This window comes from Rhinolophus sinicus, linkage group LG05 (assembly GCF_036562045.2).
Source record: "Rhinolophus sinicus isolate RSC01 linkage group LG05, ASM3656204v1, whole genome shotgun sequence".
Lineage (NCBI taxonomy): Eukaryota > Metazoa > Chordata > Mammalia > Chiroptera > Rhinolophidae > Rhinolophus > Rhinolophus sinicus.
Genome location: NC_133755.1, coordinates 54,209,132 through 54,281,220, shown reverse-complemented (window position 1 = coordinate 54,281,220; position 72,089 = coordinate 54,209,132). Strand labels below are relative to the sequence as shown.

General features: G+C 41.7%; 1 long non-coding RNA gene and 2 pseudogenes across 1 annotated transcript; 1 reads left to right on the top strand and 2 right to left on the bottom strand.

Annotated features, from left to right (window-relative positions):
- Nucleotides 1–18,901: 18,901 nt before the first annotated feature.
- LOC141571838 (uncharacterized) lies at nt 18,902–31,833 on the bottom strand. Its single transcript, XR_012496895.1, has 6 exons — nt 31,701–31,833; nt 29,516–29,614; nt 27,518–27,635; nt 27,053–27,155; nt 22,933–23,016; nt 18,902–20,110 (listed from the first exon to the last, which is right to left on the bottom strand). It is a non-coding gene; the product is annotated as an uncharacterized LOC141571838 (long non-coding RNA).
- Nucleotides 21,104–21,292, bottom strand: LOC141572015 (small nucleolar RNA U3; annotated as a pseudogene).
- A 17,048-nt stretch (nt 31,834–48,881) lies between the features above and the next one.
- Nucleotides 48,882–49,553, top strand: LOC109457429 (large ribosomal subunit protein uL16; annotated as a pseudogene).
- Nucleotides 49,554–72,089: the final 22,536 nt, after the last annotated feature.

The window sequence follows — 72,089 nt, the reverse complement described above, 5'->3', positions numbered from 1 at the left end:
TTTATAGTAGTTTTCTCAATGAGAGTTTGTGGGTGGTAAATTCCCAGGGTCTTTGTTTATAAAAAAAAAAGTCTTTATTTCCCTCCATTTGGAATTATAATATAAGTACATTTTTCTTCCTTCCTTCCTTTCCCCACCCCCTGTTATTTAAATAAATAGAACAGTGGCATGTTGGAGTCCACTTGTACTGACACATGAGAACCAATTGTCTTTATTGCTTCCCAAATCCATCTTCAGTGACAGTTTGAAACTGGATGATGGAAATACATACATCATGGACATTTTCAAATGCTACAAATCAAAGTTTTGTTTTGGTTTTGGTTTTGAGATCTGGTCATTAAATGTTTGCCAGCACATCACTGTATATTGAGCACCTAAAATATGCCAGACTGTTTCAGTTGTGTGCTCCGTCAGGAAGCAAAACAGATAAAAATCCTTGTTTTTATAAACTTACAGTCTAGTGGACAGAGATAGCAGTAATTAATTATTAAATAGTTAAATAATTAATAGTATTTTTAATGATCACAATGCCTGTGGTGAATATATAAAGTAGAGAAGGGGATGAGGAATGTTGGGCGTGGGCAGATTTGCAAGGGAAGTCTTAACAGGAAGATGATATCTGAGCAAAGTTCTGAGATTGAGAGGGAAAAAGGTCTGCACATATCTGGTGAAAGAGTGGACTAAGTAGAGGAAATAAGAGCAAAACCCTGAGGTGGGAGGGTATCCAATATCTGATGTGTTCAAGGAACATCAAAGAGTCTACTGCGCCTGAGCAAGATGAAGGTTGAGGATGGGGTGGGGAAGAATACTTTGAGACAAATTCAAAGGAGAACAAAAATCAGCGTGCATAAGGTAATGTCATTCAAGGTAAAGACTTAGCTTTTTTTTCTGAATGATATAGGAAGACAGTGGGGGTTTTGGTACAGCAGTAACATGATCTGTCATAGATTTAAGGTAACCACTCTAGCAGCTCTGTTGAAAATAGACGCTAAGCCTTAGTGAAATGATTAACCAACAGAACATGGCATAAGTGATGTCCTAGGAATTTCAAGGATGAGTGATAAGAACCCTTGCAGCTTCTGCCTGTGTCTCTTGAATATTTACTTTGGGCATTAGCTACCATGTAAGTAGATCTAGGACTCTGAGACTACCATGCTGTAAGGAATTTAGAACCCTTCATGGAAATTGAAATGCAGAACTGACTCTTAACTGTAGAGCCACCCTAGCCTAAGTACCAAACCTGTAAATGAATAAGCCTTCTATGCCTCCTGCCTCAGACTGCCCAGCTGAGCATGTCACCCCCAGAACAGTGATAGCTGATAATAAACTGTTACTTTAAGCCATTAAGTTTTAGGGGAGTTTATTATGCAACAATGGGTATATTAAAGCAATGAGACTATATGAGCTCATGAGAGAGTGAGAGGAGATAAAGGAAGAGATCCAACATTGAACCCTGATATGTTCCACCATTTAGATGTTGGAGAGATCATGATGAACAAACCGCAAAAAATATTAAGGGCAAAACTGACAGTTATTATCCCTCCATGCTTTAAAGATTTTACTCTATTATCTTCTGAAATCTTTTTCTGGCAAAGATAAATCTCCTGTCAATCTTGGTATTTCTTTTAAATGACATATCTTTTCTCCCAGCTTGTAAGATTTTTTATTTTTTTGATGTTTTACAATTCCAGTCTGTAGTTAAGTGTGAATTTATTTTTAATTTATCATAGAAGTTGGAGTCCATGTTTTATTTGAGGACATATGTTTTAAATTCTGGAGAAATTCCAGTCATTAATTTCGCAAAAATTGCTCTTCTATGTTGTAGTCTGTGAGAGTCCTGTTACAAATATGTTGACATCTCTCAATATTTTTCTCCACGTCTCTTACTACTCTAGACGTATGTAGGCATGTGTGTTATGTATGTATGTACATGCACATATGTGAGTGTGTGTATGTATTATTTTTTTCTGTCTTCATTGTTTTGCTTTGGATGAATCCTCAGACTATTATCTGATTAGATAATTCTCTCTTCAACCGTACTCTTTCTCAAATTCATCTTATTCATTGATTTTAAAAGTTTCAATGTTCATGTTTTTATATTTAAAATTTCTAATTATCTCTTTTCTATGTCCACCTGTCCTTTGAAAAATTTCTGCTTCCTTTTATTTGATAATTTTCTTTTTTATGGCTTAATTTCCTTCATTTATGTCATTGAAGGACCTAAGATGTTTATTTAAAAGTCATTCAGACTGTTGTATCAAATTAATGTCACTTAGAATAAATTCAAACTTGTATTAAGTTTAATAAATGTCTTTCTTAGCATTAGATATCATCATTTTCTTTGGAATTTTGTTTCATCTATTAAATAAATTGGCTTCCCATGGGTCTTATAATCTGCTTGCCTACCTGTGTGCAGAGCTGGTAGTAGTTTTCTTCAGTCTGCTTTCATGAATAGCAGATCCTTCACCTAACCCTGTCTTCAGCAGTGGATCAAGCTTGGATTCCCTGCCCGGCTTAGTGGATCACTTTTATTCTGCATTAGTTCATAGGAGCTGAACTTCTAATTGCTCCTATTTACTTCTTGATCCAGACAGAGTCCAGGTGCCATTTTGCATTTCTTTTCCATGTTTGTTCCATTTGCCTCCTGTTTTTGAACCAGTACATATTTATGTATATATTTGCATATGTATATCTGTATATGTTTATCACTGCTATGTATTTGGAGCAGAAGGAATATTTCTAAGTATGAATTTGCTGGTCTATCTTCCCTGAGTTTTTGCTTTATATCCTTTTGTTGGAGGTTAAGTGAAGAGTTGTTACCTGAATTCTGCTTATTGACTCTTTTCCCCTCTTGGATTTTTGTAAATAAATTAGAGTCCAAATCTGAATCAAGGAGTACAAAGTGTTCTAAAGTACAGGCCTATCGAGTAAAATGAATTGGAGAACTTACTGGGGCCTCTTCTCTTTTAACTAATCCTAGACCTTGGGATCTACTAACTCTGACTTCCTCTCCCACCCCATCCCACTTACAGGTCCTGAGGCTTAAAATGGTAGTCACTCTTTGCTGGAGTGGTGGTGGTGGGGGTCCCTACCTTGATGATCTTACCTGAAGAGCTAAGTGAACCAAGATGTCAGGGGATGGGATGTGTTTCACAGAAACTATACCTATACAAGAAGGTATCCTCTCTCTCCAATTTTCCAATTATATTTGTCACTCTTCCTTCCTATAGAAAGATCAGTTCAGATTCTACACAGGGCCTGGAAGTGTTTGTAGCTGGCGTGTCCATGCCCTGGAAAAGACATAAGGAGCTGAGAATACAGTATTCCTTTGGTACTTCTGATCCAATAATTCCATTTCTGGAAATCAATTTTAAGGAAATAATCAGAGATGTGGTCAAGATTTATGAATAAATATATTTGCCTTACTTTTAATTATAATAGTGAACAACTGATGGAAAACCCTAGTGTCAAAAAATTATAGTTGATCTGTATCATGGAACATTATGTAGCTTCTATTTTTAAGGTAGTTAGTGACATGTACATGGTCACAATATAATATTAAATGGAAGAAAGCAGAATCAAATATATAATATATGCTATAATTTTAAATTTTAAAACAGAATAAGAAACAGAAAAAGTTTACAGAAAAAAAGAATTGGAAGAAAATATGCCCATGTATCAACAGGTTTCCCTTTCTTATTTTCAAAAATTTCTTAGGTAAGTATAAAATACTGTTACAATCAGAAAAAAATACATTGTTAAATTAAGAGACATCTGTTCCATAATAGATAATAAATTTTGATATATAAAGTGACACAGTAAATAATCGGGGATTAAGCTGATATGCAAACACTTACTATTATGAAGAAGTTTTATTGTGTGTATATATATATAACTTTCTGTTCTAGATAGTTAATGTAGCAATAGGAAATGAATATTAATTGTTGCCTATAATATTTAAATTTTGCCTACGGGCACTTAAAATATCTCTAGAGGAAATAAGATCACATACAATCTTTGGTTTTTCTATAAAGAGATTGTTTTTATTATGTGTAAATACACACAATTATTTAAAGTTAATAAATTTTTTATTTAGGAATTAACCATGTTGTAATTCTTTCTACTGCCTTGGTTCCTGAGTTTGAGTCTTAATGTCTTTTAAATATAGATTTTGTTCACTCCACAATTGTCCTGTCAGTCAGTCAATCCTATATAACAGGAATAGAGATGATCATGTGATCATATCAAACTATCTGGTCACTAGCACCTGAAAGGATTAGAGAGACAAAGCACATCTGCATGACTTCAGAGATCTAGGCGCTCACTATTCAGTATAATAGCCACTAGCCATGGCTATTGTAAAATCTTGCTGATTACCGATGGCTATTACAAAATCACATGCAGCTTATGTTACTTATACTGGACAGTCAGCTCTAGGCAATGTAAATAAAGCAAGGGTTAATAAAATGTTCCCAATAGGCTGGATGCTAGCAAGTTAGCAGAAAGAAAACCTAGTGGGAAACAACAATAATTTTATAACAAGACGACAAATGTCTCATTAGGTGAAGTGCATGTTGGCATAAAAATGGATGTAATTTATTTTTGAATTTTTTGGCTAATCAAATGACATATGTTTTACTGTCTTGCAGTTATAATGAGCAATACTTAATTGAAAGCTAATTGAATAGTCTAGGCAGCAATTATCTTGCAATAGAGATGCCAAATTTGACATGAGGAGGCAGGTGAGCAGAAAGCAGAACTTATGCAGTTACTCCTCTGGGAGATGGAAAAGAAGGGACCACACCAAGAGTACTACAATGAAAGACTGTGAAGATCTTTCCTAAACTGCACTGTTTCTTTGTTGAACTTTGCTTACATTTTCTTTATCAGATGAAGCATGGTCAAACTAAAGCTGATATACCCAAGCCAGGGAGATGCGAACGAGCCTCACTCACGTTCATTCATTCAGACACAGGTTATATGTAATATAACCTGGGTAAGTGTCCTTTAGCACATGAGGTGGAATACAAAAAAAGAAAAGAAAATTCTCTTAGAATCAGAGGAAAATTGAGCAGAATTCATCAGTTGAATTTAAATGGAATCTTTTTGTTTTTGGAGACATTTCAAAATTTTATATATTTATGATTTTATATGTATTATATGTATTTATGTATGTATGTGTGTTTGTATGCAGAAATGTATATATGTTTCCTCTGATTTACTGAGACATAGTTTGCGTGTGATAAATTCCCTCATTTAAATTGTCCGATTTAATGAATTCTGGTAGTCGTGTGCATCTGTGAAACCACCAGCATAATCAAAATTTAGAACATATTCATCATTCCTGAAAGTTCCCTTATGCCCCTTTGTAGTCAATCCCCTCCAAGGCCCCCAGCCTGAGGCGACCATTAATGTTTTCTGTCACCATACTTTTGTTATTTCTAGGATTTCACATAAATGAAATTATACAGCACTGATCTTTTGTGTTTGACTTTTTTTCTTAGCATAATGTTTTGAGATTCATCTATGGTGTTCCATATTTTATAGAAGTTATAGTGCAATTGTTATTAGTGAGACTGCAGTCATGAGATGTGTAATGATATTTTTTTCAGTCAACAATGGACTGCATATGAGTATATGACAGTATCCCCACAGGATTATAAAATGGAGCTGAAAAAGTCCTATTGCCTAGTGATTCATAATTGTCAACATTTGTGGTGATGCTGGTGTAAACCAACCTACCCCACTGGTGGTGCCATAAAAGTATAGCACATATAATTATGAACAGTACAGAATACTTGATTTTGATGCACATAAACGTGTTATATAATTAAATACTGAGACAGGAAAAGAGGAAGAAGATAGTTAAATCAAGTGGGTTGGAGTTTGAGAGAGAGGCCAGAAGCACCTATTACATATAAAGGGAGTAAAGATTTAATTTAGCATATCTGTGGATTAGGTACTAAGATCTTCTGTTTTTCAAGACACAAAAGTAAAGGTTTTGCTTCATTTGACGTCATCATTATTGTTGTTGATGGTGGTGGTGGTGGTGGTGGTGTGTGTGTGTGTGTGTGTGTGTTTGGGTGTGTGTGTGTGTGTTTAAGATAAGAGCACTTTTCTGAGCTTGAGTACATGTGACTGAACTTATGAGGTCTATTCATGTATACCTTTTCACTCTCCACTCCACAACAACAGGGAAATGGTGGCATTCACTAAAGTATGTATGTAGCAATTAGAATTTAGGCTGGGACTTGTGGTTTAAACTTTGATCCAGCAGTTTTTCACCATATTTATGCAACTTTTCTAGTCTCAGGAGACATTGTGAGGAAGAGAGGAAAAACTTTGCAAGGCTCTGACTTTAATGATAAGGACAATGACATTTTTAAAGGAGTGTCTTGAGCATGTTGCATGTTTGTGTTTGACTTTTTTTCTTAGCATAAAGTTTTGAGATTCATCTATGGTTTTGTGACATTGGGTAGAGATGCTCTGTGGAGAGACATAGAATAAAGGGCAAGCAAGAGACATTGTGTGAACATTCAGTTGTTTACTAAGACAGTAGCAGGCATGTTTAGTAGGTGGGAGGACAGTTTGCACACCGGCAAGAGGATGTTGTATTGCTTTTAGTTTAATCTCCTATTGAAAAAAAGCAACATTGTATGAGTATGATCTTGGCACCCTTGTCAAAGATCAGTTGAGTGTATATGTGAAAATTTATTTCAAGATTGCCTGGAATGGTAATGGGAGAAAGGATAGAATCTTCAACAAACAATGCTGGGAAAACTGAGTATTTACATGGAAAAGAATAAAATTGAATCTTTCCCCATACACCAAAATCAACTGAAAATATATTAAACACTTAAACATAAGACCCCAATCTGTAAATTTCCTGGAAGAAAACAAAGGCTAAATTCATGATATTGGTTTTAGCAATGGTTTCATAGATATGATACCAAAGGCACAAGCAACAAAAGCAAAAATAGACAAGTGGAACTGCATCAAACTAAAACCTTCTGCACAGCAATGGAAACAAGAGTGAAAAGGCAACATATGGAATGGAAGAATATATTTGTAAGCTATACGTCTGATAAGGAGTTAATATCCAAAATATTAAGGAACTTATGCAACTCAATAGCAAAAAGAAAAAAAAAAAGAAACCAAAATAAAAGCAAACAAAGAAACCCCAACAAGCAATACCCCCCTAATAACCTAATTAATAAGTGGGCAAAGGGTTTAAATAGAAATTTCTCTGAAGAACACATAAATAAATGGTCACCTGTACATGAAAAGAAGCTCAACATCATTAATCATCAGGGGAATGCAAATCAAAACCACAATGAGCTATCATCTCACACCTGTCGGAGTGGCTATTATCAAAAAAGAAAAGAAGACAAAAGGCAAAAAGTGTTGGCCAGGATGTGGAGAAACTGGAACCCTTGCACACTATTGATGGCAATGTATAATGGTGCAGCCCTTATGGAAACCAGTATGTAGGTTTCTCAAAAAATTGAAAATAGAACTATCATATGATCCGGTGATTCCACTTCTGGATATTTATCCAAAAGAATGAAAACAAGGGTCTCGCAGAGATAAATGCACGCCTCTGTTCACTGCAGCACTATCCCAATAGCCAAGATGTGGAAACGACCTAAATGCCCACCAGCCAATGAATGGATAAAGACAATGTGGTAGATACACACAGTGAATGTGATTCAGACTGAAAGAAAAGAGGAAATCCTGCCACTGTATGTGACAACATGGATGAACCTTGAGGACATTATGCTGAGTGGAGTAGGCCAGTCACAGAAGGACGAATACTGTATGATGGCACTTACATGAGATACCTAAAACTGTCAAACTTAAAGAAACAGAGAGTAGAGTAGTGATTGCCAGGGGCTAAGGACAGGGGAAATGGGAAGTTGTTGATCATCAGACATAGTTTCAGTTTTGCAAGATGCCCCCTCCCCCCCCACCTCAGCTAGGCTCTTTCTCTTCCCTGAGAACATATCACTAATACCAGGGGCCTAGGCTTCTCTCTCTCTCTCTCTCTCCCCCCCCCCCGCCCTCCCGCCCCCCTTGGCTAGGCCTGTTCTCTTCCCTGAGAACGTATCACTAATAAACCCTGCTTGCATATTAATCAGCTTGCTGACCTTTGATTCTTCACTGTGTCGGCAAGAAGAACCAAGACTCTGTAACATTTTGGTGATGTGACTCGGATTGCACCCTTTGTCTCCAGCCATTTGGAACTCAATGGTAACTGAGGACTGAAGCTGCCTCCTCCAATCAGTCCCATCTCAAGAAGTCACCATTACTGGACGGGAGCCTTGGGTATGCATGAATGTGGCAAAACAGAGGTTATAAAGCTACAAATGGTCATCATGAACAACTATTGACCCCTGGGACCCCAAGCTCCAGACACCTATGGGGTGATGGATGGACACTTCCTCTGCCTCCTGCGATCAATAGTTAGCGAGCAGGGGGAACCCAAAAAAGTTACAGCAGGAAGCAGCCAGACTGACCGTCGCCCCAAAGTCCCCAAAGATTTGGGTTCCTAATGGTTGAGGGGGGGAAATGTTAGGTAGAAGTTAGAAAATGTAGGAGGAGGAGCGGTGGGAGGGAGTCCATAGTGCTTACGGAAAAAGCTAATAACTAGTTTTGATTAACTACCTCCAGTCATGCATCTGTTTTTACAACAACAGATGACAAGAGGTGGTCTGGAGCAAGATAAGGATCTGAGTTAACAGACCTCCACCCGTCTCAGGATGTCAAGCCCTCCTGTGCATGCACCACTTTCCCTGCCAAATCAATATGTAACTCCCTCCCTCCTCCCACCCAGCAAACTTCAAGTCCGAGGGATAAGGGCTCTCTCTCTCTCTCCCCCCCTCCCTCCCTCTCTCTACCCCCTCCCTCCCTCTCCCCCTCCCTCCCTCTCTCTCTCCCTCTTTCTTCCTCTCTCCCTCTCTATCTCTCTCTCCTTCTTCCACTTCTCCAACCTTGGCTAGACCCAATCTTATCCCTGTGAGTGTATTGTAATACCAGAGGCCTAGGCTTCTCTCTCTCTCCCCCTCTACCCAACTTGACATCGACAATTCTCTTCCCAGAGAAAGAAACCTTGCTTGCATATAAAAAAACAAAAAAACAAAAAAACCCAAAACATTTGCAGAAGGGTTTTTATCAGTCTAGGATTGCAATTAGGTTTAGAGCTTGAGTGATTTAGGAACAGACTTTGATGATTCTGGATTAGGTGAAGCAGGCAGGTTGCAGTGGCTTAATTGTTACAGGGTCACAGAATGGTTTTCAAGTAATTTGTTTATGAAAACTTTTAGGGATTTAGCTTTTTCCTCCCAGAGCAGTTTGAGGCAACAAGGGTAAATTTACAGTTTTAGTTTTTTAAATTCAGTTCTCATTTTTGATTTTGTTTTTAGAAATGCAGGGGGGCAGAGTCAGCTGGAAATACTGCAAACTACTGTAACTCATTTCTGTATTTCTCATAAGAAACCATAACAACAGACTATTGTAAACTTTTGTGTCTTAAAGAGCACATTTGCACATTACCCATAGAATGGTCAGTATATGTTAAATCTGTTTTGTACTGTGCTTTGCCAACTTTTAATCTGAGATTATTTCCCTTCATTCACCTCCATTGGATACAAATGTTACTGAATTCTAGAATTTCTCCAACAACTCCTGGGCCACCTTATTCATTGGGTTTCTGATTTTAGAGGTTTGAATCATATTACCTTGTTTACCATTGCATTTTTTAACAAGAACAAGATTTTTAATATATACATGTATTAGCATACAAACAGAAAGTGGAAAAGATAAGGGTCTATGGAGGCAAACGGGTAGGAAAAAAAGGAAGCACCTAGAAACAGCAGTGGCCTCCTGACAGTTTAGCGACTAGAGAAAACTTGTCCAGAGCTTGGTCAGGGGATGAGACCAAGGATAGCAGTTGATATACAGCTCTCTCTGCTCTCTGCAGTAGAATGATTCAAGTCCAGTGTAGTTCTGAACTTGGTTCAGATGCCTCTTAAACACACACACACAAACGCATACACGCAATACACATACAACACCACACACACACTCCCAAGGAGGCGTGGTCCTCTCGTTTGCTGTAGGCAGAGAACAGGTAAAATGTCACTTATGGGGCTAAGCCCCTTTCCAGTGGACAAAGGCCATTCATGGTTGGAAACTTGGGTCTCTTTGCTGACTCATTTGTGGGTGGAGACATCAGGAGATGGAAGATTGATAGTAGGTGGTGTGTTTTCAAAACCAGGGAGTGGTATGTAAAATAAGAAGTGGTTCTTCCAGGAGACCGGTGGAGACGCAAAAACGACAGCCCAGGGAGGAGGCGTGATGTCTATAGGTTCGGATCGTCGACAGGGTTTGCAAAGGTGCTGTTTACTGGAGCATGGGTGACTGCAGAATTCACCAGGGGTTGGTGCTCACAGCAGCACAGGAGAGAGAGGTTTTTGTTTTCTGAGCACCACAGCGCCCTCATGTGGGCTGAGGGGTGGTTTGGGGGCCACCTGCATAATTGGGAACAAGCCTGAGGTACTTTGATGCAGATGGGCCGGTGGAGGAGACTACTAACTTTGGAGGGTTTTCCACACGGCAATAGACTTGGGGTTTGCGAGATCTCCTTCTGGGGCATGGGGCAGCTGTGAATACGAACACCTCAAAAGGGGGAGGAGGAGTCGTGTCCATGTCAGTGACATCAGAATCTGAAGGAGACTGGCCCGTGAGAGTTGGAGATGCATTGGCTGAGGTGGAAGGGACGGCCACAGAGTTGGTGGGCAGGGCAATGAAATGAGGGAGATTGGCAGAAGGGACTGGAAGAGGGGTGGGTAAGGATAAAGCAGGGGGAGGAGAATCTACACACATAGGGCTCAGGGATTCATTGTTGCAGAAGGGCAGCTGGAAGGAGGTCATAGCAGGTGTGGAGAGGTCAGAAATAGGAGATGTTGTAGTTCTGACTGAATGTAAACGGCCTCCATTCTTATTAGGTGGAATTCCCAAAATGTGATTAGAACTAAGAGGTGGAAGAGATTGGGAATGAACAGGAAGAGGAAAGTGATCAGTATTTTGTGTCAGGGGTGTAGGAACACACAAGGTCGGGAGCCTGGCAGACAGGTCAGCCGCGTTGGCACTAGTGGCGGGGACCTGCCCATTGTGAGTAGCCACAGGCAGGGTGTCTGCAACCACCCCCGGTGGGGTAAAAGGGGCAGACTGAGTGGCACTGAAGTCCGCCATGGCCTTCGTTTTATCTTCCACGATCTTACTGCATTGGCAGCTAGGGATCTTCAAGGTGTCCGGGTTTGTGTCAAAAGTTAAGCAAGGAAGCTTGCATGGGACGGGCAGCTCCCCTCGATCCCACAGCAGGGGTGGCAGGGGTAGCGACAGTGGCATGGGCTTTTTGCGTTTGTGGAGCCTACTGCTGGCAGATACCAGTGAAGAGGAGCTCCTGGATGGCATGTCTGATGGTTTGGGGCTTTGCCTCTCCTTACCCGACGTGAGTGAGTCCGGACTGCCGTGCAGATGGTCTTCACCCAGCGCTTCTTTTGTGGGTCTCTCTGGCAGCGGGAAGCAGCTTGCGGTTGGGGCCGACAGCGCTGCTGCTTCGGGATCAGGCTTTGGAGGCGGCTCCTGGGCGTTCTCGCTCCAGCTGGATTGTGGGTGCTGGGGACCGCCGCCCAGAGGCCCAGGACCGCGCTCCACGGAACTGACGGCTCCGTGGGTCTTCGGGGGCCTCGTTGTTAAAGGCAGATCCCCACTGCTCTGGTGGCTGTTCTCATGGTTCTGTCCGTTGGCACCCACGTGATCCTCTTCGTTTTCTGCTCTCGCTTTTTGGGGCTCTTCTTGGATCTTCACCTCCATCTCCTTTGAGCAAGGAAGTGGGATGGGACGGCACTGGATGGTACTGGCATCGTAGACTTGACTATCTGCTGTAGGTGGTGAACGCGGGAGAGTAAATTTTCGCATTGGAGGAGGGATAAATATGGTTCTCGGGGGACCAAACATCCTGGAATCAGAGGTACACAGTCGAGGCTTCTTTGGAGGGTCCTTCCAGGTTACCAAGGGGAGGCTCCCCAGAAAGGAATAGAAGGCCTGCGGTATACATGCCCTCCTCGTCCACTGGGTGTGAAAGGCGGCTGGTATCCTCACACGCTCCGGGTGGCGGGGACCAGGGCGCAGGGCTTGCGCTGGAGCGGCAGGGTGGTTCCGGCCGGGGGGGCCACCACCACGGCCGACCGAAAACCACCGGGCGACGGCCACCGGGCAGTCGGCCACCAGGAAAGGTACGGTGGCGGAATAGAAGTAGAAACTTACAAAACAAATTGCCCATATAGAGGCAGTTGTGCTCCCAACAAACCCGAGAATAGAGTACGAAACTCGGAGAGCTTCTCCTCAGCTTCTATCTGTTCTCTAGTTACAGCACGCACTGAACTAACTGTCCAGCCAGGCGCTTGTGACGTCTCCCTGGAACACGTCGCAGAGAAAGCTGCACTCAGAAGTCCAGCACGTGAAGAGATGACGTAAAAGGTCAAAGGGCAAGGCCTCAATGGACAGCTAACCCCTTCTGGACCTCCCAGAGCCTGGGACTTCCTGCAGAGGGTTATAGGTGTTTGGCACCAGATGGTCACCATTTGGGGACCATTCAGAGGTCCCATCCACCACGGAGGCCCCATCTTCCAGAGCTCACCCCGCCTGGGCAATGTCTCAGCAGGCCTTCCCCAGGTCCGGGAGGCCGCAGCCTAATCAAAGCCAAGGGCTAGAGCGACCCAGATCCAGCCCGAATGTGGCCCACCTTCTCCAGGGATCTCCCCAGTTTCTACGTGAGGCCTGGCGCCAAGTGCACTTTCTCCATGGCCGCCCTGTCTGCCAGCGTCACTAGCCAGGTTCAAAGGTTTCTGAAGCGTGGACAGGAAGCCCTGACCTGACTGGGTGCTGCACCTCGCAACATCCCTGCATGGCAGGCAGGTTCTTTCTTCACTTCTTTTTAGAAACTTGATAAAACAACATTTGAACAGAGCATTCTTCAAGTCGTGCGGTTAGTTGGTATCAGCTTATTCAGGATTCAAACCTGTGTGATTGAAAGCTTTTGTTATCAGTGTTTCCTTATCGCATATTCATCATGTGCTCTCTCGCTCTCTCTCTCTCTCTCTCTTTTCCTCTCTCCCTTTCTCCCTCTCCTTCCTTTCTATCCCCTCATCTGGCTTTGATATCATAGGGAACATGCATATTTCTCTAGTTTCGAATTCCCCATAATGTGCCAAGTTATACCCCTACACACGGATGCTGTCACAGCCTAGAAAGCTTTACTCTCTTTGAATCAATTTGATCTTCACTTTCTCAGGCAATCCTTCACTATGTCAAAACCCTATATGGGCTCTCATCCTTACTAGGTACCTTCTGTTGGCAGCCCTGATACCATGTGCAATGATCAGATGCCTTATTACCAGACAAAATTAACCTGCAAGAAAAATAATTGTTTGATCTTTGAATTCTTGGGAGGGAACTACTATATTTATATGCCTTGATATTATTAGCAAAGATGCACTTGTGACTTTAAGAATGTAACAGAAAATGAATTAAATAGAAACTATACAAGAAAACAGCAACAAATCTCTTGAGGATCTTCTAAAAAGGAAGAAAATGTCCAGCTTGAATAATTAAATAAATAAACTAAGACGGGATTTGAGAAGATCATGACTTAGGCTGTGTTCTCTCCCTCTCACTTTGCTAAGGAAAAAGAGAGCCACCACTCAGGTGATGACACAGGCCAGGCCAGCCTTGTGCTCTCAGCATTACAACTCCCTATCTTGGTACCTGGTGAGCTGCAGGTCCAGAAATATCTCTTCACTAACACACACTAGAAATCCCCCCTCATATGATACTCATAGCTCTTTTCCCCACCTGTGCAATACACTCTCCCGGCAAACACTTTAAAACAAGTTGTGTTTTGGTTTTTGTCCTTTTAATTTTTTATTTCAAGAAAAAGCTTTCTGGACTCTGTTGATCAGGATTTTTAAAAGGATTTTAGTCTGCTAGTTCCAAATTAACAAGACACTTTGTGGGGACAGGTGCATTTTCCAGGCTCTCAGTCTCACATGGAAAGGTGCTGACTCGGTTATTAGATGGCCATCCGCTGTATCTGGGTGGCCATCAGCTGTTACCGGTTAGCCATTAGCCACTAATGTAACTGGCATGGCTAAGCTAGCAAGCATGAATTGTGGCTAGCAAGTGGGGTTGGGTTGGTTGGTTGGCAGAGAAGCGGACGGCGGATTGCGGATTGTCTGGCTCCTGCTTCCTGTATCTCCAACCCAGCCGCCAGTGAGAATATAGTGGTATGATTCCCCTATCTATGGCTCTGTGGGTGTTCTTTTTTGGCCTCACCATGTCCTGCATTCTGATGCGTGGAGTGGGACCAGAGACTCCACATGACACACCTCTTACTAGCCAACTACAAGCCAGGTTTCAACCTATAGCCCTAATATTCCTTAGACCAGTTTATCAAAAAAGATGTGAAGGGCTGGTGATTGTAGGGACAGAATTCAGTAGTGAATAAGTCTTTAAAGTGACAGAAATCTAACTCAACAGTAATTAATTAAACCCATTCCCTGCCCATTCCTCCTATGGGCCTCAGCACCAGCCACCAACGGAGTGCCTTCAGGTCAAGACCACGCTCACAAAAACGCTGTGTGTTAGGTGTTATTGCTCCCGGTTGGTGGAAAGAACACTGAGTTTAATAACCTTCAAAGTCAATTTCACTTAGCTAAATGAGTGTCTGATTCAAAACAGGTATAACAAATCCCCAAATCTGTGCTTTTCAGGGCAGGGAAGAGAAAGTTTGCTAAAGGCGGAGTCAGTGGTGAAACACCAATCCTTCCCCCTTCCCACCTCCCCCAGAGTAGCTCTGTTCTGCTCTATTGCACGTCTTGAGCATCTGGCTAGATTATATTCAAAGAAATGCATTTGCTATTTAGAAAGAAAAAACAACCCCTTGCAGTGCGCTATTCAGATATTTTGAGGCTAAGTTAAATAACACCTGATGTTTATTTATTATCAAAATTCTCAGTGGTTCTCAAATCTTGTGTATTTAAGAATCAACTTGGATGTTTGTTTAACCTGGAGATTTCTAAGCCTCACCCTCAGAGGTCTGAGGCTGAATGGTCTGGGGTGAAGCACAAGAATTTGCAGTTTTAACAGGTTCCCCAGGAGAATTTGATGCAGGTGGGGCGAGAGCTGCATTTTTGAAAAACTGAGCAAAGATATTTTGAAATAAATGTAGCCTTTGAGTGCCAGAAGTGGTCTAATCTTACCCCTTCAGCATAAGTGCCATCCCTTTGAAAAGCCCTCTTTGAACGGTTCAGCAAAGATATGTCTTAAATCCAGAATCTCCACCGTGACTTGAAGTTGAGGACAGAATAGTTACTGCAGTGGGAAAGAGAAGATGAGTCGTAGGACTCAATATAAACTCCTTCACTTAAGGTGGGAGGCTAATGTTTGAACGAGGGACATATACAGGGGAAAGCTAGAGTGTTCCAAAGCCAGCAGAAAGGAAACCCTCAATTAGAAGAACAAATGAGCAGCAATGAAAGAAATGAACAAAGAGATTATCCTCTTGAATAATATTGAGTAGTATTTCCTAGGAACTCAGAGATAGGCACATTTCTAATCTGCAAATCATAGCCTGACAGCTGGCTTCTGGCCAGTCCCTTTCAGCTGAGAGGATGTTCTGAGAATCCTTCCTCCTTGGACTCAGCATTGCTGACACTTCCCTGAAAGGATGAAGGACAAGAATGTGAGGTCCACAAAGTAACAATGATGGGATTAGTGGAAGCTCCAGGTTTTTGTTTCAGGAGGAGTTAGATGTAGTAATCTGTAATGGGAGCTTGAAGCTGTGTGTTTGTTAAGGACTTTATATGACATTGACAAGAATTATAATCTACATCAAATTTATCTTCGAGTTGAAGTGAGAGGGGTTTGTGGCTTAAATGCCTCCCCCAGGCACCCGTGCACATGGGATAGAACATAATTGTTATTTCGTTTTACTATCTTCCCTCCCCTTGCTTGTTTCTTCCAGAAGAGACAGAAGCTATGAAAGTTCCAGTGTTGTTGAATTTACACTAGCCAAGCCAAGTTCATGTCACAGCAGGAAGGCCTGCTGTGTCTGATGCAGCCAGGAGTCTGGGAGCACTCACACTGAGAATCAGGGTCAGCCCCAGACTAGCTGTGTCATGGATCCTCAAAACCATAGGCAGGCTTCACTGTGGACGCATGGCTGGCCTAGGACGATGACAAGTGGTCTGTGTGTGTTGCTGGGATGTTTCCCACGGATGCTAGTTATCCATGTGGACATGTAGGCGATGAGTGGTTCCCAAACCTGGCTGTTCCCCTCAGTCTGTTGTATGGGATTTTTCTCTATACCTGTTTCTTACATGTCCAGAGCCTCTTGACTTGCAGAGCACCCACACACAATCTCCTATAGGGACCTCAAACTCACCATGTGTCAAGTTGAATTAATCATTCCCTACCTACCCAGATCTGCTCCTGTATTTCTATCTTGACAGATGAAATCCTCATCCACCTACCTGCCCAAACTACAATCTTGGGGATCTTCATTTACTCCTCCCTCTTAGTGAGGATCATCCAGTCACAACCATTCCTGTTGATTTTACTTCATAAATACTCCTTATTCCCACCCCCTCTTCTGGATTCTTTGTCGCTGCTCTGGCTCAGGTCTTCGTAATTTCTTCTGTAGATTTGCAATAGCTTCCTTACCCATTGTTCTTCTGGGGTTTCTCAAAGAAGATGCTATTGGCACTTTGGGAAAGTAAGATGTGTATTTGTGCAAAATGGTTCCAGCATCCTAGGATTTTTAGCACCCAGAGCATACATGCACATGGGACGTGTCAGTAGTGCCCCCTAGTTGTAGGAACCAAACTCTCCTCCCACAAGTGGTGCTAGTAAGGACTTAATGCTTATCAGAGACCCAGGGATTTCAAGAGGCAAAGCAGAGCCTCAGGAACCATCAGGGGTGATTTGAGTCTAATCTGGCAGCAGGATCCTGTGCTCTTGATGGGGTTCCTATACACTCCTGAGATAGGAATGTGACTCTTCCAAGGAGCTCAGATGCAATAGACATTGCATCTCTGCCTCATGCTCTGTTCTCCTTCAATTTTATCTTCAGTCTCCTTTATTTTCCTTTTTACTCTTCACATTATCCTCCGGAGATCGATTTCACTTGCAAACTCCAAATGCCATGAAAATGCCAATTTCTCCCAAGCTTGCATCTCTAGCCAGAATCTCTCTACTGACCTTGAAACCCTTGTATACATTGATATTTACTAGATGAAAAAGGTGGCTATTCAAATCAGTTTAGAAAGGTGAACTATTTAACAAGTTGTGTCCGTACATATGGAAAAAGGTTGAGCTAGATCCTTAACCAATTATAGAAGTATGTTTCTGATCGTTAAAGAAATTAATATAAAAATTATAAAGTCATAAAAAAAATAAAAGGTATGTACCTTTTGATGGGTCTGGTTCAAGATGACAACTGAACTCACTCACCTCCTCCTACCGACACAAAGTCCACAGCTACATTTAGAACAATTTCCTTTGAAAAAAAACAAGGCTGGCTGAGCAATGACTACACATTGGCAAATGAGAAGAGCACACTTACACAGGTAGGAAAGGCTGGGACACAACCTTGCTATAAACCCCACCCCCCAGTGTGGGGATCCACAATCCTGAGAGAACTCAAAACCCAGATTTTCTTCCTGAGGAGTGAAGGGTTTGTGCCCCACATGAGGATCCCAACTTTTAAGACCTACACCAGAGATGAGCCTTCAAAACATCAAGTTTTGAAAACCAACAGGGCTCCGGTCCACCAGATCCACAAGACTGTAGCAATCTGAGAATTGGCTCTTAAAGTGCTCATGTGCTCAGACTCACCCACCCCAGGGCGCAGGGCAGAAGAAGCCAATAGAGGCTTTAAGTGAAAGAGGCTCATTTGCTTATATTAAAGTGTCAGCCTGAGGGGCAGGCATCTAATTTAACACACATCTAAGAGCCTGCTGGAACAAGCTGCAGGTCAGAGATTGGTGGGTACCATCTTTGCACTCTAGCAGGGCAGGAGGTGGGGGGATGGGGGTGCTGAGTTTAAAAGGTACAAACTTCCATATGTAAAATAAATTTTAAAAAGTATGTAAAATCCTCTCAAAACAAAAAGGAAAAACTACGAAAGAGATCAACAAACCTGATTATATCAGTATTGGTAACTTCTGAATAATATAAGACACCATAAACAAAATTAAAAACTGAGAAGTACAACCAAGGACTAAAGAACTCCTACATATGAAATATACAAAGAACTCTTACATATGAAAAAGAAAAACACATACAATTCAACATTCAACTGTATAAAACATATTTACAGGCATTCACAAAAGAAAATAACATGAACGGCCATTAAATATGAAAACAGCTCCCATGTATTACACTTAGTAATCAGGGGGATTAAAATTTGAGCAATGATAAGATTATTTCCCCTCTCTAGACTGAAAGAGAGAGAGAATATAGAGATAAGATATTAACTCCACACACTGTTGACACAGTATAAACTTTGAGTGAACTGAAAGGAAATTACTGTATTGCCCCGAAAATAAGACTGGGTCTTACATTACTTTTTTCTCCAAAAGACGCATTAGGGCTTATTTTCAGGGGATGTCTTATTTTTTTCATGTACAACAATCTACATTTATTCATGTACAACAATCTACATTTATTCATTTGTTCATGTATAAAAATCTACATTTATTCAAATACAGGCATGTCATCTTCTGAAACATTGTCATAACTCTCCAAACCCCGAATTCCAGCTTGAATTTCTTGCGACTCCATTTCCTGTAGAACCATTGGCCCCTATCTCTCATGTCCAGCAATAGAGCTCTCCTTAAACGAGCACTTCTTGTCCATTTAGCCTACTCGTAGTGCATTGGCAACACAGCTATTAGTGATTTTATCCCATGAATTCTTCACCCAAGTCACACCTAGCTCTTGCAGACTAGGCCTCACAATGTTTCCACGCTGATTTCTTTCCATTCTATTTTCAATATAGTCATTGATTTCCATGCACAAATCGTCCTTGAATGGCTTATTTATTGCAATATTAAGAGTCTGGAGATAGGCAGTCATTCCTGCAGGAATCATTATTTGATCTATTCTCTCTGCAAGGAACTTCTTCATGTGTTTAGCGCTGTGAGTGCTGGCTGAGTCCCAGACTAGCAGACCTCTTTGGCCACCTCGCAAAACAAGTGGTAGCATTAAATCGACCCATTTCTTTATAACTGCTTGTGTGCAACAGGCTTTTTCGGTTTCAAGAACATAAATGCCTGAAACACGGTCAACCTTATCTTTCTTGCCCTTAGTGATGATTAGAGGTGGAGCTTTCTTTCCATCCAGATGAATTGCCAAAATACATGTAACATGTGCATTTTTGTAACCAGTGGAGGGACTGTAGATTGACGAGGCACCCGTCTGATCAATTGTCGTTTGAGATCCTTGGCCCATAAACACTGCAGTTCCATCCATAGCAATCATGTTGGCGAGGTGGTATTTAGAAAAGTCGATGCCATCAACAAAGGACTTGAATGCAAGTGCATGTTAAATAACTTCAGTATCTGCCAGCATGAACAGTGTTGTCGATCTTAGAGACAGTTCATATCGCTGAAGCAAGCCATCCAGCCAGTGTTGTGATGCTTTGAATTCTTCTGGGGATATTTCTAACTGTGGTGCCATTGCAAGGGCAAATGCTTGACTGTCAGCCCTGTGCAAAACCAAAGCCTTTGCTCTCCTGTCAGCAATCCATTCACAGATGATGTCTTCCAGCTCAGGAAATAATGGTTGCCGACCTGATCCACACTTGTGCTTCTTAGCATTTCCCTCGTCCACCTGTTGACTGAGGTTACCATACTCTGCTTGCCATTTTCGGACCATTTGGAGATCCAACTTCTTTTCTTTGCAGAAAGCCATAAGATTCTTGCCCTGGGAGTCCTCCACGATTCCTTTCTTGTACTCGACGGAATAGCTTTCTTTTTGCACTCGTCTGGGGGTCAAAATATTATTCACTTTAAACCTAGCATTATTAAATCGTGTTAATTGAAGACTTATGAGACAGGAGTGGCAACAAAAATAATGACAGTTAAGAATGGTGGTCCACACAAAAGCGACGAAAAATTGCAGGCACCAAAATTCAGAAAATGTTTCTTTATTTCACATGAGTGCATTAAGTATGTCCATTGCAACACATGACATATTGAATTATGAAGAGTCATATTAGACACAACCACGACCGTTATCCAGTGCGCACATTACTCATGAGTTGTGTCTGTACTCCGATTTTTCATTCGGCAATAAGTCTTGAGTTCATCTGTTTGCATAGGCGTTTACCTCTCATCCAAAGTTCCCTGCTTGGGTATTTACAAACACTTGATTATAATTTATATTATTATTTATTTTAAGTATTAATGTCAATAATATTATTTGTTTATATTTAATCATATATTAATATTATTATTTTATAATTCAACATGTCCATCGTGTGTTGCAATGGACGTCCGAAATGCATCCTTCTGGCTGACGATCTTAACTGTGGCTTATTTTGGGAGCGGGGCTTATAGTACAAGCATCCTGAAAAATCATGCTAGGGCTTCTTTTCTGATTAGGTCTTTTTTTTCAGGGAAATATGGTAGAACTTAAACATACTCTTTGACTCAGTAATTCCACATCTTATCTACTCCCAAGGAAAACTCACACATATGCACAAGACACACAAGAGTGTTCATTGCAGCACTGCTTGTTACAGCAAAGAATTGAAAGAAACCTGCTGGCTAAATATAGTATGGCGCATCAATGGCTAAATATACTGTGGTTTGTTCTATCTTAAGATACTATATAACAGATTTTAAAAATACACCCTTAATATTGCCATAAAAATTGAAATAAAAGAATATAAATAGATGTTACCACTTCCCTTGACTGGAAAGGGAAAAAACCACAAGAATGGAGAACAAAATGCAAGCGATTACATTAGAAAAGAGCCTCTCAGCTTCTGTTCCCTCCCTCTTAAGGAAGAAAGCAGTAAGCCCACCAGGTGGCACTACTGGCCAACTGCACACTCAGAAGAGAGTACTACACTGATCATCATCAGGGTTTCTGAAGCTTTACTTTATTGAGAAACACTTCTCTGGTAACATGCGTTAGAAATGGTTCCTGAAAGGGTAGTTTTAAGAATCTGCCATTTGCCTCTGTTGGTTCTGGGAAGTCTATTTCTATTCTGTTAATGGAGAGATTTCTCCCATTTCCCACCCCTTCTGCCCTTAGAAAAATACATTTATCATAATTATATTCCACAAATTTAACAAAGCACTTTGGACTCTATTAAGTATTATTTCTTAAAGAAAGTTGGCGTCACAAAATTCCTAATTAGCATAGTACCACCCACCTACCAATCAGAAGCCATTATCATTCAACTGACAACAGGACCCTAACCCTCATGCTCCTCTCTGTGATGAGGAGATATTGGAAAATTGATGCTCCCTCCACTATAGTAAACCAGGTGTGGCTTAAATGTAGATTTGAGGTTATTTCTAATCCCCCTTTGTGTCAGGGATTCAATGTCAATGGAAATTTGTAATGCTCAGAACAGGAAAAATTATGTTGTCTCATTCTGTTTCTTAGATACCCATGTGGGGGTAGTGAGTGGGTAGTTGATGGGAGTCTCAGGTACAATGAAATGATCAGAGCTAGATATAGGGCCTACTTCTGAGGAAATACAAATAAACACAAGTACTAGAGTGATACTTGGAGATATTAATTAATGTGTTTCTCCTCTTGAGTATTTCTTTTTATTTATTTATTTTTTTTCTGAACTGTCTCTCTAACCACCTCCATCCAAGAAGTTGGGCCAGTTTAAGTTAATTGCCTCAGGGAAAGAGAGGACAGTAGAAAACAGCTGGCTAGTTTCTGGCTACAAAGCCCAAACTTGCTCAGAAGATTAAGTGAGATGCCTCTGAGGGTAAACATAACAATGGAGGGAGTACTTTTGAGTCAAAAATCATAATTAAGAGTTTACTGGGTGAGGTGGGGCTGGGAGGAAGTCTGGTGTTAAAGTCTAAAGAATTAGGAAATTTCCTGAAAGGAATGGCCACAGCCTCCCAGCAGTTCCCAAGTCCCAAAGGCCCAGAGCATTGAGTGGGTCCTGAAGAACGGGCCCACGCATGATACTGTCTGGGTAGAGTTCTTGGGGACAGCAAAGGTTGATAGAACTTCAGAGAGAGCTTTGGGGACCTGAGGCCAGTGAGCAAACAGTAATATCTCTGTGAGTAATTGATGGTTAATTCTCAACAATGGCACAGAGGAGGCAAAGAGCTGTGAGGTGGGGCGGAGATGAACCATAATATGATGGGATTAAATTTCCACTCTTCCTAAAGAGCAGCAGCAATGCTGATGGTGGTGGGGCTACAAATAGAAACTGAGTTAAATGTAGATGAATCTACATTTTTAGATAAATCTAAAATTTTTTACATGAATCTGAAGATTGAGATTCCTCCCTGAAACACAGACAGGTCTTGTTTTCTTATCAATGCTATATAGTAACGCTAATTAATGGGGAGACTCCGGACATCTATGCTTATTCTATCGTGAGATGGCCACATGGCTCCCTTGTTTCCTGAAAAAAATCACAAATGGGGAAGGAAACAACATATTTGTTTAGAACTATCAGCAACAGGAAGCACTGGGCACTGGAAGTTGACTGCAAGTAAAGAATGAACATAGATAAAGGATCACACATCTGAGCACCTCTTTGCTGATGTCTTTCTGGATCTACTTCTTCCCAGACACCTCAACCGAACTTCAGATACTTACTGGTACCTGCAACTGCCTACCCGTCTCTTCCCAGGATTTGTCCTATGAGAATGTCCGAACGATCACTCATCTGTGTCATTCATTCTGTCAAAAAATAAAGTAGAAACCACAAGAACATTTAAAAATACAACATTTATGAAATTTCCAGGCAAGGAGGACACCCCAGTGAAAAAATTCACTGAGAAGTTTGCAGATGGGGAACAGGAATGCTTATGCTAATTAAGGATGAAAAGAGTCCACGTGTCTGTTCCATTGTTCACTGGTCAGGAAATGTCTTCCAATAGGTCTGTTAGGGTCTGTCTTCCCAGGGTCACTCAAGTTCATGTCCTTTATCAATCAGTTGGGATGAAATATGATAGTCAGTGTGGTCATCTTATGGGCAAGTATAAGGGAAAATTTTTCCTTTGACAATTTTCCCTTTTTTTGCCACTAAAATCAATGGTGAGTTTGAATCTAAATACCGCCTGCTTTTTATCTGTAGGATAGATCCATAAAATGAGATTTCTAGGCCAATAGGTATGTGGATTTGTGATATCACTGGAAATTATCAGACTTTTTCAAACAATGCCTAAGCATTCCTGTTTCCTTCTTCTTTGCTAGTTCTGCTTGTTAAGTCCTTTAAATATTTTTAAGTAAAAAAATTTCCAATCTCAGGTGTGAAAATTATATTTTATTTTATATTAGTTTACATTATCCTATTAGTGAGATTGAGTTTCTTTTTATAGAATTTTTGGGTATTTGCATTTCTTTCTGTATCAATTACATGATCACATCCTAGGCCCACTTTTTCATTAGTCTGTTTTTAAATAAGTTTGTTGGCTCTCTTTGTATAAACAAAATCTATCTACCATATGTGTTAAATGTATTTTGTCTACTCTATTGTTTTGGTTTAATTTCCTTTATGATAATTTTTTTCATATATGTTTAAAAAATAGTTTAATACAGCAAGTTCTTGAATAACATCATTTTGTTCAATGTTGTTTCATTATAATGTTGATGAGATGCTGTAGGAATTTAGCTCTTGTTCATATCAATGAGCCTGTGGTAAAATTGGTTTTGTTATACATCAGTGTGCTTAAAGTCACAGAACCTGTTAAAGATGTGAAGCCAGGACTTACTGTATAGTAATCTTTTCCTTCATAGTTTCTGGATTTTGTGCTTTCTTAAAAAGGATTCCTCCTCTCCAAAGTTTTCAAGTAGTTTCCTAATATCTACATAAAATACCGTCATCCTATGTGATTTTCATCTTTTCTTGTGATGTTATTCTTCTCTCCTTTGGGTGGGTGCCCAGAGTGATGGGGTATTTCCCTCCTACAGCCCATAGCCCTTCCAATTCTTGGGGACCCTGCAGTTGACTGGAGTCCTTTTCTTTACTGGAGCAGTGCATTTAGTGACATCATGTGCCAAACAGGAGCCAATGCTACGATGCCCAGACTCTGGTGAACAGGAATATGGATGGAGAGGGAGGAGAGGGGGCAGAGAGGCATGGCTGAGGCCAGCTACTGCATAGAGTTTAACATTCTAGAGTAGAATTGGAGTGGAAATAGAGTGGGTGCTGAGGGCCCACTTCTGGGAAGACCTCAGATGCCACTTCATGTTGGGTCAGATTGTCCATTGTCTCTGTCCCTCCGAATGATAAACCTCATGGAGGATAAGGAAGGATTAGAGAGTTCCACCTCCAGAGCTGGAAGGCAATGAACTTTTCCTTGTTAGTGCCACAGTGTGGGTGTTCAGCCTTTTTCTACACTTATAAGTGCATGTGATACAAGAGGCTGCACTTCTCCTGTTTCTGTCTCTCCTAGGTACCAGCAACACCGGTTACTTTCGCAGGTGTAGGGGCTGGGCCCTGGACTCTGCCCCTAGCCACAGTGCTGGAGATGCTCTTTAGACACTCACGTCTGGATAAAGACCTTGATAGCCACTGCACTGGGCCATTAGCAAGGCTGTGGATGAAACCATGGTTGAGCAGGCCAAACTTTCCACCTGCCCCTAACTGGCCATGTGTGAGATTGAGCACCACTGATGAGGAGCTCTTGTTTGGGGAATGTACGGGGTACCCATGCCAAGATAAGTACAAGAGAGGAACACACAGGTTGCTTTGTGTGGCTGGTCACCTCCTCCTGGCGCTTCCCCTTGATCCTTTGCTTTTACAACCTGGAAACCTACCACCACCTTTATCTAAAAGATTCAAACCTTCTGCTGTGCTATGGAGTAATATAATTCTGTCATAAAGTATTTGGCACTTTTTGTCTCATTCCTAAAATCCGACATAAGAATCTTGTGTGGGAAGTATCTACAACAGACCTCAGAAAGCCAGCTTCATTCACATCACAAATGTCCAGCTTTGCCCTCCCCTCATTCTTTGTCTTTCTTGCTCACCTCATTTAGGACACACTTCTCTTCCTGGGCCTTGGAAACCCCTCTGGAACATGATGCTTTTCTGTTTTTCCTCCAACAACATTTGCATGGCAAAGCTTGGGCAAGAGTTGCTCATGTAACTAGCTTCTTGGAATAAACTAAGCATGCCTGCTTCCTGCCTAGTTCACTGAAGGGGAGGGACAATTTTGGAGGAAGACAAAGGAAGTATAAGTGAGGCAATGGAGAAAAACCAGGAGAGCGTGGTTGTGCAGAAGTCAAGGGAAGAAAGAACAGTAAGAAGGAGGACATCTCTTATGCTTGGAAAAAGAAACTCTCTGGCAGAGATGATGCAAAAGATGGACATTTCAAGGTGCTTGCCTGTTCTGGGTTCCTAAATGGAGCAGTGCCTACCAATGTAGCGGGGGGTGGGGGGTGGGGTGGGGGCGGGCAAGGGTAACAGTGGAGCAGGCCCAGGAGGGAGGAATATTTTATTACTGACATCATTTAGAATTGCTGTTGCATGGTGATAATAGAAAGCAGACCTATTTTTAGTTGGTTTTATTATTATGTTTTTAAATTCTTTACCAAAAAGGCGCTTCCTTATTGCTTGTACCCACTCCCACCCTCTATCACTCCCGTAGCACATGACTAAAATGGAGGAAACTATTATGAATATTTCATTTGTCCAATTTGGATGAGATGGGCAGAGAGAGGCCCAGGACTGAAAGGGAGGGCAACTCTAAAATTATCTGCATAATAAAACAAATTGTTGATTCATAGGCATGCCTGAAGGGAGAGTCATACCTGACCTAAAAAACTGAAAATTAGGTAATATTTAGGAGGAAATGACCCTGATAGAAGTGAAAAGTGGTAAGAAAGGGGAATGGCGGGGAGACATAAAAACTCAAATTTACATAATTTAGAGATAGATAGGGTTGGGCCTGGGGTAATTACTATGTGAGCCCATAACAGACACCTACTGGTGCCAAACATGCCAGGAACTGGAAATAAACAATCGAGTAAGATTAGTCCTCAGCCTTGTGGAGGTTCTGTTATAGAGTATGTCTTTCTGACATGGAGTGAATCCTGCCTTTCTTTGGCTTCTCTCCCAAGGAGTCCCTGACCATCCTTCAAGACTCAATTTAAATCTTACTTTCTCTATGAAACTCTATCCAACAACTTCATTAAAAAAAATTAGCTCTTTTTCTTTTAGAGCATTCTTTTATATTTATATTATGTCATTTGTGCTTTATTGTTATTATCCGTTTCTATATTTGTCTTCCTCAGTACACTGCGCAGAGGAGAAACATTTTGCGTTGTTTGGATTTGAGTCTATTGGATTCATGATGTTTATTAAAATGTGCACATTGACTCACAAGTGGGTGTTGTAAACAGTAGATTATAAGCAGTATATTTTAAAAATAGAGAAGAGAACAGAAACTATCAAAGTGATCCACACATTATAAGGATGAATAATGTTTCATAAAATTTGTTTCTGTTATCTGTGTGGGTGTTCTGAGTCACACTATAAAATGTTCTTATTGAGGATCATTTAAAAAAAAATCAGACACTGGCGACAGTTAAGGAGTAGACCCTAGGAAGAAAGCTATAACCAGAGATTCTGAAGCTTTCAGACTAGAAGCAGATCTATACCACACATAAAGAGCAATGGGTGGATTTATACATTTATAGCTTAAATAATCAAATAAAATAAGCACCATGTTCTATAGATTATAGCAGAGATCACAAACCACAGACGTACCTCAGAGGTATTACGGGTTCAATTCCAGACCACTGTGATAAAGCAAGTAGCTCAATAAAGCGAATCATAATTTTTTTGCTGGGTGGAGAGTCTTGTCTTCAACCTATAAAAAACACAACATTTGTGAAGTGCAATAAAGTGAAATGCAATAAAACAAGATATGCCTGTACATCTGTGAAGCTATTAAATATTTTAGGTTTTGTGGGACATAAGGTTTCTGTCACAACTACTCAACTCTGCTATGGTAGGACAAAAGCAGCCACAGACAATATGTGAAGCAATGAGTATGGCTGGGTTCCAATACAATTTGAATTTTATATAATTTTCATGTGTCCTGAAATATTATTTTTCTTTTGATTTTTTCAACCATATTTTAAAATATACTGTATTAATAGAAAATTTGAGGTCTTGTAAGGCCTGTACATCAGGGGATGATTACCATTGAAAAGATAGTTTGTTACTTACAATTCCCAAGAGAATAGGGCCCACCACGCCATGGGGGGGCCACTCCAGGAAGTGCCAGGATCAGTCAGGAGGCAGAGGAGTGAGGGGAAATCATAGGCAAGAGCCTTTACTGTGGTTTCTGCAGGAAGAAATGGGAAAGGCAGGCTTAGGGTTGGCAGGTTTGAATAATTTTAGTGGGCTCTGGGGCATAGGATCTGTCCCTGGTTGTCAGGTACCCAGCCCTTTGTGATTAAGGCAGGTGGCCAGTGGCCTGGAGTGTGAGAGCCAAATAAAGGAGGGGTTGGGGGTTGTGGGCTCTTGACTGGTTGGTTTGTATGTACTTGAAAAGCATGTTGATTTGTTAACCATCTCTAGGAATTGGCTACCCCTAGGAGGGGCAGTTCCTTCAGGATTGTCAAAGCCCCAGATATCAAAGCATCAAAATATAGAAAAATAAAAGGCATGGTTGCTATACATGGCCATACAAAAGCAGGGGCAGGCCAGATTTGCCCCATAGGCTATGAAAATTGTGGACCCTGAGAAAGATACCCACTAAGAAGGACTCCTAGGGGCTAACTGGGATCAAATGTAAAAACCAGAGCCTAGCAGCCCTTTGCACACAGAGTCCTCTCACGCAAACCACACTTCAGGGAGAAGACTGCCCTAAGCTGCCTGCCTCCTGCAATGAACTGCCTTCCTGCACTGTGTTTTTGCCACCTGAGTCAGCCCTTTTAAAGGAGATCCTGGAATCCTATTTCAACCAGCTGAACAGAGACTTTCCTTATCCAATTGGAGCTGTGCAGCTATACCCCTATTAGCATCTTCACCAACCAATCAGAGCAGCTCCATTCTGACCAATAAGGACAGTGCCTTTTGGACCATTCCAAGAGGACTCCAAGATGTGGAGGTCTCATTTGCATGAGGACAGACCAATCAGGGACCAGGGGTGAGGACTTCTGTTTACATAAGTCATCTCCCCTCTGGTTCAGAGAGCACACTTTCCCTTTCCACTGAAGACTGAAGACGGTTTTCCCAGCTAGAGCTGAAACACCAAGGACGTCTCACTGGAGCGGACTGGACCAAAGCAAGTGTAGCAGACCAGAGCAGAGCAGAGCTGCTGGCTGGAGAGAGGCCTCGCCCCAGGGCTGCCTCAGATTCACCCTGTTTCACAGCCATACTGCTTCATAATTGAGCTGTAACACTACAGAGTTGTTCCACAGCCATGCTATATCACAATTGAGCTGTTTGCACTGAATAAAATTTCTTTCTTCACCACACCCCAAATTGGGGGTTTCCTGTTGGTGTTGAATTGGCACCAATGACCGACCATTGGTTGACCAAACAAAGATAATCTTGAAATAGGTGTGGCACATTGTGAGGTGACAAAAGCTGGGGAATCTAAGTCCTCTTAACCTTGTAATATGTATGTAAGTGTCACCCATGATTAACTATAATACTATATATATTTAATCTTTTTGCTTTGATCAAGTTTAAATGTTTAAAATTATTACTTTTTCACAAACAATTTGAGTTTCATTATTACAATTTTTGAAAATTACAGAAATAAGAAAAATAACAAATATTTTGGTTTTCATATTTCAGATCTTTTTTCTGTATAAAGAACCATGTATGTATTAACCTAACAAGGTATCAGGAACATTCTCCTGTGTCAATAAACATGGACCTTCGACATCACTTTTAATGTTTGCAGAGTGTTAAATCCTGTGGTTGCACCACAATTCATTTGGCTGATACCCTGCTGGTAGACAGTAGGGGCATATATTGAACAACTGAAACTATTTCAAGCTGAGCTGGAGAATGTGGCTGAGACAGGCAGCTGGGGACAAATCAGGTAATGATTATTCAGTGACCCACCCTTGCCTTTCTTGTAAGTTATTTGGCTTAGATTTAGCTGCAATTTTGAAAGCTAATCTGGGTGTTTTGCAAGAAAAGCAAATAAGCAGAAGTACCCTCTGGAGCCTTAGAAGCAGAAGTGGGTTGTGCGCAGTGAAATCTCACCCTTGCTGGGGGCAGGTGGACAGAGGACAACAACACCAGACTCATCATCTTCCTGAGGATGACTTCATTAAGGGGGTAGATTCTGAAATGCAGTACAACCTTGAAAAAAACAAACAAAACCCATAGAACGTTTCCACTCTATCAAAGCTTGCTTTGAAAATGAAATATCCGCAAAAGTGTGGTTAAGAAATTCTCTAAGTTTCAACACAGACATGAGTACTTTAAAGTGTATCAACGGTGTGACCTTGAAATCAATGTACCATAGCTGCTTCTTCCCTTCCTCCCTCTCCTAGTTTTTGGAGTGCCAACTTTGTGCCAGGCGCTTTGCAGGCACTAAGGATACATAACGGACACACGCAGATCTTACTCACGAGGACCTTATTCACAGTTCTTGGAGGCAGTGTGCTATACGAACAAATCCACCAGTGCACGTGTAAGGTCCGAGGGGAGCACAGCTTTGTCTCGGGAGTCAGAGAAGATCACATAGCAGCTGATTTTTGAGCTGAATCTTGCTAGGAAACAAGGGGGAAAGGCTTGTGCAAAGGCATTGAGGGGGAACTCACAAGCCTGATATGCGCAGAGAAAAGGGCAAGGCACCTGGAATATGGGGGCACGTACTTGAGGTGGGGCCAAGGCTAGAGAGTGAGCAGAACTTTGTACCATGTGGAGAGGGAACCAGCAAAGGATTCTTGATGGAGAAATTATGATTGGTCATGATCCTTTTTGGTTCCTTGCCTTCAAGCATACTCTACCCTGAAATGGCTTTCCCAGTCCCACCTTCCTTTTCATCTGATTAAATCGAATTCATCCTTCAAGTTTCAACTCACATGTCACCTCTTCCAAGAGCCTTTACTTAATCTGCCCCCGCCACCCCAAGCAGACTGATTTGGATGTCCTTCCCAGCACTCTGCTAGATGGCATATCTCCTTGATCACCTACCACACTGCACTATAACTATTTATATAGCTGTGGATGCCTTCTGGCTGTGATTGTCTGATTTGGTTTTTATGCCCCCAGTGCCTAGCACAGAGCCTGTGCAGAAAACATGCATGTTTGCTTTCAGATCCTTGCAGCTCCTTGCTGGGCACCACAGCCACCAACGCTTGCAAAGGACTAATCCCAGGATCACTTGTCAATTGGCTTCCTGCTAGGTTTGGCCAGTGGGAGGCACTGGTGGGAGAAAGGGAAGGCCAGAGTGTTTCTCCACCTCTCTCTCTGCCTGGAGCAGTACTACTGGCAATGGCTCCCTCCAGCCTCCAGCTCCTGCAGGACAACCTCTCTCTCCACAGTTCAAGTTTCTGCCAAGTGCTCCCTTCTTCCGTCCAGGCTCTGATAACACACATCCTCCATTAGTCTCTCCAACTTTAGGGACCCCATGCTGCGGTTGCTAATTCCGAGTTGCTTCCTTGTTCTCTGCTTGCCTTTTCAGCTCATCCTATAGCACGGTCACTGGTCCTCTGTATTCAGTTCCCTCTGTTGAATTCCCTGGCATGGACCGTGCATTTCGACTAGATGATGATGCACATAGTGCCCAACTGGGGTGATCGATCTACATGAATTGGACAGTGCTCAGGAAAGACACGCTGTGGTGAGTGGGAGCCAAGCTGGTGGGATGGGACTTGATGCACCAAGGTCATTTGGACACAAATGTGGCTGTCCCAGAGGAGAAGTCTGAGCTGAAGCAGATGCAGCAGAAATGAAGAGAATCCTGAGACACTGATGAGGGAGAATGGATTCTCCTTCATTCTCTAGGAATGACATGGAGGGTAAAGGAGACGGAAGCAGCAGCTACAAGGACTCCCAAGTTTCTCACTGGGGCCCCGGACGTAGTAGTTGGGGCCAGTCACTCTGACGTGGAACAGAGGATCAGAACTTCTGTGGGTCTGGGAGACTTGAGAAAGGCCCTTCATTCTCTCTCCTTCTCTGTGGCCTCATCTCTAAAATAGGGGTAATGCAGCACACTGCAGGGCCTCCTCCCACTGTGCTAAGAACCTTCGAGTGCTATGGGCTGAGCTGCTAACTGAGGAATGCTAACAGTTGAGAAGTACAACAGTTGATGGAGAGAGTTAGGCCCGGAGGAGACTTAAAGAATGGAATGTTCTCCATCTCTCTAAGTGGATAGATCAGAGCCGAGATATCCCTTCTAGTTCTGACACTGCTACCCAGTATCCATGTCATGGCTCACCTTGATCAGGCCTCTGTCATCTGTCAAATGATGATCATAGGCAGGGGCAGGACATGAGGAAGAAGAGGAGGAGGACTTCAGTCAGTGGTTACTGCTCATTGACCTGTCCCTGAACGTGTGGCAGCAGCAAGGAGGATGACTATGGAGCCAGATCAGGGTCCCGAAAGGACTGGATGCTGGGCAGGAGGACAGAATTGGGGCAGAATTGGGACTTGTGGGCAGAACTGGGACGTGAGCCATGGGGGAGGAGTTTGCACCGGGCTGGGGGATGGTGGTGGAGTAGGGAGAGTGGAGAATAGCTTTACCCCAGGAGAATCAGGGCAGTTCAGGCTGGGACTGCCTCTTCAGCCCTCTCCCTAGGGCCTGGAGAATGTTAACAGGTTTGGGGCAGCCCTGGGATGGCAGTGTCCTCCGTGAACTGGGCAGGTCCTCGCCACAGAGTCCTCAGTGAAGAAAGGAAGGAGAAAGAGAGAGCCTGAAGTCAAAGGCACCTAGTCTGCAGTGACCCTGTTTCAACTAAGTGTCCCAGTGGAGGCATGAGACCTTTCTCCAATATGCCTGGAAGGCCCTTGAGGGTAGGGGCTCCAGGCTTGAGGGAAGATGACCACCCCTCCACACTTCTCAGATGGCGGTAAGGACTTGGCAGCAAATGCCCTTCCAAGAAATCTTTTCACCATGTCTCCCTCTTCTCGCCTCTTCAGGTATTTTATAGAGCCGTCTACATTCTCAAGGGTTATAGAACCAGTTTAGGATATTACTTCTCTGAATTCTGCACGTGGTGAGATGACTCTCACCAGCCAAGCCTGGCAACAGGTGAGCCTGGGCAGGAAAAGTCCCATCTGGCAGACCTGTTACAGGGTGGGTGGAAACTTTAGTGGGCTGGGATCAACTCACAGATTCTCAATTCACTCAATCGCTGGCTCCGTCGTCCATCACTCCCACAGAGCCTGTTCTTTGTCAGGAGCCTGGAAACACCTGAGAGACTGGACAGCTCTAATGTTTAAGCAGTCCTTATTCCATTCAATTTGGATTGTCTTTAAGTTATCAATTTTTAGGCAATGCTTCTGGCTGGGACCCAAATCAGCAAAGAGTATGCAAGTGGTCAATATTGTTCCATTAACTTGAGTTGCAAATGTGGGCAGATCTCTCTCTCGTTTCACCTTCATGGCCAGTAACCTCCATCTAATTAACAGAAAGTCAGCTTCTTGAGGCCGCCTCTCTCACCCATCCTAGAAAAGGTCCGTTGTGTGAGGGAGAGAGCACTGGATCGCTGTGTCCGCCGCTGCCACACGGTGGCGCCGTTGAACGGTTCCTCGGCCTTCCACAAAGCAGCTTTTGTCCGTGTCCCCACGCAGCCGCTCAGGTTCTGAGGGAGGATGACCCCATTCCCTCGGCGGTAACCTCAGCCAGGGTGACCCCCACTTGCGCTCACGAGGTTGCTGCTCAGCTGAGCTCTGCCGCCAGTTTTCTTTCACAGCCGCCGTCCAGGTGCCAACTGGTCCCAGGAGCCCCAGGGCAGCATAGGCTCCCAGAAGCCCAGAGAACCTTTGTTTTCAACTAAAAACACCAAGTGTCCTGTTATCACCTCCCCTTCTTGAACAGTGGGGCTACCTGCCATCCATCTAGACTTCTGAGAAAAGTACCCTCAGTGACTCCCTAGGGGATTCCAGGTGCCCTGCGTCTTCCCTTCCCTACCCTCTTCCCTACACTTCAGGTTAACAGCCCAGGAAAGCCAAATTGGTTTTCTGAGTCTACAGGCTAAGAAGAAGTTGGCACTTTTCTTATTTTAAAAAAGGGACTGTAAATGTAATCTTTTAATCTTTCACAGGCACTTTCTTGTAAGTCACTCTGTCTCAAAGTAAAAGTATGTCTAACAGTCTTTAAGATCTAGAACAATCTGTGGCCCTGACCTTCATCGCAGACCTCTGGGAGCGTATTTAAAAACAGCACTGCAATCTGACCCCTCTGACTTAAGGAAGTTAATTTAGATTCCAACGGCTTGTTCATGCATGGCAATTAGTTTTTAAAGCTTCCAAGAGCAAAAGGTAGACTCCATGGAGATGTAGAGTGTGAACCTAGGGTTTTTGTTGCAGGGAAGGAAGTCAGGGAGTGATAGATGCCATGCCAGTGACTAACAAATGTCTCACCTTTACTGAGTAAGAGCCAGGCGCTGAGAGGAGCAGAGGGCTCCCAGGGTGAGACAATAGATCCCACAATCAGGTATCTTTGAGCTGCCATTTTTGAACATGGGCTGCCATCAAAGATAGCATCTGCCATCTTTAAATATGAGCTATATGCAAAGCATGGGGGGGAGACACTTTGCATATGTTATTTCTAATCCTCACAACCACACTATTTGGCAGTATTTATTATCCCCATTTTACAGATGAGGAACAAGTGGCTCAGAGAAGTTAAATAACCAGTCCACTGTCACACAGCTACTAGCTATTAGTGGAGATGGGATTCAAACCCAGATCTTAGGACTCTGCAACTCATTCACTTCCCTTAATCCTATGTTACTTTTTGAGAATGGTATCCACCTTGGTAAAGGATGGCAGGGAGAAAGTAGTTGGGAATAGATTTGGCTGTATTGCAGGGTTCCTTGTGAGATTTCAATTTTAGACAAATGATACCTTTGCCTATGTGTCAACCATGAAAACTGTTCTGACCTATAGTCTCCAGTGGAAAGAGAAACAGTGGGTGTGAGCAAAGGGCACAGAATGACCTTAACCACTTCTTCTCCTTGGTAGTCAGTGGGCTTCCTGTTAATCTGGCATCTTCTTTTGTGTCTCTGTGCCTTTGTCCTGCTGTTCCCTTGCCTGGAGTTACCATCATCCTCGACTTGGCTCCACTTGGAGAAAGTCTGACTGTCACCTCTATAGATCTTCAAAGAAAGCCTCTGCAGGCTTTCTTTCTCTGAGGGCTCTCCCAACACACAGGTGGAGTTAGGCATTCTCTCATCTAGTTCCCATTGTTCTTGCCCAGGCACCAGTGCTGTTATTCAAGACACAGTCATTGTTTGTTTAGGCCCCAGGCTTCTTGGGTGGGAGGGGAATTCTCTTTTAACCAAGACAAAAGCAGATGCCAGGAATGATGAGTGCCCCAAACTGTCAAGAACAAGGATATCCAAAGGGAGTCTGCAGAACCCCCAAACCAAAGGGGGCTGTGGTTAGGGGATAAAGCTGGGTCCTGGAGCCAGGAACTTGGAGACGCTGATGGGAGCAAGCACTGCAGCATCTGGCACGGCAGCATCTGGCACGGCTGAACATAGATGGAGGGTTTTTAGGAAGTGGGTGATGAATGAGGGAGGAATGGATGAAATATGATGGAGCAGCCTTTATTAAGCCAAACCTGAGGCTGTACATATTTGTCACAGGCAGTCACTGGAGGCTGGGTTGAAGTCATAATTCTCCCAAGAACTTGTCATGCTTCTGGAACGTCCTCCTGTGCTTCCCAACTGACTACCCCACCAGTTTGACTGAAGACCTGGACCACTTGAATTGATAACCACACCAACCATCCTGGCCAGCCGCTCTCTGAGCAGTGCTTCCCTCTCCAGGTATGCACAGCTAGAAAGAGTGGAGCCCTACGTGGTGTTACAGGATGACTGAACCCCTTCATTTTGGGGCCGGCTCCTACTCCAGGCCATGAATCTAATTGTGCCCAACACCCCCTTGTTTTTCTAACTTTGAGTGTTGGGAATTTCCTTGGTTAGGCCTCCAGGTCTTCCCTCCTTCCGGATTTAATGAGCTCATTTATTTTTGTTTTCCACTTAACAGGTTTTAGGGCTGGTTAATGAGTGGTGGGTTCTCTTTAAGAGCCAAGTTGGGCCAAGCACAGGGTACTTTCCTTGCCATTTCTCAAGTCCCCAGTGTCTCTCGCAGGCTCTCCCCAATTTTGGCAGCCTCCCGATCCCCAGTGCAGTTCCCACCTGTGGAAGTTTCCGGAATATAGCGACAGAAGCCTTAGGGTTTTGTTTTGCCCCCCCCCTTGTCCCCCCCCCCTGTATCTTTCCTGGGACAGTTGTTTCAAGATGAACGTGTTCTTTCTAGAGAGAAGAAGCTGTTGAAGGTCAGGAAAGAGATCCATTTTAACATACAGCGTTTCCTCTCTGAGTTTTGCCTGAAGCTTTTGGTAGATTTGGAGGTGGGGGGGTGCTGGTTGTGAATTCCAGAGAGACTTGCCAGAGGCTGTTTAAACCTCCTTTATGTGAAGCTGTTGTAAAGAGCTGCCAGGAGGGAACATAATGGAAGGGAATTTGGAAGCCTTGCTGTGGTGGTTGGTGTTTGGGAAACTTTCAGCCCAGAGAGAGTGGGAAAGAATTTAGGGTCCACATGGCGAGAACAAGAATCTACAGAGACTCAGGGACTGACTCACTTCCTAGAAGCTCCTTGAGGTAATGATTTCACAGTTTTTTTATTGACTCATGTACGACAGAAAGTTTAGCCCAGTCTCCTTGTACATTTGTCCATCAGTCCATCCATCCATCCATCCATCCATCCATCCATCCATCCATCCATCCAATAAACAAAGACTGAGCACTTGCTGTGAGGCAGGCATTGGGGCTGCAGGAGGTATGATTGGATACAGCCCTAATGAATGCCCACAGATCGTCTCCGCACATTTCAGAGTGAGGATTCTTGTGCAGTGGAGGCCCCAACAGATAGTGGGGATAAGTCACAGGAACCTTAGGATAAGTCACAGAATCCTTAGCATGCCATGTTTGGGTAGTTTGCAGAGCAGTTGTTAATTCCTTGTTTCCTGCTGAACCCCTGAATCTTGGACACAACGCTCCCCTTCCTGACTCCCCGCTGTGAAGTCACAGCCATCAGCCTGCTTCTGCCTGGGGTCCAGGCTGTGGGTGGCCATGGGGAGCCTGAGGTGCTTCCATTTCAGGTTGTGGTCTGACTCCTTACCCAACCAGTAAAGGTCAGAGAAAGGGGCTCAAGTGGGGAGGTAGCCTTCCTTCAGCTGTGTTGGGTTGCCGTGGGTATTAGTCTGCTTGGGCTGCTGTAACAAAGTACCACAGACTGGGAGGTTTAAACAACGGAAATTTATTGTCTCCCTTTTCTGGAACCTAGAAATCCAAGATTGAGGTGTCAGTAGAGTTGGTTCCTTCTGAGGACCAGGAGGGTAAATCTGTTCCAGGCCTTTCTCCTAGCTTCTGGTGGTTTTCTGGCAATTATTGGCCTTCCTTGGCTTTTAGAAGCACCGCCCCATTCTCTGCCTTCATCTTCACATGGCATTCTCCCTGTGTGTGTCCCTGTGTCTAAACATTCCATCACTCTAGTGAGTTAACTAATTACATCTGCAACAACTGTATTTCCAAATAAAGTCACACTCTGAGGTACTGGGGGTTAGACTTCCATGTGTAAATTTTAGGAGGACACAGTTCAACCCATAACACCATGTTTCTGACTTTATTCCCCTCCTGCTGCCATCAGCAGAGGAGATCAGAGAGATTCTCCATCAGGGAGGGTCAGGAGTGGTGCCCCAGGGTGAAATCCAGGGGAAGAAGCATCTGCTGGGAGGGGAGTTTGTGCTGGAGAGCAGCAGCCTGTGGAGGTCCCATGGACTGCTGCAAAAAGGGGGAGTCGCAGTTGGCAGGCACAGGGATTTGGTCCTCTGTGCCTTTGTGTTCAGAGCTGGAAGGAGCCTGAGACTAGGAAAGCCCCACGCGGGAGTCCTTTAGCCTAGGACAGAGTTACCTGAGGAAAGCAGGGGGCAGGCTGCCCCCTGGATCGGGGTGAGGTGACCCCTGGTGATTTCGGTGACATTGGATCTACCGGCAGTTTCTGAGTGTAGGCCAGGATCCTGTCTCATGAGAGTGAAGAATGGAAATACGGACCCAGGAGAGGCAAAGAGTTTTAAAAAGAGGATAGTTTATTGAAAGCAAAGAGTCAAAGCTCCCAAGCGGGAGGGGGTCCTGAATGGGGGTGCCTTGTGACTGAGGCAAAAGCTCCTACTTTTATACCTTCTCTTGCCTGCTTGGGGAAGGGGAGCTGTTTGAAGAAGGGAACTTGTTTGAAGAAAGGAACTGGCGCCTTCTAATGAAATTCGTCTACCGGGTTTGTTCTGCTTGCCCATCCTAAAGGAATTAACAAAATAACCTACTCTTATCTATCAGATCTGCTCCTTTTGTCAGGCCAAAAGGAATTTTATGATTAATCTCAGGGCCTTGTTACATTATGTCCTGCAGGGAAGGAGTGATTTCAAAACCTAAAGTTTTAGGATATGGTTGTGTTTTGTTTATTCCACCAGGGACCTCCCTGTCTACCTAGGGACATGCTAGCTAACCTGTCTCACTGGGACGTGAGGGAAAAGGGAGAACAGTGATCAGGGTCCAGAGTTCTGGGGGACGTTCGGGTAGCCTGGTGGGCAGGAAACCAGAGTATGAGGCTCTGTGTGTCTGGGGTCCGGGGCGGGGGGTGGAGCCTGGGGTGACTTGGCTTTTATTCCTGCAGCCATTCAGGATTCACTGAGCCCCTCTTAACCACATTCTCTTTGAAACACAGATGAATTTAATTAGAAAACATAATTATAGTGGGGCATTTTAGCAGAGCGCTTGTAGACTTTTGTCAGATAATTTTGCAAAAGAAAATAGGGGACCTTTTCTTTACCAAATATTAAAATTTAAAACACAGTGATTGGCATCAAGAGAATATGTTTTGGCACATGAGTAAATTAGCTCAATGGAATAGGTCAGATTCTAGGAATGGACACAATATGTTTACATACTTAAAATTTGATAAAAGTGACATTTCAATTAAGTGGAAAAATTATGATTGAGTCAAGAAATGGTATTGACCTAATTGGCTCTCCATCTGGGGAAAAAAAGGGGCATCGACACTAGCTCGTACCATACTCAACATTAAATCCCAGATATGGGTTTGGGTTAAAGATCTAACTAACTGTAAGTAAACAAATAAATACATACATAAAATATTTGAAAAAAATTTAACAGAAAATTCATTTTCAAATTTCAAAATTTGTATAACTTTAGAGTAGAAGGGATATTTTTAATAATGGTGGAAATCCCAGAAACTATGAAAGGAAAAAGAATAAAAGATGTTCCTGCATATATTTTATTTCAATTGAAAAAAAAAAATACCACAAGGAAAGTTAAAGGACAAACTATACACTCAGATAAACACTTGTAGCACCTATGAAAGATATTATCCTTGATTTGCCCAAAGCTCATATAAATTGGTAATAAAATCAAAAAAGGCAATGGGAATATAGGAAAAAATATGAACAGGCAATTCACAGAAGAGGAAATGAAGATTTAATGAAATCCAAGAAGAATTAGAAAAAGTCAAATTTAATTACTTATTCATTAGATTGGCAAAAATTTGAAAAGACCAGAAACATTCTGTGCTCGAGAAAATGCAGGGGAACTTGCTGGTGGGAGTGTGAACTGCTGAAACCTCTAGGGAAAAATACTCTGGCACTGTTTATTAAAGTTCAAGATGTGAGCCATTGCCTCAGCAACCCCATTTGGCTCGTCACTCCACCAGTGCCTAAGAATATATGGACGAAGGTGTTTATAGAAGCACTGTTTGCTGTGCAGAATATTGGGCAATGCATGTATGTCTGTCAATAATAAAATGGCTAAATAAACATGACGCCTCCATGCTGTGGGGTGTCTCATAGCTGTCACAAAGAAGAATGAATGGGTTAGATCCATCAACATATTCACACGGAGAAATGCTAATATATTAAGTGCAAAGGCAAGTTGCGGAAAAATGTGCCTACTGTGATCCCATTTTTGTAAAACAATCAAAAAAGCAAATAAAACCCAATACACATGCCTGTTCTGTGTTTGCATGTATTTATACAGCTTGCAGAAGTGTGGCTTAACAGCACAAATTACCTCAGGGCATAGGAATGAGAGGGAACGATTTTTAATTTCTTGTTCCTATATCTTTGGTCTTTTTTGCTTACTACAAGAATCATGTTTTTGCTTCTTTTGATTAAAAGTCATTGGTTAAAGGCTATTTTAAAGGGAGAAAAATGACAAAGTGCCTAAAACACTTTTATGATTCATTAGGCCCTCAGGATAAAGTCCACTCTCTTTAAGGAACTTACAAAGCCCTAGGACCTGGGGTCCGCATGTACCACCAGACTCTTCCCTATGTTCTGCCCTTTTCCCTTTGTTCCCCAGCTGTGCAGGACCAGCAGTATTCTTGACAGCTCTCTGCCCTCCCCACACACCTGGACCTCCCTTCCCTTGGGAATCCCTGAGACTGGGAACAGTACCTGCTCATCTATTCCTGTATCATCTTATGCCTATGCCCCTGGTGGCATTGCTGGCCTCCTCTGTAATTGCCCATTTACCTAGTTTAATCCCCCACTGGACAGTAAATCCCAAGAGGACAGGACTAGCATTCCTCATAGTGTCCCCAGGGCACTAGCTCATTGTAGATGCGAAATACAATAAATGTTTGTTGAATGAATAAAGGAAAGAAGAATGAAACGGATGAATGCCAAGCATTAGAGACACAAAGAAGAAAACAGTCTGTGCCCTCACAATTGTGTGGTGGACAGACAGGTATGTAAACAGGCCAGTCATAATACAACATGAACACTTATCCTTACAGGACAGAGGGAACATTAGCTACCCAAAACTGCCTGGGGAAATTCTAGAAGGTTTCACAAGTGAGAAAACATTTAATCAGAGATTTGAAGGTTGAATAGTCATTTACAGGAAAATAAGAGGATGGAGTGATGTCTCTGGCACAAGGACCAGCCCCTGCAAGGGCACAGAAAGAGCATGAAAGAGCATGACATATTCTGAAAAACCTCAAGAGATTTAGAACTGCTTGAGTATAAAGTTCAAGGCTGGGGAAAGGAATATATGAAAGATGATAAATGGAGGTAGTTATACTAGAACGAAATCATTCGTGAAGGTCCCTGCAGGCCATGCCCTTGAGTTTCGAGTTTATAGGGCAGAACTACTAAGGAAGGTTTTAAGCAGGGGTGTGACATGAAGGGTTTTAGATCAGAGTGGCAGAATGGGTTAGGCTGGGGGCAGGAGATGATGTCAGATGAAGGGAGACTAGCCAAGTGTACAAAATGGAAAGGAAGTTACTACAGTCTTCTGCTGGAGAAGTTACCAGGGCTGACCCAGGGCACAGACTAGGCTCAAAGGAGGAAAGATCGGTGAAGTATGAAGGAGGTCAAGTTGACATGACTCGATGCTTGAAGGGCTGGTGTGGGGATGGGGAGGGAGTCAAAGTGGCCTCTCAAATTTCTGATTTGGCAACTTGTTTCATTGATTACAATAAGATATACCGGAAGAGAAGCAAGTCTGAGAAAGGTAGAAAATGACAAACTCGATCTGGGCTATGTTGAGTGTACTTATTTCCTAGGGTGGCTAAATTTCACAAACTGAAGGGCTTATAACAACAGAAATCTATTCTCTCACAGTTCTAGAGGCTGGAAGTCCAAAACTTAAGGTGTGAGCAGGGCCATGCTTCCTCTGAAACCTGGAGGGGAAAATCCTTCCTTTCTTGCCTTTTTCTAGTTTCACTGATGGCCATCAATCCTTGGCCTTCCTCGGCTTGCTGCTGTATCACTCCAATCTTAGCCTCTGTTGTCACATGACCTTCTACCTGTGTGTCTCCGCCTTCATATGACATTTTCCTCGTTTTGTAAAAACACAAGTCATGTTGGATTAGGGCCCACCCCAATGACCTCATCTTAACTGATGGCATCAGCAAATTTCCAAATAAGGTCACAGTCACAGGTGTTGAGGGTTAAGACTTAAACACATCTTTTTTTTGGGGGGGACACAATTCAACCCATAACACTGAGTTTAAAGAGCCATGGGACCTTGGTGGAGATGTCCAGGATGTCTGTGGATAGATATGAGTGAGGGCTCAGGGGAGAGGCTTGAATTGCATATCTTTATCTAGACTCTGCCAGCAAAGAGACAACAGCACTGAGTGATCACAGCAAGTCGGTAAGCAGCCTGAGAAGAGAAACCTTGGGGAAGTTCATGGTTAAGGAGCTGCAAGGGGCAGAGGATCCCATGTAGGAGGTGGCTGAGAAGGAAGGGGCGGAGGGTATGTGTCTGTGAGGGACTCTGATGGAACTGGCCTGTGTTCATCCTTTGCTGAGAGCTGACTATCGCCCATTGAAGTGCCAGGATGCGTTTCCTGCTGCCTGGTTTTTTCACGTCTGAATCTCTCTCCCATGCTCAACATGGTTTTTCTTCCCTATTCAGGAAGTGTTAGAACCCCACAGCCATCTCCTGAAGCAGTCAGTAGGGACATCATAAGATGTTGTTGGGGCAGCCACCTCTGTAAACTCAGCACTACAGTACAGCATTGATAAAGCAAACAAGGCTGGCTTGTTTGTGTTTTGCGTTTCTTCAGAAACGAGCTGGCAGTTTTGTAATAACACTGAGGAATTGCATTTTACTGCTTCATCCAAATATTCTCATATGGTCATAAAAGTCTTATCCAGAATGTATGTAGTGTTTCCCCACCAATCGCACACCCCCACCCCTAAGACAGGCTGCAAAACCAGCTTTCAGGTATCAGAGAAAGTTGCTGATTCTAGAATGTGAGACTGAAGGTCAGGGAAGTCCAGAATACCTCAGCCAAGGGATTGTGAAAGGAGTGCATTTCAAATATGCTCTCCTTGAGGGCAGGGGCCTTGGCTGCTTTGTTCACTGCTGCAGCCCCGGCATCTGGTAGGCTCGTGGTAGACACTCAACAAAGGCTCTGGGTAGCCTAGGAGGTGAGACCTTTGTCCACACTGAGAGCAGTAAATTACTGACCAGTCATGCTCAGCTAATGCGGGTCTCCCACTCTGAGATGCTCAAGCAGTCATCTTTTCTTTCCCCCATGGGAAGGCCAGTGGTCAGTGGCCAGGCCTGTAGTGTGGCAGTCCTACGCCTCACACGGCTTACTCCAGCAAGATCTATCTTCACTGGTTCTGGTAAATAAACAACAAACACTGACCAGATTGACTATTGCATTATAACTTAATAAAAACAATGGCTAAGATTTATCAAGTGCCTGCTGTGGATCAAGTTCTGTGCTAAGTGCTTTATATGCATTATCGCAAATAACCCTTGCAACAACTCTGTGAGGTAGGTGCTATCTGTATCATCATTTTAAAACAGAAAGATGAAATTTAAAATGATGAAGTCATTTTACCCAAAGACTCACAACTAGAATGCGGTGCTGAGGGTGTTTGAACTCAGGCTGTCTGGAACTAGAGCTCATTCCTTGAAGCCCTTCATTGTACTCCTGAGCTTTGCCTACCTTGTATTGAAATTTCTTGTTCACTCAATGCATGGTTAGCTTATGAATGATCGTCCATGAGATGGGGTAAGAATGATGTGGATGGTTAGGAAACCTCAGGGCAGCTGCTGTCAGGTTCTGGAAATTAAAATCTGACTTTGGTTTTGGAGAGAAAAACAGTGAGTTTAGTGGGAAATGAAGAGGAAGTTGGGTGATTAGGGCCATCACTGTCCCATGAGCTATGCATGTCTGTCAGGCTGAGTTCACCTGTCACCACGTGCAGGCCTACAAAGAGCATGGACTCACAGACTGGGCTTCTTTGTAAATCAGCAAATCATGCAACACAACATGTAACTCATAGACTTTGGGGGGGTGTCAGGACCCTCAAAGATAATCCAACTTCACTCTGATTTCACAGGTGAGAAGCCTGAGGCCCAAAGGGCAGAGCAAGGACTATGGCAGATTCAAGATGGCTGCACATTCTTTGATATGTCTCCTGTTGAGAGTGAGACCTATACCTTCCCCTTGAGTTTTGGCAGGCTCCATGGCTACTTAGCTAATAGAGAGCTATCTAAGTGACTCTGTGCCAGTTTCTGGGCTCAGGTTTCAAGAGACTGGCGGCTTCTACCTCCTGTTCTGTGAACATGGACTCTTGGAACCCCAATGCCATGCTGTGAGGATGCCCAAGTAGCCCCATAAGGATACACACGGAGAGGAATTGGGGTCCCTGGTCAACAGCCCCTGCTGACAGTCAGCATTCTGTGGCCAACTTGGAAGTGGATCCTCCAGCCTCCAGTTAAGTGTCCCCTGATGGAAAGATGGGACAGAAACAGCCATCTCTGCAGAACCCTGCCCAAAATGCAGATTCATGAGCAAATGAACTGCTTGTTGTTGTTTTAAGCCACTAACTTTTGGGATGGCTTACTATGTAGCAATAGATACTCAGAACAAGTACCAAGCAGCATGTGTTATGGCCCTCAGCCAGTGTTTCTTTCACTCTAGTGCGTTGCTGCTTAGTGGCTCTCTTTGGGTTACCGAGGTCGTTCACCAGTCTCCGTGGTCTGTATAGTTGGAGAGGCTGGTGCATTATCTTTCACAAAGACTGCTGGACTGAGTATCTTCTGCAAAAGACACCAAACCTAATGATCACAAGAATCTCTGGGGCCTGAGGGTTAATTATATAGATTCTTGAAGCCCATTCCATCTGTATATTGAATTAAAATCATTAGGAGTGAGACCCAGACGTTTCTAGCTTTTAAAGCTTCTCAGGTGATTCTGGTGATCCGTCAGCCAGCTTTGGAAACTATTGGTCATAATTTGTGAGTGAGAAATATCCCAGGATTACCTACATGCACAGATTATCTTAAACTGGACATTACTGGAATTTTTCTATTTCTGTTAAGATTCCTGAGCAGGATGAATTATTTCTACTCCCCGGTTAAGCCAACCTGAGCCTCCAAGTTCTTAACGTACTTGCCCTTCATTTAACTTGGTGCTGGCCTCGGATCCTCCATGTAGATGTCTCTGATGCCCCTGCACCAGGCTAATGTGACAGTCATTAGGTTTGTTTGCTAAATATACACAGCTCTTTCCTCTTCTTGGTACATAATAGGATTCTATTTCCTGGCCCCTGTGATTGAGTGGGACCATATAAATAACTCTGTCAATGAGCAGAAGTGATGTGTATCACTTCTGGGCCAGGGCATTTTATTATAAATGCAAGACCCTCCAGAATCCTCTGTCTTTCCTTCTGCATTGTGAGTGGCAGTATTCTGGATGGTGGTTGTTCTATCAGCATGGGCTCCTGAGTGACAATGATATACAGGGCCTCCCTGCTGACCTACAACAGACACATGATATTAGCAAGAAAGGAATTTTTATTGCTTGAAGACACTGAAATTTGGAGGATGTTTGTTATTGTAGCATAATCTACCCTCGCCTGACTGATATAGCCAGAAATGGTAGGCTTATCACTCTGAAGTCTCCTCTCTCTTCTGTGTCTACTGGGAAGGAGCATGCCCCATAGCCAATTTAAATTTTTATGTTTTTCCACTTCAAAGACTTATGAATCACAAAGTTCTATCCCCATTCTTGCATGAAAGAACACTTCCCCCCATTAAACAGGTTAGGGACCCATCAGAATTCTCAGAATAGCCACTAAGTATTGAGAACATGATGTTATCAGTTGAAAGGCAATGGCTTGTATTTGCCTTTCACATGGGACTCTGATAATTATAAATAGTGGGGCATAAACTAAGTTAAAAAAAATTCTACTTAAATGTATAAAATACTTTGTGGAATATTATCTTTCTAAAAGGCTGTCTTACAAGGCATGTTTCTAATTTTTCTGAAAATCCAGTGGTGAGAGATAATCTATTAGTAAAATGGGTATGGGTTTCATACACTCAGCAAAGGTGAGCTCTGTATCAAGACTTTATTTTCAGAGATCATTTCTCTCTCTTTCTGTAGTAGACAAGTTGAGAGCCCTGGTATTCAAAGAGAGGAAATGCTGTGTTGTCTCCTAAGCCAGTATGTGGTGCTGTATCTATGCAGCTACAACTTGTCATTGATTTATTTTTCTTTGTCTTAGGAGATCATAAAATGAGTGGCTGCTTTCTTTTATCTTGTTTGCAAAAGCAGTCACCAGTGCTTTTTGGTATCCTGGGTGGTGGGTTTTCTTTATTATCTAACAAGTAATTATCTCCCTCCTTGATCTATATTTAAATTTTTTTTCTGAATTTAGAAGCTTTAACCTTTTATTCAAGTAATATGTGTATATATTCTTAATGAATAACTCAAATATTGCAAATAATGCTGAAATCTCTTCTTGCCATCTCCCATTTCCCATTCTCCTCCTCAAGGTGGATTGTTGTTATCAATTATATGTTTACCCCTTCAAATTTCTATACAGATATCTACATGCATATATGTGCTGCTAAAATTATATGGTTTTTTTGTGTTTTAAGTTTTTTACATACATGGAGTTTTTTATATGTACTGTCCACAAATTGCTTTCTTCACTTAATAACATATCTTAGAGAGTTGTTCGTATCTGTGTAGAGAAATCTTATTGTTTTGTTTGTTTTCTATAATATGGATGTGTCATGGTATATTTAATAATTTCCCTATATGAAGACATTAAGGTTATTTCCAAGATTTTGCATTACAAACATTGTGGGCACAAATATCTTTATATATGTGACTTAGTGTGACTTAGTGAACATATATCAATGTTTCTCTAGAGCTCATACAGAAAAATGGAATGGCTTTGTCAAAGAATCTGGAACTTTCATTTCAATAGATACTCCTCAATCTCTCTCCAAGTGGCTGGATTATTACATAAAAGCAGCCATTTCCCCTTATTTTTGCCATCATTTTACATTAAGAAAATTTTATCTCAAAGGTGAAAGCAATATTTCATTTAGTTTGCATTTCTCCAATTAACAGTGAAATTAAACTGTTTTTATATTTTTATTTCTATAAATTACTTCTTTAGAATCTTTTCTCATTTCCCAGTGGATTGTTAATCTTTTTCTTATTGATATATTGGTGTTCTTTATACATCCTACATACTCTTCCTTTATCTGTAGTATTCATGGCAACTGTTTTCTGAGTATGTCTATTTTAACTTAGTTTTGGGGTTTTATTTTTCTTGTGACCTCATTACCTCTGTTTTCCATCTTTTCAAAGGTGTTAGCTTTAGTCAAATGTTTAATGATTTGTGACTGTGAGTGATTCTTTGTTTTTTTCCTGTTAACTGTTATGTGTGCATTACCTGCTTGCAAGCCTGCATAGAGAGGGTGAGAGGTAGGAGAGAGGCATTGCATGCTACTGCACTTGTATGCCAGTGTGCAAAGTGAGCCTAAGGAGGAGCAAATTGCTGCTGGGAGTGTTACTTTGATAATTAGGCTTGTAGGCAGGAGCGCTCCTCATACTTGCAGCGGGTGTGAGTTGCCCAAGTCAAGAGTTTGCTTCTCACTTGAGCAAGCACAAATGCTCATTGCTCATCTCTAAGAACAGACAGTTCTGTTGTTTGCTTCCAGATCCAAGTGGGTCAATCCACGTAGGAGGAATGAGTGGGGAGATGGGGAGGTTGAAGGTGAGGAAGGAGTCCATACACCTTGTGCCTCAGGGCCCCTCTTTCTCTACTCTGCTGGTAGGCTCTGCCCTGTCTTTGCTTCATCTTTTGTAGCTGCCTTCTCCTGTGTGCATTTTAGTTGTTTTTTACCTTCAATCCAATCTTACCTGTATGTCATGTTTTAGTGATTTTTTTTTTCTGATTTCAGGTCCCCCAAGGGTTCATGTTCTTGTTTTTCAGAGTGGATTATCGTTTCTAAGAATTTAGAGTGAAGGGAGAGGTTGCCACGCAAAATCTGTCAGCCATCTCGAATCAGAAGATGAGAAATCATCCTACCTGGTTTACATTACACTCTTCAGTCTGATAGTTCTGAAATATTAAAGATTCTCTTGATCAAGAAAGAATAGAGGAAGATTAGAAGGTTTTCCTCATTTATGTAAATATTCTCATCTAGCCATAGTTGTACCAGACTATATAAGCTAAAGAGGGTATATAAAAGGAAGGAACCCAGACAGCATAAAAAAAAAAAAAAAAAAGTCTATCTTCAAATTTATCTCTGACAGTACGAGTATAGTATTGCCTACTGGAATTTTCCCAAAGGCCCTATCCTGACTTATGAGCTCATGTTTCAATTGTGTTTGAATATAATTTACATATTCATATCCTAGTCAGTTTTCAAGTTGCAACACGTCTATAGCCCTTACTAACTAATAAGTCCTTTGGGAACAAAACTGTCCTCTAACAAACCGGCTGAATGAAGTGAAAACAAATAGGCCATAAATGCCCCAGAAAAGCCTTGGCTTATGACTTGTGGCTTATGGCTCAGGAGCAATATTTTTGTAAGCTGCTCATGCACGTGACAAATATGTGCCCTTGTAACTTCTCCTTGTGCAGGCCTTGCTGCAGGTGGACAGGAAAAATCCTGCTCATGAACAGGGGGCCTTAGCAAGCAGCCTTAATTTCTCCTTTCTCTCTTCCTCACTTTCAGGGACTCAGGCTCCCTATTACTTCCTCCCACCTATGAGAATGGGAAAGGAACAAAAAGATCAACTCTGTATCTCAGTGAGTTTCAGTGGATGTGTTATTTGATCCTGGGGTGACCCCTCACTATTAATATAGTTCACATGTCACAGATGGGCCACTGTAATTAAAAGTAGAACTGGTATCTACATTTATGTTAACAGAGAAGGTGGGTGACCCTAGCTTCCATTAATCTTCTATCAAGAAATTTTCTTTATGAATGTTTGTATTAACTTTCTTACATGATGAGAAAAAGAGTGAACAAGGCTGAATTTTCTTCATGACTATACCTTGAGAGATACTCAAATAAGTTGAAGCAGAGAATTAAAGTCTATTTCATTTAATGTCATCGAAAGAAGTTCACTGAACTTAATTCTCAGGTCAAGAATTTTAGGAAATGAATATGCACCGGGAGATCCCATTTATCAGGCTCTTGATGGCTCAGAGAATTTTACATCTTTGGTGAAAGGACATGACATTTGAACACATTAACCTTAAAACTGCAGGGGAAAAAAGTCAAGAGTACCTCAATTTACTGAACGATGTGAACGTATTCAGATTCAAACGACATACTTTCCTTTATCAAACTACCCCAAGTTCGGAAGGAATACAAATTGTAGATATTTCATGGAAATTAACTCAAACTATTAAAAGAAAGTCCCAGATTTTTTAGTGCATATGATTCATTCCTTAGGTTTCTGTCGCTGCTCTTGGATTGGAAATTTCAGGATATACAGAATATCACCATAAACAGTGGGATTGTTGGGGTTAAAAGTATATTGTATCATCTTTCCCTTTGGTTGGGCCACTGAAGTTCCTGGTGTCACCATGGGCCGTCGCCCCGCCCAATGTGACCGTTATTGTAAGAACAAGCTGTACCCAAACAGTGCTTGCTTCTGTCAAGGTGTCCCTGATGTCAAGATCCGCATCTTTGACCTGGGGCGGAAGAAGGCAAAAGTGGATGAGTTCCCATTCTGTGGCCACACAACATCAGATGACTATGAGCAGCTCTCTTCCAAAGCTCTGGAGGCTGCCTGTAATTGTGCCAACAAGTACATGGTGAAAAGCTGTGGCAAAGATGGTTTTCAAATCCGAGTGCAGCTCCACCCTTTCCATGTCATCTGCATCAACAAGATGTAGTCCTGTGCTGGGGCTGACAGACTCCAAACAGGTATGCGGGGTGCCTTTGGAAAGCCCCAGGGCACAGTGGCCAGGGTCCACAGTGGCCAAGTCATCATGTCCTTCTGCACCAGCTGCAGAACAAGGAGCATGTGATTGAGGCTCTACACAGGGCCAAGTTCAAGTGTCCTGGTCACCAGAAGATCCGCATGTCCAAGGAGTGGGGCTTTACTACGTTTAACGTGGGTGAGTTTGAAGCCATGGTGGCTAAAAAGTGGTTCATCCCGGATGGCTATGGGTTAAAATATATCCCTAATTGTGGCCCTTGGACAAATGGCTGGTTCTATACTCATGAGTCTTGGCACTAGCCCCTCTTTATACCCACCAGTAAACTATACTTCCTGTCTAAATAAAATAAAATAAAATAAAATAAAAGTATATTGTATCTACTGGTAAGATGTCATAATTCTGAAGTTTTGGAGACAGAGATATGCAGAGTAGACTAAACTATGAATATATTCTATAGGTTTGATAAAAACTTGGCCTGTTGATATCAGTTCTATAATTAATACGTTTATCAAATGTTTCCTAGAAGCAACGTTTATTAAAATGTGTCTTGATTTTCTTTGGCATTAAAGCTAAAAAGCCCCTACTTCTGGCTTGCAAACAGACTGTCAGTAAAATTTGTATACAGTCTACATACATATGTGGTTCATCACTGGAAAAATGAAATGTGCAGCTTGGATGTGGTGCCTTTGAAGGGTTACTGATTCATGGCTGGTCTCTGCAACAGTTTCAATGTTCCTAAATACCTGAGGATGGTTGTGCAAGATGGGTGCAGGTGCTGGTATCATTTGTCCATATCCATGAGATGATGCTCTCTTTCATCTTTGTGCATGAGATTCTGTTTTCAGCAGCGTTGTGTAAGGAACCCTCATGGGGAGGAAATGACTGGCTCTCATGAGGAAGGCTCTCTAGGATACAATGCAATCCCTGTATACTTGGTGTTTGGTATTTTGCCTGTGGCATTTCAGCTCCCTGACTTGGATTTTCTCTGCTCTGTATTTGACGGTTACATGAAGCATTTTTGATAATGAGACTTAAATCTTTGTTTTGGATAAATGCCATCCTTAAGTATATGTTTTTCAGCTTGGATTATTGCCACTCTTATTTTATGAACATTTGTTTGCACTAAAATGTAATTTTGGTTTTTTGTCCAAGGCCTGTGACATATTCTATCCCTCCCCCTCTGGCTTTGTTTTCCCCGCCATATACAGGACACTCTTCGGCAGTTGAAATATCTTTGGCACACTCTTCAATCTTGATGGCTTTCTTGCCTCTAAGCCATTTGTGACTGCTTGGAAGCACGTAGACAGTTTTTTTTTTTTTTTCCAGCTCTAATGTGATTAAGCCATAGTTCATGTTCTTAAAAAAAATCCTTATGAGTTTGGTATTTTATGCTGCACAATCTTCAGACTTTTATTCTCAGTCCTTGAACATTTTATAGTCAGGCAAAGCCTGGGGGAGAGAGGAGAGATGTTGACCTCTAAACTGTTTACATAATAAAACTAGCTCAAATCTTTTTACGGATTTTTAAATTATGAAAGTAATATATACATACCTACTACAAGAAGCAAGAAAATAGAGAAAAAGATAAAAAAGCTAATAACCAGAGAAAATGTGTATTAGTTTTGTGTGTCTTTTTTTCCCTAATCTTTTCTATTTGGTTAAATTGTATAATCACTTAATAGCAGTTAGGGTTACAACTCAGATTTATATCCAGCTTTTAAATTTCATATTACATCATAAACAGTTCCTCATGTTAATACCAACTTTATAAACATTTGTAATGGCTCCAAGACATTAAATCATAGAGATGTACCATAATTTAACAACTCCTATATTGTTGAACATTTTGTTTCCAAATTGTCACAAGTGTGTGTGATGATGTAATGATTATCTTTATGCATTGTGGATTTTTAAAATTATTTTCTTAGGTTGGTAGTTTACTGCCTAGAACTAGACTCAAAACTCCAGAAGAAGTCTCACCAACAATATTTAAAGGAGAATGTTTAAAGGAGAAAAACAGGGAAATCTGAATAAACACTTTACATAACCACGGTATATTTAACAAAGCCGAGAAATTGACATAGGTAACATAATTGACTAAAGTACAGTCTTTTTCCAGATTTCCACAGTTTTTTACTGATGTCTTTTTTCTGTTCAAGGTTGCAATCCTATATTATATTCAGGATTACACTTTTAGAACATGGCGACAATTGCTTATTCAAAAAGGGAGCTGAGTTGTGTGTTTTCTGGGTCCTCGCTTAGCTCACAATGTCTTCCTCTTACCCTGACTCATAAATGGCAGCCTTGCTGTGGGTGGAATTTTTGAATCACAATTTTCCCCGTTTTCCTCCTTTAAATATTTGACTATAATTATCATGGTCCATATGCATTTCTTTTTCTTCAGTCTAATTATTCTGAGTCCCTCAAGTTTTTCTTCTATGATCTGCTTCCTCATGTGATCTGGCTTCTCGTGTGATATTTGGCAAGGCTTCACAGCTCTGATTGCTTGCAGCTTGTCAGAACCTCATTGACAGTTATCTGTCTAGAACTGGATCAGCACTCAGGAAGTCTCACCAAAACAAATAATTAGGTTGGTGCAAAAGTAACTGGTTTTTGCAATTATTTTTAACCTTTAAATTGCAATTACTTTTGCACCAAACTAATACATTAGAATTTCCACTACTACTGTCTTCAACACTTGACTTTTTGACACAGCCCATGACTATATTTTCTTTAGCAGCTGTATCTCCTTGTTGGCTCACACTACATGTCTATTCAAATAAAATGTTAACACCAAATAAAAAGTATATATTAACATGAGGAAATGCTGATGACGTAATATGAATTTTAATATTCCCTATTCAAATAAAACAAAGTGTGTGGTTATATATCCTATGCAATCTCAGTGGAGTGATTAGTGAAAATAATTTCTACCTTGCAATGGTTTGTGCTCTCCAAAGTTCAGTCATACCCAACAAAAATCTTATTCCTTAGTATTTTAATTTCTCTCAGGGACAAATTAAATAAAATCAAAATGTTCTCCTTAGGGGAGATGATAATAAAAGTTATACAGTTATTATCTTCAACAAAATACAGGTTGTGCCAATTCAATTCTATGGAGGCTTAAGTGCATATTTTTTTTACTATGAATGGATCCAAACCATCAGTAAACAATAGACATATTAAATGAAGCAGCACCTTCACCCCACAAACACCTTGACTATCCTGAAGATTGACACAGAGTTAGTGACTTGGTACAATTATTCATAGATCAAGATTCTTCCTCATAGATAACATGATATCCTTTAAGTACAAAAATATTAATATGATATAATGATTCTGCTAAATGATTTAATAAAATAAGGACAGATTAGGGTTACTAGTATTTCCTTGGTTTATCGATTTAATAGCCAAAAGTACATGAAATCCGTCTGAAACAACTATTAATAAATCTTTCCCAGTCCCTAGTGCTTATTGCATTCTTTCGTAAAGCTTATGGGTTTAAAAATTATTTATAAATCATCATCATCATCATCATCATCATCGCTACTTTTTATTGAGCAATTGGTATGTGCACGTTCAGTGCTAAATGCCTTACATTCATTACCAAATTTAATCTTCACGAAAAATCCTGTGAGGTAGGTATTCATAGCCCCATTTTTTTGTCATGGGTATTTCCTACTTCTGAGATCAAAGAGTGCCTACAAATGAGATAGAAAGCAGTTGGAAGCTAACGAGGTTAGAGTGACTAATGGTAGGATGATGGAGTTATAAACTCTTTTCCCCTAAATGAGTCTTGTCCAAATGTTTAAATTAAAAATTAAGAAGGAAGGAAAGATAAAAACGAAGGGAGGGAGGCAGTTCATTAGATGACTACTTTTAGGAATATTGATGATTTCTATAACAAAAGGTATTTAAGAAATATTAAAAAGAAAACTATGTGCTAAAAAAATCCTCAATTTACAGAAAAGGAAACTGAGGCTCAGGAATGTTAAGTAAATTTTTAAGATCATATTTCTCTTAAACGGTGAAGCTGGCCCTTCCAGGCCTGCCTGATTCAAAACTCCTGTGAACATTGCCTCCCATTCATATTTTCATAGTCACTTATACATTCTAGAATCCATCTGATTGGTATAAACGCTGGGATCCACATTTTTTCCTGTTTGAAAACTCGGATATTATTTTATCTATCTCGACTTTGATCTGATTTCTTGGAAATTACTGACTTCTTCCTTGATCATATTCTGCATGTTCCCTCGGCAAACTAGCATGGTGTGGATTTGGGCCTGGAGAATTAACTGCATTTAATTGGAACCCACTTACCACTGCCAACACAATTAGGGTGAGAATTTAGTATAGAAAGAGTTTAGGAACCATTTAGATTAGGTAATGAAATTCTGTGGGGCTCACCATTTGCTAGGAAAAAACTGTCCCTCCTTATTGATCCTCGCACTGCGGGAAATCTGCCATGTGAATTCATGTTCTCATTTCAGGGTTAACATGGCTGCAAATTTTATGAACCACTTGGCTCTTTCCTCTATGCAACACTGGTCAGCTTTTCTTGAGTTTCACCTATGGGTTGAGCTGCCTATGGTCAACATGTGAGCTAGGTAGGCTCTGTCAACAAGAAGACTCCTTTAAGGGAGCTGAAGTTGACAGGTTGGTAGCATTCAGCATGGCTCTTGCAGGATATGGAGCTCCCTGACCCAGCAGGGTCACTAATTCCATTATGATTGTTTTCTCTTAGGACCTCTGGGGCTTCTAGGCGATCCCAGCCTAAGTGTTTGTTGCCATTCTGTTTGACTCTCTGGGCATCTTAAAACAGAAAAACTTCTGAGATCAAGGAGTGCCTACAAATGAGATAGAAAGCAGTTGGAAGCTAACGAGGTTAGAGTGACTTTGATGGATTCACATGCTCTGAAAGAAATAGCTCTTCGATTTTTTTGGTGACATTTTACTTCCTGTTTAAAGATTTTTATTAAAATATAGCTAACAGAATATTATATTAGTTTCCATAGTGTGCACCATAGTTATTCAACATTTACATACTTATAGAAGTAATCACCATGATAAATCCATCAACCATCTTACACCGTACCATGCTATCACAATATTATTGAATACATTCACTATGCTATATATTACATTACCATGACTTATTTGTTTTATACCTGGAAATTTGAACCTCTTAGTCTCCTTCACTTTTCCTCCCTTTTTACTTTTTCAATTATAGTTGATATTCAATATTATTTTATATTAATTTCAGGTGTATACCATAGTGGTTAGACAGTTATATAATTTATTCAGTGATCCCCCTGACCAGTTGTGGGGACAGAGCCAGGAGTGCAGTTTCCAGGCTCTCGGCCTCACGTGGAAATGTGCTGATTCGGGTAGTAGATGGCCATCAGCTGTCACCAGTTAGCCATTGGCCACTGATATAACTGCTGTGGCTGAGCTAGCAAGCGCAGATTGCAGTTAGCAAGGGGTTGGTTTTTTGGTAGGCAGAGAAGTGGAGGTGGATTGCGAATCGTGTGACTCCTGCTTCTTGTGTCTCCAACCCAGCCACCAGCGAGACTATAGTGGTATGAACCCCTTATCCATGGCTCCGTTGGTGTTCCTTTTTCTCCTCACCCTATCCTGAGTTCTGGTGCGGGGAGCGGGACCAGAGACCTTGCACGACACTAATTTAGTACCCACCTGGCACAAACATACTTATTACCATATTATTGACTATATTCCCTGTGCTTTATATCCCCATGACTATTTTGTAACTATGAAATTGTGCTTCTTAATCTCTTCACCTTTTTCACCCCGCCCCCCAATTCCCATCCCATCTATCACCCCAATAAATTTAGTACCCATCTGGCACCATATAGTTATTACAATATTATTGACTGTATTCCTTATGCTATACCCTCCGTCCCCATAACTACTTTGTAACAACCAATTGTACTTCTTAATCCCTTTTCACTCACCTTTCCAACCCCCTCCCATCTGGCAACCATCAAAATGTTCTCAGTATCTACGAGCATTTTTCCGATTTGTTTGTTTTGTTCTTCAGATTCCACATAAGTGAAATCACATTGCATCTGTCTTTCTCTGTCTGATATACTCTACTCAGCACAACACTCTCCAGGTTCATCCATGCCCCCACCAATGGCAAGAACCCATGGCCGAGCAATATTCCATTGTCTCTATGTACTACCTATTCTTTATCCATTTATCCATTGTGTACACCCAGGCTGCCTCCACAGTTTGGCCATTGTAAACAATGCTGTAATGAACATATGGATGCCCATATCCCCTTGAAGCAGCATATTGAGTTTCTTCATATAAATACCCTATAGTGGGATTACTAGGCCTTCATTGTTGCTTGCTATAGACTTTGTTTTAAAATCTATTTTGTCTAGTATAAGTATTGCCTCTTTGGGTTTATCTTGTCTGGAGTCTCTGCACTTCCTGGACTTGTATATTTATTTCCTTCACCATGTTAGGGAAGTTTTTCATCACTATTTCTTCAAATAAGTTTTCAATTCCTTACTATCTCCTTTCTCCTTCTGATACCCCTATGATGTGAATGTTGGTACTTTTGTTGTCCCAAAGGCCCCTTGACCCATCCTCATTTTTTGGATTCTTTTTTCTTTTTGTTGTTCTGTTTGGGTGTTTTCTGCTACCTTATTTTCTAAATTGCTGATTTGATCCTCTGCTTCTTCAAATCTGTTGATTCCCTTTAATGGAGTCTTCGTTTCAGTTATCGTATTCTTTAGTTCTGACTGATTCTTAATTATGCTTTTTTAAAAAGATTTTATTGGGGAAGGGAAACAGGACTTTATTGGGGAACAGTGTGTACTTCCAGGACTTTTTCCAAGTCAAGTTGTTGTCCTTTCAATCTTAGTTGTGGAGGGTGCAGCTCAGCTCCAGGTCCAGTTGCCATTGTTAGTTGCAGGGGGCGCAGGCTACCATCTCTTGCGGGAGTTGAACCAGCAACCTTGTGGTTGAGAGGATGTGCTCCAAGCAACTGAGCCATCCGGGAGTTCAGCTGCAACTCAGCTCAAGGTACTGTGTTCAATTTTAGTTGCAGGGGGCGGAGCCCACCATCCCTTGTGGGAGTCGAGGAATCGAACCAGCAACCTTGTGGTTGAGAACCCACTGGCCCATGTGGGAATCAAACCGGCAGCCTTCGGCATTAGGAGCACGGAGCTCCAACCACCTGAGCCACTGGGCCGACCCTCTTAATTATGTTTTCAATCTCCATTTTTACGTTTCCTATCTCTTTGTTGAAGTTCTTCCTGAGATCACTGAGGCTCCTTATAACCAGTGTTTTGAACTCCGTGTCTGGTAGATTGCTTGTCTCAATTTTGTTTAGTTCTTTTTCTAGACCTTTGTTTTCTTCTTTCATTTGAGACATGTTACTTTGTCTCCAGTTTTGGCTGCCTCCTTGTGTTTGTTTCTATGTGTTAGGTAGAACTGCTATGTCTCACTGTGTTAGTAGAGTGGCCTTATGTAGTAGATGTACTGTGGGGCCCAGTGGTGCAATCTCCCTGGTCACCTGAGCTGGCTGCTCCAGTTGTATCACATGTATGGATTATGTGTGCCCTCCTGTTGTATTAATAGTTGAGCCTTGGTTGCTGTTTGTATGTCAGTGGGAGGGACTGACCCTCAGGCTGAGTGGTTGTGAGGACTGGCCATGACTACAGTGGAGAAGCTATTGTGCATGTGCTCAAATCTAGAGCAAAATTTGCTTTAGCAGGGCTCTGGTGCCTTTTCAGTCTGTCCTTTGGGTGTGTCATACTTGGAGGTGGCCAGGTGGTGCTCTGGCTTTGTTGGAACCTGGCCACCAGGCATGTCATCCTCAGGGCCTCCTGGAAGGGGCCCTGCCATAGGTGAAGTTTAGCCACTGTCTGTGTCCTTCCCTGGGGCCACCTCATATGAACCACAAAGCAATCACCAGATGGCCACCACTCACACTGGCCTTGGAGGTGCCTCAAGAGGCCAAGCCACAAACCAGGTCAGCTGCTGTTAGTGTTAGGCTTGAAGCTGCTCAGCAAGAGGTATGGACCTTGCCAAAGCCAGATGCTACTTGTTTGGGTTTTGTGAATCTTTGGGAGATTTTAGGAAAGTCTGAAGCATGAGTCCAGACAGGCTATTTGTATGGAAAAGCCACTTGGGTGTGCCCGAAAGTTGGATGAGGCGGGGTCTCAGGGAATCAGCAGGGCAGGGTGACTGGTTTTAGCCAGGCTGATAGAGACTCAGATATAGCAGCTGCCTTGGTCTTTGATTTTTCAATTGGGGAAAGAGTACAAAAGAACTACATACAATAAACATCAATGCACCCAAATCCAAAAACAAATAAATGTCAACATTGTATCATATATGTTTTAGCTTCTTTTTAAATAAATAAAACATTACAATGAATTTTAACTCTACTTTGCTCACATCCCCAATTTCATTCCCCACCTTCCATCCCCAGAAGCAAGGACTATCATGAATCTGTCACATAAAAGCATAAATACATATATTTCTACAAACAATATATAATTGATTTTGTAAAATGTACATAAATGGTATCATATGGTACATAATGTTATGTAACTTTTTCCATTCAACATTATGTTGTTAATATTTTTTCAATACATTAAAAAAAGACAGTTTAGTCATTTAAATTGTGTTATGATTGTTCCATATCTTGGCTGCTGTAAATAATGCTACAATGAAAATAGGGATGCATGTATCTTTTCAAATTAACTATATAGAAAAAAAGTTTTTTTAACTTAAAGAATAAATTGTGTTATGATACTCTATCACATGTATATGCCAATACCTACTTATCTGTTTCCTTTTGATGAATATTTGGGCTATTTACAATATTTTTTTATTACAAACACAGCTCTCCTCTAGAACATAGGTTTGAGATTTCGTCCGAGGTGCTAATCTTGAGTTGGAAGTGCTGGGTTGTCAACTTTCAGATTCCAGTTATTATCCAAAGTGGTTAAACTAAATTGTACTTGTGTTAGCAGTATTTGACAATTCCTGCTCTCCTTTATCTTGGCCACAGGACTATGTCATACTTTCAACTTTTGTCCTGTTGAGACATGTTAAATGGAAGCTCAGTGTTTTTATATTTTCCTGCTACTAGCGTTTTCATATACTAATCATCCATTTGTGTTCTTCTGTGACTATAGGGAAGAAACACTTGTCCCTCAATAAAATGACCTTTATTGTACTGAAGATTTAGTTTAAATGTAGTTAAATTAATCAAGCCTTTATGATTTCTGCTTTTTGTATCTTGTTTAGGAGTTGTTTCCCTTTCCAAGTTCATATAGATAGTGTTTTTTTTTTTTTTTCAATCAATCTGGAGTTTATTTTTTGAGTGGTGTAAGGTAGAGATCCCACAATATTTTTCAGCTATGGAAATTTTAATATGTAAATCAAGCTGTCTCAGTTTCACTTATTAAATAGTTTGTCTTTGCCCCAATGATTTACAATGCCTCATCTACTTTATACCAAAGACTCATTTATACTTGGGTCTATTTCTGGGCTGTTTAGTCTATTCCATTGATCTATTTGTCCATATTTGGACTGTTATCATCTTACTATCTAACTTGCTATCTTACTTTATAGTAAGCCCATATAGCTTATAGAGTAAATTCTTTGTTTCAGAATTATCTTGGCTACATCTTGGCCTCTTTCTTCCATGTGCAACTTAGAATCAATTTATCTATTTAATGAAAATGCCTATTGAGATTTTGATTAGAATTGCATAGAATTAATAGGTTCATTTGATAAGAATATTATATAAGATCTCTTTCATTTCTTCCTTCAAATTCACACTTTTCAAAGAAGTAAAACATTACAATAAAGTTGAATTTTCCCTTTCTCTCTTACTCTATTATGCTGAAAGGATGATTTTTCTCTCCACTGTCTTTCTGGACCTCAGTTTCTTGATCTGTAATATGGGGATAACAGGAGCTATTATAGAATTGTTATAAGGAATTAATATATCTGGCACATAGTAAGCCCTATATAATAGGCTATTAAATAAATGAATACACTATCCAAAATGTTAAGAGACAGAATAATATCCATAAAAAAGAACAAGAAATTATGAAATGAAAACAATTTAGATGTGAATCCTGAACATGGAAAAATCTTGTCATAATGTAAAAAAAAAAAAGGAAACAGAAATCTTAAAAAAGTCAGAATATTCTTCAAAATTTAGAATACAAATCAATACATAGGATAAACTCCAGATAATTGATGAACCACGATATAGAATAGTAGAAATCACACAGAAAGTTATAGAACTAAAGCAATAAAAAATATGAATGCAATGACACGGAAGGCAGGCAAAAAATTTCCAATACAAATTACATGGGAAATAAAATAAGGAAATGGCAGAAAATCAATATTAGAAGCAATAATAACAGACTGTCAGAACTATAGAAAAACATGAGTTTTAAGCTTAGAAGAACATACAGGGTGCTAAACAGGATTAAATAAACTCACAGGTAAACTTATTAATGGGAACCTAGAACATGGAGGATAAGTAAAAATTGTTAAAATTTAGTAGAGAGAAAAGTAAGAACAGTTATATTGACAAAAGGTATTTCATTAGTAATGAAATGCCAGAAGACTGAATAATATCTTCAAAGTTATGAAGGAATATCACTGTTGATTTAGAATTCTATATCCAATTAAATTATTGTGCAAGAGGGGGGAATAAAGATATTTTCAGAAATATAGAAAATATGAGCATCTACCTTTTATAGACCCTTGAAGAAAGAGTTACTAAAGGATATACTTTAGCAAGAAGAGAAGTACATTCATAGAGAAGAAATAGGATGTAACAAAAAAGGCAAGATGGTAAAATATATTGGTAAATCTGATGAAATAATTTGGGGGTCTTAAAAAGATAAAACTAATATAAGGAAGTGTGGGCTTCTGTGAGGAGATAATATACGTAAGGCTTTTCTCTACTTTAGGATGGCGATTGGTGACAACACTTGTAATAGGGCCAGAGACACTCCACTTGAACAAGTCATAGCCCTAGATGTGGTCTCAGTTTTTAGTAACCTTTCATGGGGTGATCCCAGCTCTGGTCTCTTGTCAGGCACGGAGTGCTTTTGAGTCCCATCACCCTTGAGGAGTTGAAATCCTTTGTCTGGATCAGTTCCAGCTACTATATTAAAATACCAAAGGCTGGGTGGTTTAAACAACATACACTTTTTTCTCACAGTCCTGCAGGCTGGGAAATCCAAGATCAAAGTGCCTAAAGATTTAGTTCTTGTGGAGGACTTGCTTCCTGGATCACAGATGGCCACCATCTCACTGTATGCTCACATAACTTCTTTGTGCTCCTGGAGACAGTGCGCTCTGTTCTTCTCCCTCTTCTTGTAGACACTAATCCCATCATGAGACTCCACTCTCACAGCCTCATTTAAACCTAGTTATCTCCCCAAAGTTCTACCTCCTAATATCATCGTATAGGAGATTAGGGCTCCAACATATGAACTTTGTGGGGACACCAATATGCAGTCCATAACATCCTTAAAGAAGTAGAATCATAACCCTCTCTGCCCATAACTGGATCCATAGGTTCATGGCTTCAGCCCCTGTTCATTACTATCCCATTTGTGGAAATGTTTATCTTGTGAGCATGTCTTATCTGACTTAATTTTTTTAAAGCTGTTTATTATTATCTTTGGAGCAAAAGGGAGAATTTCAAGCCAAAATACATAATATCATACATGTTTTATTGACTGAAAGCCCCCCAAAGACTGGGCTGAATCATCTGTGGTCAGCTCAGCATCACTACCACCTGCTTCCATAGACTTCCTACATCATTGAGGAGAGACCAAGAGTTACATTTCCCAGAATCCCCCTTCTCTCTATGATCCTCAGGTAGTGTCAGTCAATGAGAGGCATTAGCATGAAATTGGAAGGCAGGCGTATAGGAGAAACCACACTCTCTGGAAACAGATGTGAGGTTCTCAGCAGGTTCAGGGTGCTCTCTAGTGAATGATCCTTTGGTACTGTATGCAGCTGAGATAACTAGTGGTAGCCTCTAGAGAATCTCTCACTTCAGAGTTGCTGGTTGGGATGGTTGGTAGGGATTTCTCAAAGTTTTCTGATATTTGAAGCAGCTTTCAAGCGAGCTTTTCAGAACCTCTTATGATGGTGATACAAGCTGAGATCATTACAAATGGCTTCCTTGACCTTTGCTCATAGTCCTGCAAACAGATGTGAAAGCCTCAAATATTCTTTTTGAAAGCCTTTAGTACTTGGAGTAGATTGAGGAATGTGGTAGTTAGCCTCCAAGATGGCCCCCAATGATGGCTTTCTCCTGGTATTCACGAATTTGTGGAGTACCTTCCCAGACTTAGTCAGGATGGCCGTGTGTAACCCATAGAATAAGGTGAAAGAAATGGTGTGTGACTTCTGAAGCTAGATCATAAAAGGCATTGTGGCTTCTGCCTTGGCTTTTTGAAAGGAACACTGTGTGTATGGGGGGAACCCAGTTTTTAAGTCATGAGGACACTCAAATAGCCTGCTGGAGAGGTCCACCTAATGAGGAACTGAAGCCCCCCCCACCAACAACCAGCATCAACTTGCCAGGCATGTGAGTGAGCTGCCCTTGGAGTTGACCCTTCAGTTCCAGGCAATTCTTCAGATGACTTAATCTCCAGTTGATCTCCTGAGATATCCCAAGCTAGAATTTGCCAGTTGAACCACTTCCAAATTCCTGGCCCACAGAAACCATGACAGATAGTAAATTATTATTGTTGTCATAAACCCCTAAGTTTTTTTTCCTTTGGTGTGGGGGAGGAATTATTCAGAAAGAGATAGTACAGTGGCTTCTACTTTCCTACCAAACCTTCATTAAAATTTTTAATTATTATTCTTTCCAAATTTTCTTATGTACCCACACAGTCACTGAATAAAGTGAGTTAAACCCATTGCCATTTTCTTGCCTGGAATTATTTGACAAGTCCAGGCAGCTTGTGTTTTGCAAACTGATTACCAATTTCCAGCTGGAAGGGTTGCTTGTATCTCCCAAGATTATCAGCAAGCCAATTGCTTATTCTCCTTGCAGAAAGAAGATGACAGGTTTGAGAGTGGTCAGAATATAACTGGTTGAATCCCTTTTCTAATATTTTCTGGTTATATTATCTTGAGCAAATTTCTAAAGCTTTCTAACTTTTAGTTTTCTTGACTATTAAATGTGAAAATTAGTACCGTGTTTCCCTGAAAATAAGACCTAGCCGGACAATCAGCTCTAATGTGTCTTTGGCACAAAAATTAATATAAGACCCAGTATTATTATATTATATTATATTATATTATATTATATTATATTATATTATATTATATTATATTATATTATATTATATAACATAAGACCAGGTCTTATAGTAAAATAAGACCAGGTCTTATATTAATTTTTGCTCCAAAAGACGCATTACAGCTGATTGTCCAGCTAGGTCTTATTTTAGCGGAAACATGGTACGTAGCACAAAGGTTTATAAGTGGGTTAAAATTTAAAAATATATTAAAAACTTACAACACAGTGTCTGGCACTGTGTAATCATTGATAGTAAATGATAGCAATCATTTACTACTGGTTTCCATGATGATGATGATGATGACGATGACTTTGTCATCAAAGTGTAGACTTTGGTGTTTGGCATTCAAGGACTCCCACAAGTTCCTTCCTATTTCAATTATCTCTTGGTGTATAACATACCACTCCCAGGACCACTTTATTGTCTTTTACAATTCTGTGAGTTGACTGGGATCAGCTGTGTGGATCTTCTGCTCCATGTGGTATCAACTGCAGTCATCTAGGGGTTTGACTGGATTGGAATATGCAAGATGGCTCACTCACATGGCTGGTCTTAACACTGCCTGTTGGCTGGGAATTCAGCTGAGGCTTTGATCAAAAACCCTACACATGGCTTCTCTATATGGCCTGGGCTTCTCACAGCATGGTGGCTGGATTCAAAGAGGTAGAGTTTAAAGAGCAAAAGTTCTAAGAAGCAGGAAGTAAAAGTTACTGATTCTCTTAAAGGCTTGGTACAAAACTGGTACAGCATTATTTCTGCTATGTTCTATTTGTTAATCAGTCATGGAACCAGCCCAGATTCAAGAATAGGAGAAGTAAAGTCTACCCCTCAGTAAGAACAGTGACAAAGAATTTGCCATCATTTTAATCTACCACAGTCCCCAATTTCCCCTTCAAATGTTTCCCGAAATAGCCCTATGGGGATCCTATGAAACAAAATAAGTCTATTAGCTTTTCCAAAATACGTCTGGTTGTTCCTTGCCTCTTTGTCCAGAGCCAGCCACCCTCCTCCATAAAGCTTCCCTTCGATACCACTACCACTGACTGCCAGCATTGGCCATTGACCAGTGCCTCCTGTGCAGTTTTATTTATGACAACACACGTACCTACCTGTTACTTGACACCTTCCACACTAGATTAGCTATTTTTTGTGTAGTTTCCCATTGAGTGGGTTTTATATGTCTTGGCTTTGTGCATAAACCTGGTACTGGTCTTACCATTAATCAGTGCTTAGGAAGTATTTTCTGATTTAAATGATATGCTGTGGGGAGGCAGTCGTGGGAGGAAACTGGCATTTATTGAACACAGAGTCAAGTATGATGCTAAACTGACATGTATTATTTCATGTATTTTTCATGACCATCCTATAATAATCATTCCCATCTGACAGATGAGGAAACAGAGTACTTACCTTGCCTGACTTCACAACCAGTCAGTGAAAGAACCAGAACTAAATGCAGGTCTATTTAATGCCAAGGCCCTTATCTTTCCTTGGTATTGTCCTGCCTGCAACTGCCTTGGAATGAAGCTATCTGGAAAAGAGGGGAAAACTACGTAACTAAAGGCTGTGGTTTCTAGAACATTTGAACCAGAAAGTCCCCAGGGTGAGGGCATGCTCACTTCAGCCTCGCTGAGTGCAGGCATTTACCACCACCTTGAACCAGAGCTAAACATTAACCCACTTGAGCTCTGCTTTTTCTTTCCAACTCCCATGGTTTCCAGTGGCTTTTGTCATAGATCCTCTCCATTATTATTTCCTTTTGAACGGCTTCTGGGCATCATGATGACTTGTTTGGAAACACTGTGGCATATTTGTGGTGATTCAACTTCACTGAAATGTCTAGCTTCCCCCCGCCCTCCACAGGCCCCATGGCTCCAGCATTGCCCAGGAGCCCTATTTATGCTTCCATTTGAGGAATCTCAAGAGAGTGCTTGTGGCTCCTTCTCCCCAGCGTTGGAGGGGAGCAAAATTGCTGGCCAGGCACTTCCAGAGGGTTTCAAGGGGATCAAAGAGAAAAAAGCAAACACTGAGGAAAAATGTGCTATTTATTCTTGGAATAAAGTTACACTGGCAGCTTTCTCCTCTCCAGTAATACTTGTTTTCCTGAAAGGATTACACACGCGTTTGCTTCCTCCCATAGGATCTAACCACTGCTCAGCTTATGACCTGCAACTTCTACCTCACCGCCCCTTCCCACCAGGCTTTCAGTTTTCTCACAGGCTGGGCAAAAATTAAAGAGATGAAAATCATCCAAGAGAGAAAGTGGGTTAGTGCAGCTGTTGCAAATGCCCATGTCAGCAATCCAAGTTAGCAGCTCAGATAAACTCAGCCATGTGAGTGGCGTTCCTGGGCCACAGACGAAAGGATCCCAGAAATATTAATTAGGCCTCCCTCCCTGGGAAGGAATGAGAGACTAAGGCTGAGTGACGAGGGCTGCCAGGAGGAGGTGTCTTTCTTTGGGAGAGCAATTTGATTCATATTTTTTCATGGACATTACTACTTTTAATTAAGTAATTGAACAAATTCATTGAAGGTTATGGGGCAGACTAGTTTACTGAGATACTCTTTTGTGTCTTGTTCTCTTTGCTATAGTACTCTTCTCTCCTCGGCCTCAAGAAGGTCGTAGGACCTGGTATGCTCTGCTCTTTGGGGGTTTTTGTTGTTGTTGTTGCAGGCCTGAAAACAGACTTTCTAGTAGGAGAAGATATCCTTATTCCTGGTTTTGTTTTAGCTGCCTACACTCACTGAGGGGAATTGTGCTGCACAGCCCTGGGGCAGGAAGGGGGCTTTGGGCTTCTGAGGGTGCACAGCCTGACCAGAGGCTAAGGGGGTACCTGAAAAGGAAAGAAAGAGCAGATCACTGGGTATGTTCGTGAGGTGTGAACACCTGGGCCCTGCTTTCCCACAGCACCCACGACAGGGGTAGGAGAGTTGGGGGTAGGGTAGAAACTACTAAACAGTAAGGGCTGTGGCCTTGAGAACCCCTGTGGGGGAAAACAAATTGCAAGGCCCAGGCCTCAGAAGAACCTGCCTTGTGCTTCCATGCAGGCATGGACAATAAACCTGGCTGAGATGATCAGTGTAGACAGCATCCAGAGGGCCCCCTTTGCATGTTCTGTATGGTACAAGTCACCAGGAGCCTCTCCCTGACCCTAGGGAGGGGGCATGCCCCAGTAATGACAGAGATTAAATTTCCTTAGGGAGAGGGTAGAGCGCTCAGGGCCAATTAAATTCAATTTAGAGAAACAAAAGAAGTATGAGATTTCTTGCACCCTAATCATATGGTAGCACCTACTAGGTGCTAGGCATTGTGCCAAACTCAAGACAGATGAGCAAGCACCTATTGCCCCCACTGGACTCGGATCCAGATGAGGCCACACGTGCAGAGCTCACAGTGAATACATGTCACAGACGCAGAGGACTGGGAGGGAGGATTTCCTCTATTTGGGGGCAGGGAAGTCTTCTCAGAATTGCTTGCCTTTGTTCCAAGTCTTACAAGATGAGCTGGAATTCTTCAGGGGTGGGGGGGATTGGGGTGGAGTCAAGAACGTTCTGCACAGAGGTACAGAAGCATGAAATAGCATGGCCTGTTTGGGAGACTGGAAAGTGGTTGATGTGCTGAAGCAGAAGACAGACAGGTTGTTACTGGACGGGTGGGAGAGGCAGGCAGGGGCAAATGGCTGAGCATACCATGCAAAGGAGTCTAGATTTTATCCTGGAAGTGGTGACATGAACAGATGCATTTGTTTTGAAGCAAAGCCAATTAGCGAAGGTCACAAAGGAGGAGTGATCACAATGGTAGGAGCATATCTAGAAAATGGGGACGCATGGAAGGGAAGGGAGGAGAGCCTGTGAAGAGGGACGTGGTGAACAGGGGAAAACACTGCAAGACATCACCACACAAGTTCAGGGACAGCCTCTTGATTTCGAAATTTGGCGGCTCTTGGTGACTTTCATGAGGGCAGTTCAGGGAAGTGTTGGGAACAGAAACCAGACTACAGCGAGTTGAGGATTGAATGGAGGTTAAGAAAGTGATGATAACAAATGCACCTTTTTGTCTGAGGTTTGGTTATGAAAAGAAATAAAAGACATAGGAAAATATCTATAAATGGGTACAGAATGTGGAAGATTTATTTAATACTAATTTATTAATGTGTTTTAAAATGATGGGGCAGGTTTAGGCACGTTCAAGGTTAAGGGGAAGGAGGCAGTGAGAAGATCAAAGACAAGGGAAGAGGTAAGTAGAGTGAGGAAGAAAGGTCTGGCAAGCAGGGGCTTGAGGCACAGAAAAGACCTCCTGACCTAAACAAACATCCATGTGCCCTGGGGGTTTGAGATCTGGGGCACATGGAAGTTCTGTCACTTTGTATATCTTATTACAGTAGTCCCCCCTTATTGGTGGGCGATACTTTCCCAGACCCCCAGTGGATGTCTGAAACCTTAGATAGTACCTAACCCACTATGTTTTTTCCTGTGCATACATACCAATGATAGAGTTTAATTTCTAAATTCAGCACAGTAAGAGAGTAACTACAATAACTAACAATAAAACCGAACAATTATAACAATATACTGTAATAAGTTATGTGAATGTGGTCTCTCTCTCTCTCTCTCAAAATACCTTATTATACTGTACTCACTTTTTTACTTAAAAGCACTTTATGGCTTCTCTTTGGCATAGCCGAACTGCCAGCAACACTACTCTTGCACTTTGGGGCCATTATTAAGTAAAATAAGGGTTACTTGAACATATGCACTGTGATACTGCAACAGTCAATCTGATAACATAGGTGGCCAAGAAGTGACTAATGGCGGGAAGTGCGTATAGCAGGGATACACTGGGCAACAGGATGGTTTACGTACTGGGTGGGAAGACAGGGGGCAAGCTTTCATTACCCTACTCAGAATGGCATACAATTTAAAACTTAGGAATTGTTTATTTCTGGAATTCTCCATTTAATATTTCCAGACCATAATTGGCCTTGGGTAACTGAAACCACAGAAGTGAAACTGGATATAGGGGACTCCTATATAGTATGTCCTATACTTCTGAGAAGTATAGTAAACCATTAAAAATAGATCATATTGTAAATACATTAATCATACTAGCTAATTTAAAGGATTCCTAGTATGGACCTTTTGGTGAAGCAAGTGAGTCAGACTTTCATTTATGATTTACTCTTCCGTTAGAACCATAATCTTAGACTCCTTGTTGACGTCCAAAGTAGATCCCAAACTCTATCAGTTGTGTCCAGACACAGGAGGCTGGCTGGTTGCTGGTGGCAGATACCAGTTGAGGAATGGAAATCACTCCAGTTTGGGCCCTGGAGTAACAAAAAGATTGGCATCCATTTGGTTTGATCAGATCTAGCACACCTGTGCATAAGGACACCATGTTCCAGAACTTGCTACCATGAGATTGATGAATTAGAGAACTGATTAAATGAATGCTCTGTGGGGTTTTCAGAAGGTTCACCCCCTGCCACAACCATCTGCTTTAGTTAGTACACACCTTTCAAGGAAAGGAATAGTTTGGTGTGTTTGGTCTTCTCGTCTGTGTTTGCCCATTTATTTTCCAGAACAAATCACTCTATTAATTTCACAAGCTCACACCTTTCACAGAATTACAGGAAAGAAGTCTCTGAGGAATTTGGAAGGGTTGCTGTCAGCCTTGTAATGGAGCACTGACATAGAGTTCAGTCTTCAGTTCTGTTATGCTGTTAGGTTGAGGTTACTTCAGTTCAAAGTTTACTTTATGTTGAACTCTAGTGTTTCTTATTCCTCTAAAAATGTCTGTTAATAGTTTGCTGCATATGAAGTGTAATCTTTTAAAAGGTCATGGGACTAAAATTACTTACAGTAGGATGTCTCAATTTTGTAATGAGAGTCAAGGGTATGTTCAATATAAAAATAGACATTTATCTTATAGACATCTATTTAAGGTCCTATATGTTGCATCAGGAATCTAACTTGCATTTTCTCAAAGAACAACTACTGGCAATTTTTTATAATTGAAACCTCTCATTTTTACAGTGGCTTCCTGTTGGTTGTAACAGAGTATTTTGTGTGGTTGATTTATTAAAGTTCTGTTCATGCTTATTTAACCTCATTGGCCAAGATGAAAAAGTAGAGGAGGTGTCAGGCTGGGCATGAAAATCTCCCTATGGAAAATGGAGGAAAAAGAAAAGAAGCAAAATTTACACTTAGCTATGTTTATAGTTTAACCAGTGAATATGTTCTGATTTAAAACCTGTCATTAATCAAAGGTAATGTTGTATTGGGCAGCAGCAACTGGCTAGAAAAATATTTTGATTTCTACTCTATTACCTTGAGCAAGATAAAGTGGTTCAGCCAAGAGTATTTAGATCTCTACTCTTCTGACTGGGGCCTTGAGGAAATAATACAATGAGCCTCCACTTTGCAATAGATTGAAGAGATGCTTAATTGATGTTTGTTCTTCATTATCTCATCCCTCCTGGGCACATAACATTTTAAGAAAGGTGGGGGAGGTGATTAGAACACTGCTGGGACGCAGCTGTGTGCTTATATTCCCTGGGCTTTTTATTTCTATTAAAATTTCACTGGAACAACTGAATGGTGCTCCCAGCATTTCCTCAGATTTCTCCGTACAGGTAAAGCGTTACTCTCTGAAAAGGAGGAGAATGTCTGGTGAACATGGATTTTATAATTTAGTTGTCTACATCTGGAAACTAGAACTTCAGAGGGGGCATAACTGTCAACATTGATTTACTTGGTGATTAAAGGCATCCATTAGACCTTGTAAAAAGTTGGTGACAGGTTGGGCTGTACATGTGCGGTGCTGCATTCTGACCTTTGGTGTCTAGGAGGTGTTAGTAGCTAATACTATCAAGTGACTATTGCACTTCAGCAGGCCGTTGTGGAATGAATGAATTTAAATGCCACCTGGTTAATGGCTATCCATGGGCTTTAACAGAAATCCCATTACTTTGCCAGGGAATAAAATGGCAAAAGTAAGACAGTCGGTTAAAAAAAAAAGAAAGAAAGAAAAAGGAATTGTTCTGCTTCCCCAAACTAATATTTTAAACAAGTACATATTTTTTTTTCAAGCTTACTTTTGCTAAGATATATAAATATAAAATGACCATAGGGCAAAACATTTAAAAAAATTTCCTGGCTTCCTGGTTTTGTTCAAGTGACATCATTAACGGTGACACATTGGTGTCTCTGTCTGCACATCCATTAGCCTCTCATCAGTCCATGAGGCAATTTCTTTTGTCTTTCATTATTTGGTCTACAGGACTGCCTTGCTCTGACGCTCCTGGAGACCATTTACTGCTTCTGGAATTCATAAGCACTGGATGTTTGAAGGCTTCTTGTAAATAGCAGTGCCATAGGAGAAGGGCAAGGATTCTGGTTTCAATCATTTGTACTTTCTTGGGATGGAACAAGATTTCCTATCCTTGACCATGTGGGGATGACCTCACTCACTCAAGGCTGAGATAAATCCAAGGCTTTTTGTCAGCTTGGCATCGTCTCAACATGCTTTGGACAAGGGAGCGATTTTGATACCTTTCTTTTCCTAATGACTCTTGGAGATCATCCACTACTACACTGAGCTCCTTACAGTTTTGTAAACCTCTCATCTGTTAGGACCTGGGCTTTGTCTCTGCGTTTCCTACCAAAGTGGTTCTCAATCCTAACTGCATGTTTTAATTATCTGCAGGGGTTAAAATAAAAGGCCCCACCCTTAGAGATTCTTATTCAACGGGTCTGGTCGGGAGCCCAACTTGTGATTTCAAAACACTCCCCAGGTGAGCATTGAGTGTACTATGCAAAGTTGCCTATGCTGTGTAGGACGATTCCCTGGGAAGGGCAGGTGGTATCCAGGAAATGGCAGTTACACTGAACCACGCTGATAGATAAAGGGGCTACACAGGGCTAGATGATTCTGGGCGAGAACATATCCACGTATTTCACCAAAGGCATCTTGGGTGCCTTCAGCAGCTCATCATTTTTACCACAGGGACCTGAAGGTCTCCCCTTAGTTTGGCTGGTAGCCCCACTTGGTTTCGTTGTCCTCCTTTGAGTGTTGTGCCTTCTCAGTAAAACGGGGATAACCATATCTGAGGTTGTATTTTTGTTTGAGGCAAAAACAGTACCAGGTTGTATTTTTGTTTGAGGCAAAAAAAAATTGTCACAATGAGCTTTGTGTAAAACCATCCAGTTGCTGTCCTGCAACTACGGATGGGAGTATGGGAAGTGGAAGCAGCAGAACTGTGTCTGGGTCCTTGTCAGAGCTGACTGATGACGCTCAGCGATGATGCGGACATAGGAATCCTCCTTGCAAATCCTGGCACCATGACATCTGTGTTGCTGACGGAATGCCATAGCCTCCCTTCACTGAGAGTGAAAACTACCATGTCACCTTTGCACTAACTGAAGGGGCTCTGGGAGCTAGAATTTTTCCATGAGTTGTAAGTGCTGTTGGCCAGGATATTGGTGTGAGGGGGGGATGACGGAGCCCTGTACATGCTGCAGGAGTGCCAAGGCCTGCAGGCGTCCACATTAGCAAGACACTCACCTCCAGAGCCTAGCTCACAGGCAAGGAGTGATTACTTCAGATCCTGGTCTCCTAGGATGAACACGTTTCCTCTTCTCATTCCCCAGCCCTGGCTATAACTGGAGCTGCACGCTGTGTGTGCATGACTCCCTCCTGCTTCTGCCCCTGGCCCTGCCCAGCTTGTTGTGTGGATCTCACCCCTGCTGTGTTTCCATCCTCCACCGCCTTAAGGCCAGTCCAGAAGACTCTATGGGACCCCGAGGGTGGGCAGCTTCATAAGGAAGCCACTGAGCATCTGCCCTGCTCTGTCCCAGGGACTAAATGTCCCTCCTCACATCTGACCTAAAGTCTGAATTGTTATGTAATGTTATTTTTAATTATGTCCCCATGGAGATGGAGAATGGACAATTCCCTCTTTTATGACAGTTGTGCTATTAGTGAAGTACTGGACCCTCTCATCTTGGGATAAATCTCCCCAGTACTTTCAGTTTCTCTTAACAGTCTATGCGTTACCTCCTCCCATCTCTTCTCAGGCTATGGAGTGTCACGCCACACACAGAAGCTTAGTAACAGGGCACTCAAAGACAACTTACTATACAGGTGGGAAAATGAGACATAGTTTTGATGTTGTGTAACTGTAAACAAGTGAATGGGACTTGAAATGAGGACTCTCCTTTGCGTGGCAGGGGCAAGACAGGGGGCAGAGGTGGCAGTGGGCATGGACAATGGTGGCCGTAAAGCATACCATTTAAGAAACTTGAGTTGTAGGGACAAACAGATCTTCACTTCATGACAGATGTCTCACGTTTCTCTTTTATAAAACAAGAAAAAAAGAAAGAGTCCTTAACCTGTTAGGATGCTATGAGAATTAAAAGAAATATATGTGTAAAGGACTGGCGCAGGGTTTGGCACCTAACTGGCTCTTGTTAAAAGGCAGTATGTACACACACACACATAAGCACC